General features: G+C 42.0%; 2 protein-coding genes across 2 annotated transcripts; both read left to right on the plus strand.

The window, feature by feature from the left end:
• Nucleotides 1–4770: 4770 nt before the first annotated feature.
• On the plus strand, nucleotides 4771–30865 carry top2a (DNA topoisomerase II alpha). The gene is made up of 35 exons (XM_055924423.1): nucleotides 4771–5001; nucleotides 6550–6696; nucleotides 6923–7013; nucleotides 7151–7214; nucleotides 8460–8605; nucleotides 8757–8854; nucleotides 8991–9203; nucleotides 9474–9647; nucleotides 9925–10026; nucleotides 10365–10502; nucleotides 10631–10769; nucleotides 10978–11135; nucleotides 11390–11515; nucleotides 11800–11910; nucleotides 12277–12382; nucleotides 12550–12659; nucleotides 13943–14035; nucleotides 14199–14313; nucleotides 14751–14872; nucleotides 15106–15254; nucleotides 15538–15769; nucleotides 16080–16214; nucleotides 16510–16710; nucleotides 16954–17149; nucleotides 17474–17571; nucleotides 17740–17877; nucleotides 18851–18934; nucleotides 19627–19815; nucleotides 21569–21695; nucleotides 24319–24477; nucleotides 25897–26062; nucleotides 26235–26290; nucleotides 26406–26519; nucleotides 29829–30064; nucleotides 30285–30865. Exons 1-35 carry the CDS (start codon nucleotides 4984–4986, stop codon nucleotides 30414–30416), a joined length of 4683 nt encoding a protein of 1560 aa, XP_055780398.1. The 5' UTR covers nucleotides 4771–4983; the 3' UTR covers nucleotides 30417–30865.
• Nucleotides 30866–39662: 8797 nt separating this feature from the next.
• Nucleotides 39663–45487, plus strand: LOC129856694 (gap junction delta-3 protein-like). Its single transcript, XM_055924430.1, has 3 exons — nucleotides 39663–42211; nucleotides 42371–42458; nucleotides 42578–45487. The coding sequence occupies exon 3, from the start codon at nucleotides 42830–42832 to the stop codon at nucleotides 43745–43747; it is 918 nt and encodes a 305-aa protein (XP_055780405.1). The 5' UTR covers nucleotides 39663–42211; nucleotides 42371–42458; nucleotides 42578–42829; the 3' UTR covers nucleotides 43748–45487.
• The last annotated feature ends 24802 nt before the right edge of the window (nucleotides 45488–70289 follow it).

The following is a 70289-nucleotide window of genomic DNA, read 5'->3' on the forward strand; positions in this document are numbered from 1 at the left end:
ATCTCATGGTCAGTCCTTCCATCCATAGGTCCATCTATACATTTGAGTGGTTACAGCCCCATCTCTGAGCTAATTACCAAAACACTGGCTTTGTTATCGTTTGAACTGCAGATTGCCCTTTTAAGAAAGTGGTGTTTGACTAATCATGTTTGATCTGCAGGTTATTGTTCCAGTACTGTGTTGCCAGTGCTGTCTCCGGGCCTCTTCCTGTGTGTTGCCAACCGATAAGGAAGCCATCCAATCAAAACCACACTGTGATAACAGACACAGGCTGGGGCCCAAGAGTGGCTGCTGGGCAAAAAGGGTATTAATGGAATTTAAATCAATCAAAACACCCCATGTAAGTCCCCCTCAATGTCTCCTCAAACCATCAAATCAGTGTCAATGACAGGATGTGTGTGTGTGTAACTGAGTTACGAATGTATGTTGCTTTTACAAAATAGCTCAAGAATTGACTTGATAGGAATTAATTTGTGTTTTATCACCCGGGAAGACTGAAGATGCTATTGTGTATGTATTGACCACATAATTACAGTGCTCAGCGAGAGTGGATTATGCTGCTTTTCCTCGTCAATTAGGTACGGATTAGATACGAGGATGAGCATATGAAGATGAAACAGCAGAAAATGCGACTCGTTTCTTATCATCGACAGGATACGCGTCCCAAATGGCACCCTATTCCCTGTATGGTGCACTACATAGGGAATAGGGTGCCATTTGGGATGCAGTCAGAGGGGAGAGGAGGAGATAGCAGCACTTCCAGTCAGTCAAATGCCTTGCCTTCATCTTCTGCATGCAGCATCAGATTACTTCAAACGGCCCGCAATGGTGGACGTATGCATTCTGCATTAACAGAGTGTACCAAACAGTGGAGGCCGCTGAGGGGAGGACGGCTCATAATAACGTCTGGAACGGAGCAAATGGAATGGCATCAAACACCTGGAAACCAAGTGTTTGATGTTATTGATACTGTACCTTTCCACTTATTCCACTACAGCCATTACCACCTGCCCTCCCCAATTAAGGAGCCACCAACCTCCTGTGATACCTAATACTGATAGACTACACTCAAAGTGCTCCAACTCCTTCAAGTGAATCAAAGTTAATTCTCCCCTCTTTGATCCAATCAGCTGAGCCTCTAAGGAGGAAAAGTTGCCTGGATCGCTTCCATCAACATGGTGGTGCTGGAGTGCTGCTAAGTGTGAACTCAGCTGAGGTGCATACTGAAGTTGCTGTAATGTTGTATTAACAATGGAATGTGAACGTTGTGCCAAGATTAGCGAGGCTACGCTTCGCTCTCTCTGTCACAAGAACAAAAGGAGAGTAATTAATGAGATCCAGGGTCTGTGGTCCTCCCCTCGGTCTCTCTCTCTCTGTCAATCTTTCTTTCTCTCGCTCTGCTTGTCCCTCTCTCTCTCTTTGTCTCTTTCTCACCCTCTCTCTCTTTCTCTCTGTCTCCTCACTGCTCCCAGCTCACTCCAAGATCAAAGCCGTGGCTTGTCTTTGTGAGCATGACAGTACTTCCAACTTATTTATTTCCCTGGCAGTTAATTTAAAAAAAAATCTAAAGCGACAAGAGTATATAAAAATAATTCTCCCCACCACCTTGGGGAACAGAGTTACTGCAGGTCAGCCTATCTGTGAGGAACGCTTGCATCAAAGTCTACAATGCAATTAAACAATGCACCTCACTGTGGAAATTGGTCATAGTTATACTTAGTTTCCTTTGAGTTGTTATATGAAATGAATTCCCCATGGTGGCGTTGAGCAATCTGAGTCTTTTTCCAAATGTGATAGAAATAAGCCATAGAACTAGAATTCCACTGACAATGTCAGTTACCATGTCAGCCATATTGAGTGTAAGGCTGTAGTCAAAGGGGCTTTACCCGTTCTAATAATTCTATGTTTATATGGGATAGATCAACCTTGTTCCTAGAGAGTTGATCATATCTCAGGAGGATTCCTTCATCACAAGGGAAATTCTCAGTGCGCTATATGACAAGCTTATGAAAACGTTATTCACATTTCTGCAGATATGACGTGAGAAGCATTGGCAATCAGGGTCGGGGTCAATTTATTTGAAGGCAGTCAGCTCAGAAAGTAAACTGAAATTACAATTCAATAATTGAAACAAGAGCATTTATTTTCAATGACTTCTCAATAAACTGAAAAGTAGAACCTATTTAATTAAAATCACTTCCTGAATTGACTGCCTTTAATTCGAATTGACCCCAACCCTGTCGGCGATGTAAAAATGATAGAGACCCGAATCGATTTGTGAATCAAGTGTTGGTGTCTGATAGTTTGTAAAGGGCATGTGGAGATGGGGATTCGATTGACACAGACATGACGACACACGGACACATCCACTCAGACTGTCTAATTTAGCTTCCTCTCCCTCCGAGTCTCAGTCAGACATAATCTGTCAACAGAAGTGAAGGGAAAAAAATCATAACGTGTCAAAATCAATGCAAACCAACGTCTGATTTTTCACTTCTATATTGTGGCCTTGTTGAAATCCAGTCAAAGCACTCATGTTCTGTTTAACTAGTGCGACAACACTAGCTAATGGACTTACATTTACTGGGCTGGTTTCAGTATGGGGCTATTATCTAAAGAGTGACTGAGGTTGTAGGCTAGTGCACAGTACCTCAAAGGTGAAATTATTATGGTAACCGTTGCCATCGCCTGGCCCTGTTTCCTAATGCCCTTTCATTATGATTAATATTTCTCACCCTCTCATTGTGTCAAGCATATTCACAAAGGGAGGCAGGGAGGGGCATACACTTCAAAGGTCACTGCATGCGTACCTCTCCAAATATACTTCTTCTGGGAGTGACTTGGTCAAAACAGGAATGGGACTTCAAATGTTGTCAGGTCAGATTTCAGGATGTGTTAACTTTGCATATGATATTGGATTTTTATCTATTTACAATGTTGTGTCACATCCGGCCGTGATTGGGAGTCCCATAGGGCAGTGCACAATTGGCCCAGCATCTTCCGGGTTTGACTGTGGTAGGCCGTCATTGTAAATAAGAATTTGTTCTTAACTGACTTGCCTAGTTAAATAAGGGTTCATTAAAACACATTTTTTATTTTACTATCTACATGAGTCAATAAGTGAAGACCCTCGTGTGAACTGAATTACATTTTTACACACACACTGAACATTTTTAATAGACATTTCTGACATGCTTCACAACTGCTCAGTAAAACGCTTTTGGAGAGTTCATTGCAAGCAGATGCTTAAAAAACGTTTCTCTACCTCTATCCCAAGAACCACTATCCTTGTCTGACAGAGGACATCAAGCAACTCGAGATCCCTGTTAGACAGCTATCCGCAGATCTGCGACAAATCCTGTTTCCGTCTCCCCTGCTGCCACAACAGTCAGACTGCATCAAGGCCCCAAAAACACACCATCAATAAGTAAACAGGAAGGGAGGCAGGCAGCGAGTGTCCATCTCACTTCATTACCAATGTGCCTCTTCAACTTCAAATGGGCTTCTATTTTCAGATGCTTAGCGTGCTTGTGTACTCTGAAGTCTACCCCTTGGTCTGTGTCTGTGAGAGACTGTGTGTATGTATGTATGTATGTGTGTGTGTTTTTGTGTTTGTGTGTGTGCTTTTGTGTATGTGTGTCTGTGATTGTGTGGGTGTTTGTCCCTCTAGTATTGGTTCATTCAGAAAGTGGATAGTCTATTGTACTGATTGACAACAATCACACACTTTTCCACTGAGTATACAAAGTCTCACTGCACCACTTTATTCACGGACAGGCCAGCCAAGGTGCATCATTAATCATGCAGTTAATTTACAGCTGCTAGGTTATCCTTAAGGACTATTAACAAATTAGCATCTTAGAGTTTCTCTTGAGTATGCAGTCTGCGTCATATCTGTGAATCTACAGTATTTTGTGTAGCACAGGAGGTTGGACCTTAATTGGGGAGGACAGGCACATGGTAATGGCTGGAGGGGAATTGGTGGCATGGTATCAAATACATCAAACATATGGTTCCATGTGTTTCATGCCATTCCATTTACTCCTTTCCAGACATTATTATGAGCCGTCCTCCCCTCAGCAGCCTCCACTGTTGTGTATGTAGAACCAGCCATATATACAGTACTGTATTATGTGGGTCACAGCATCATCCAGTCTAGTCTACACTATAGTTCTCATATGAAATAAAACATTGCCAAGAGTTTGACATATTCATTCTTAGCAGGAAAACAAACCAACAGGGACATGAAGCCATGGCCACCGCCTACTAGTGAGATAAACCCATTTAGTACTGAGGGGCCTTGAGCCATGGGTTAAATCATTCAAACGTTTTTGACAAACCTGTAAGGCAAAAAGGGCTCCCTCTCCTGGTCAGGGAGCACTTACAGTAGGAAACAAACTCACTCTCTGAAGATTATTTGAAGGCTTCAACAGTATGATGACATGTTAACTAAACATTGGAATACAATTTCTGGTCATTTGCACTCATGCAAAGATAATGTCCCTCTCCTTACTATCTAAAGAACAAGTGCCTAAAGACCCTGTCAAGCGATCCAGTACCTTTCTTTACTTCTACAGCTAATGTATTGATCCTGAATCAAACGGAAATGTGATATTCCAGTCTCACTGATTGGGCGAAAAATTCAGAGGGTGTAGTTTATTTTTTTCCCTCATTATTTGAACGTTCTTTGTTCTAGAAATGGGCGGTACAATGATGCTTCTGGTTAGAGATCATTGGCTTACGTTGGAGGGAAAAAATCTTAACCTGTCTGATAGGTCCATCTTGTTAGCGGGAGCGAGAACGTTCGAAGTTTGAACATTTCAAACGTTATGAGGAAAGGAAAAACAAGCGCCGGTTAGAAGTTGCAAATATTAGGGACAGAAAGTGAATAACGTTTACAGATATAAAAACTAGCTCGATAAATTTTGCAGAGGCTCAGAAAATTCAAGTTATCAAGCTTTCGGAACAGAATACAGCAGAAGCATGTCTGAACCATTGAAGGTAAGATAGCTAACGTTAGCTAGCAAGTTCATATTGTCGATATGATAGGCTACAAACTCGATGTAACGTTACAAACTTTCATGCAAAATACTTTTCTTTCCATTTTAAAATGTTCATGTCTTTTTTGATCACTTACTACATTTTAGCTAGTTGGTAAGTGGTAGTTAGCTAGGTAACTATGCTTGACCTTAAAGTAAAGTAAGTTAGGTAGCTAACTAGTCGTCTCAGTAAGACACACGGATAGAGCAATGAGGCTGAGGTTTAGCGACAGGGACGTTAGCTAGTTATACAAAAAAATAGCCCAGTCAGTGATGACGCCAACCATAGTCCTCCATTCAGTCCAGAAGGTTACCTTTCAGAAGTACAATTGTGTTATGACCACACAAACGTTTGTTAGTTTTATATTGAATATTTAGACGTTTTGACCTGATGCAGAACAATATGGCCCATCCGAAGGTATAGTAACCAGCTAAACAATCAGCCTGGCCTCAGACTAGACGTAACACGGTAAACGTACATCTGTGACACTCAAATTAATATGATATGTTACGTTTGGTATGGTTACATAAGACCAGGAATGGTCATTTAAAATTAAAGTATTTCGAATACTGTTTTAATAAAAAAATGTGTACTTGTGAGACTTGCTCGAACGACCCCAGAGAGTTTATGCCCTCTGCTTGTTTCATCAGAAGGATGGGGGAGGGGCGATAGAAGGGCTAGTGTGTTACTGTACGGTCTGGCATGGAGGGAGATAGTAGCCAAACCGACTCGCGCTAGTTAGACAAACTTCGTGCAGCCATAACTTAACTATCATGCCATCTAGTGCCTGTCTTGGCTGAATCAAATCGTTGTACAGAAGCTAGCTAACTAGCTTCAGTAGCCAGCTATAGCTAAAGTAGATATTTTGCTGCGCTCCCTGTGCAATGTAACGTTATACAACTCCGTTCATATGGAACAGGCTACCTACCTGTTAGTTGAGCATTGTAGGCAACTTAATTCCATTTAGCATTTTTTTAAATAAATCTCCCACTTCACTTGCTACACATGGATCCTCCGACTGTGGCTCTGCTTTTATGTATCAAAATGTAACCTTTGTTTACATTTTCTTTAACTAGGCAAGTCAATTATGAACAGTAACAAGTGAAATGTGTATGCTATAGGTGGTGCTTTTTATGGGGCGCGCGCATAAAAACAGTACACAGTATAAAACTGTTTTAGACCATTCGCTATGTTTATATCCTTGTAGGCTATGTAGCAATGTCACAGATCATTTTACAGGAAGCCCCCCCCCCCCCCAAAAAAACTCGCCCAAGTAATCGAATACTAACGTCCATTTGGATGAGTGGTCAACTCTACATAAGATCGAAGGTTACTTAAATTAAGCCAACAACTAAAGGAGAGCAGATAGATGGGCGGATAATCTTTTTAACATGTTTTATTTTGCAGTGGTGGCCTTGCATATAGGGGAAACACTCCCTGGCCTAGCTATGTTGTGCCTAACCCCCCCCCCCCCCCCCCCCCCCCTTTTATTTGTTTTATTTCACACAGAGCTTGTTTGAGAACAAGGCTGTGGAGAAGACCAAGAAGAACCCTAACCGCCTGTCAGTGGAAAGGATCTACCAGAAAAAGACTCAGCTGGAGCACATTCTGCTACGTCCAGACACCTACATTGGCTCTGTGGAGCCTGTCACACAGGTAGCTAGTGCCATGCTACCTTATCAAACAAGTATCACACTGCCTCAATATTCTCCCTGAAAACCGAGACCTGTTTGTTTAGAGTCATACACACATTTGATACTGTGGCAGGGGTGTCAAATTAGAGTTAAATATAAGTGGACAATGCTTATCTTCAGAACACAACCAATGTTTCCTGTTTATTGTTAGAATTGTCACCAACGCATACTGTCACTTTCCTCTCCAGCAATTGTGGGTGTTTGATGAGGATGTTGGAATGAACTGTCGAGATGTGACCTTTGTACCAGGTCTCTACAAGATCTTTGATGAAATCCTTGGTGAGTAAACTCCTATTAAATGAGTAATGTTACTGTATTCATTTCACGGATGGTGTTGTACAGTTAAACCATCACCATATGAAAATCCCTTACAAAATTGTGAAGTGCCTATTCTCCGATTTCTCTTCTAACCACAGTGAATGCTGCCGATAACAAGCAAAGGGATAAAACCATGTCCTGCATTAAAATAAACATTGACGCGTGAGTATTCTCATATATTAAACATAACACTGTTCAATATGAATCCGGAAGGGATGACGGCTGTCCTATGAAATGGAATCATTCAAGTGTATTATACAATGCTGTATGCGTCACTTTTGGGCTATACAAAATTGATTACCAGTTGAAGGACATGCATCTGGTGTAGTAGAAACAATTATTGGTACCATGATTGTCTACTTAAAAATACAATTATTTCCACAAATGTTTATTCTGTTCACTGTAATGGGGAATCCTGTCTTTTGCTAAAAATGCATGCAGCCACTTCTGTGGCTTTAATGAGAGGTAGTCATCGGGATTTTGTTCGATCATGGTGAATCCAAATAATTTGTCAAACAGTAGTTTTAGGAAAAAATATTAGCTGTAGTTTTCCTTTTGGATTATGTGGCTGCAAAACTTGTTCTGTAGATGGATACTTCAGGTTGATATGAGCATTACATTTATGGTACATCTCAATAGATAATTCTCAGCACACAAAGTAAACACTTCTAAGGTAAGTTAAATATAACTAAACTAGAAAAGGTACATTTCCTGAAGAGAATGTGCTTGCTTCAGTTCATATTTGTATGGTAGTGTGAGATGTGTTAAATGTAGAATTCAAGCTAAATGGAAGTAGTTAGTTATAGGAAGAATGTTTGATTACTTTAGTGCTTTTTTTTTTTTTTTTTTACTAGGCAAGTCAGTTAAGAACAAATTCTTATTTTCAATGACTGCCTAGGAACAGTGCATTAACTGCCTTGTTCAGGGGCAGAACGATGGATTTGTCAGTTCTGGGATTCGATCTTGTAACCTTTCGATTACTAGTCCAACGCTCTAACCACTAGGCTACCTGCTGCCCCAATTGTTAGTTTTTCCCCCCAATTGTTACAAAAATTATTAGAAATGCCAGCACTATGCCTCTGAAAAATGAACTGTGTCTAAAACTCTTCTACTCTTTCAATGGTGCTATCCAACTCCTGACACCATTGTAGTTAATATGGGGGGGTTACCCTGACCAGGGCTCAAACTGAGGTCCCTGTGTTGGTCATTCCAAAACCATTATAACAAAAGGCTAAAATCTCTTGGAAAGGTTTTGTACTAGGGTTGCTTTAGTATTTTCTTTTACAGGGGGTCACATGTTTTATTGGCTTGCTCGTCTCAATTTTCAAAACATGAAATTCATTAAACAGTTGAACTTTGTATGGCCTTTATTGTAAGTGATGTGATCTTGTGCTTGGTGTTTTTCAGTGAGAACAACTCCATCAGTGTGTGGAACAATGGGAAGGGCATCCCTGTGGTGGAGCACAAGGTGGAGAAGGTCTATGTGCCAGCTCTCATCTTCGGACAGCTCCTCACCTCTAGTAACTATGACGACGACCAGAAGAAGGTCACCGGTAAGACTTAATGCAATCAGACACTTATTGTCACTCGTTCTTTACTCTCCCAGAGAAAGCGTACTCTATTGGTTCTCATTCCAATAGAGGAGTCTTGCCTATTTTAAAAACCTGCCATCTATCTTCACGTGTTATGTTACTCTATCTTTAGGTGGACGCAACGGCTATGGTGCCAAGCTTTGCAACATCTTCAGCAACAAGTTCACCGTGGAGACGGCCTGCAAGGAGTCCAAGAAGACCTTCAAGCAGGTTGGTCAAACTCTACTAACAGCATCTTACAATACACATCAATTTCTTGGAAGTCTGCTCAGGCTTGTGACAATGTGTCCTATTACCGAAGTCTTAATTCTATTTGTTGTTACCTGTGCTCTTTGTGCCCCTGCAGACGTGGTATGACAACATGGGGCGAGCTGGGGAGCACAAGATCAGGTCGTTTGACGGCGACGAGTTCACGTGCATTACCTTCCAGCCGGACCTGTCCAAGTTCAAGATGCAGACCCTGGACAAGGACACGGTGGCCATCATGACCCGACGGGCTTATGATATCGCTGGTGCCACCAAGGGAGTCCGCGTGTTCCTCAATGGCAAGAGGCTACCCGTAAGTGCAGGCTAACCTAGTGGTAAACTAAGAGCGATTGCCACACTAATAAATTACTCTGCGCTATAGTGACTATAACATTTACAGTACATTTACATTTAAGTAATTTAGCAGACGCTCTTATCCAGAGCGACTTAACAATAGGATAACATCTATTAAAGGACAATCTGTCCATACTGAGGTCTCTAAATGTATTCCTTTGACGGTTGAAATGCTGTTGGACTGCAATGTTTGTCGGTTTTGATTACCAACATCTCTCTGTCCCTATAGGTGACGAGTTTCCGTAACTACGTGGACCTATACCTGAAGGACAAGGTGGATGAGCTGGGCATACCCCTCGTTGTGGTCCATGAGGTGGTGAGCGAGCGGTGGGAGGTGTGCCTCACAATGAGCGAGAAGGGCTTCCAGCAAGTCAGCTTTGTCAACAGCATCGCCACCACCAAGGTAAAAGGGACAGTGGTCTAAGGGGCATGTGGTTTTGTTGTGACGTGTGTACAATGTTGTGTTTTGGATTGGGCTGCGGTATGGAAGTTAAAGGCAACTGTGAATGTACTCTAACTGGATAATATTGTTTTTGGATTTTAAGGTTACGGCTTACCAACCACTTGGTTTTATTACCAATATGTCACCATCTTGGTTCCTTTTCCACACATCATAATCTTAAAATAGTATGTGGGACTACTATACATGGTTTCTGACTGTTCCTGTTCTCTGGCCCCAGGGTGGGAGACATGCTGACTACGTGGCAGACCAGGTGACATCCAAGCTCATTGAAGTTGTCAAGAAGAAGAACAAGGCTGGCGTGGCCGTCAAGCCTTTCCAGGTATATTTGACTTTTAGCAGACGCTTTTTATCCAAAGTGACTTAGTCGTGCGTGAATACATTTTTAGGGCTCTCGAGTGGCGTAGCGGTCTAAGGCACTTCATCTCAGTGCTAGAGGAGTCACTACAGACCCTGGTTCGATTCCAGGCTCACTACCGCCAGTGTCTACCTACTAAGCAACAAAAAGAAGGGGGGGCCAGGTACCCCACCAAACTGACCCAGTCTCCCCCGAGATGCCATATTTGCTGTTCAAAGATGACAAGATAAAACCGTATTGTCCATTACATTTTCATAACATGACTATTTTAATGAGATTGTACCTTGTCCACCTCTCCCCAGGTGAAGAACCACATGTGGATTTTTGTCAACTGCCTGATCGAGAACCCTACCTTCGACTCCCAGACCAAGGAGAACATGACCCTGCAGCAGAAGAGCTTCGGTTCCACCTGCCACCTCAGTGACAAGTTTATCAAACAGGTAAACAAGGCCAAGCCTTAAGTTCATTGTTCCTTCTCTCCATAGAAAGTCCATTGACGCTCATACAAAACATCATACTCTTGTTTGGATTGAATTATTTTGTACATGGCTTATTTTCTGTCAACCAGGCCAACTCCTGTGGGATAGTGGAGAGCATCATGAACTGGGTGAAGTTCAAGGCCCAGACGCAGCTCAACAAGAAGTGCTCTGCCGTCAAGCACAACAAGATCAAGGGAGTGCCAAAACTGGACGACGCCAACGACGCAGGTAAATCACATTTGTAACGATATGCATTTTAGTCTGTCACGATTTCTCTTAAGAGGTTAGCCCTTAGTTCACTTCTAGTTACTTATGATCTATAGCTGTTTTAAAACCGAAACAAATAATCAACTTGTTGATCTAGTAAAGTTTTACACCTTAGTAATGACGTCATACGAATCAAAATGGTGAAGTCGCTGTGTTTCTCTACAACCAGGTGGTAAGAACTCCAACGGCTGCACTCTGATCCTGACGGAGGGAGACTCGGCCAAGACGCTGGCCGTGTCTGGTCTGGGTGTGGTGGGCAGAGACCGCTACGGAGTCTTCCCTCTCAGGGGAAAAATGCTCAACGTGCGGGAAGCCTCGCACAAGCAGGTCAGAACAGGCATAAAAAAAATTAGAAGTTGGTGATTGCTATATAGATATCTCTAAGGCTCTGCTGGGAATAATTGGGAATGCAATTGATAATGACTATTATCGCTACGGGGAAATTTTTGTTCTGTGTTGAATCGATCCTCACCATATGTTTTACAAAGGGCCTCAACCTCTAGAATGTTAGGCATCTGCTGTGGTTGTCCACTATTGAACTAGTTGTTAATGGTTTGATCCCTGTCTCTCCCCTGTGTCAGATCATGGATAATGCTGAGATCAACAACGTCATCAAGATCCTGGGGCTGCAGTACAAGAAGAACTACAGCGACCCAGAATCCCTCAAGACCCTGCGTTACGGCAAACTCATGATCATGACCGATCAGGTCTGCACTGTCTACTTGCAATTTCTCCATGGAATTTAAAGCTTTTTGTCTGAACTCATTTGTGTAGCTCATTGGAATGTTTTGTTTTTAAATGTAACCTTTATTTAGTCATGAAGTCCTATTGATTGCGATACTTTTCTAATGGTGACCTAGCCAGTAAAGCAGCTCTACTCTAGAACTGAAATAATAATTAGTCTTAATGGCCCTAGTCAGAGTAGACCAGTTGTCTCACTGACAGAATATTCATCAGATCATTGATGCTCTCCTGTGTGGTTGTTTTACAGGACCTGGATGGCTCCCACATCAAGGGGTTGCTTATCAACTTCATCCACCACAACTGGCCCTCACTGCTGCGCCACAACTTCCTGGAGGAGTTCATCACCCCCATCATCAAGGTACATGGTACAGTCCAGCTGAGACTGGCGGTTGCTATTTTGGGCACTGTGATACTTCAAGGCAACTCCCCATGGTGAACATCAGTTTTTAATCCAGCTATATTAAATACAGCCATGTCGACTGTCTACAGAACTAAGACAACGTAGAAGCTTGCTTGTACAGTATCCTGAACTAGTCTTTACGTGCAACACCAGTGCCATCTGTTGGTGACATTTCATAACTGTAACAAACACATACTGTATTTATATTATAGTTTTACAGTAGCAAGCATTTTGAGGTTTTTGCAAATATAGAGATACCAGCTAAATCAGTTAATATTAACAAGTATAGCAAAGAGTCAAATGTCAATTTTTTGATTCTTCCAGGCCTCTAACAAGAAGCAGGAGCTGTCCTTCTACAGCATCCCAGAGTTCAACGAGTGGAAGGAAGTGCAGCCCAACATCAAATCTTGGAAAATAAAATACTACAAAGGTTTGTGCCCTGTGGTAGTGAAGCTGAACATGTAAGCAGCCACTTCGTATTTTTCCCATACCTGCCCCAAATCTTAAGGGTTATTTTATTTTTTACCATAACCCCCCCCCCCCCCCCCCCCCATATATTTAGATGTGCTTCTAACATCACCACCTGTATCTATCCAGGTTTGGGTACCAGCACTTCAAAGGAAGCGAAGGAGTACTTCTCTGACATGCAGAGACATCGCATTCCCTTCAAGTACGCTGGACCTGTCGACGACGAGGCAATTACCCTGGTACGTTGGCCATTCACCCTCTTTTGAATCCCTGTATAAAGGTTGAATAAAAATATATCAACTCCGATGACCAAACCAAGATCTTTCTCAATCAGCAGGTCTTTATATTTTGATTGGAGAATCTTTCGCCGTCTATAACCACGTTTTTATGCGACTAGTCGTGCCGTATAAAAAAGAATGTTTACCTCACCTGGTTGTGACGGAAACATGACTTGTCGGTACAATTTCATAAATGTCGGAAGACAATTTGTTCGGTCGACATGGTAGAATCTTTTTGTCTATGTAAAATGAATTATGTGACAATTCCAACGGAAACTGTGCAAATGCATAAAATAAAACATGTTAAGGTAAACGAGTCACGTGATCATATGCTAACTTGTACTACAACATGGAAAAGCATTAAGAGTTTATGGGCATATGAAATAAAATGATCTCCATGGTGGTTAAGTGATGAGCTTGATGCACATTTCCAGTAAATATTGAGGGTAATATTTGAATGCTGGTGACTTGATGATTGGCTGCCAATTATGGGGGGGGGGGGGGGGGGGGGGGGGGTATTGCTTCATATAACCTGCCCTGTCCAATTGATCAGTGAACTGCTCTCTAGAACATGCAGAAATGACAAATAAAAAATAAAATGCGCCGAAACCAATAGGTTGGGCTGTAACCAATGGTTATGGATCATCTTTCTTTGTGGAACAAATGGCTGACTGAAGATGTGACGGCCGGTCATTCGTGTCATTGAGTCCCTTTCTGTTGTAACATGGACTCTACCATGTGATAACTTTGTTGTGCCTTGCTGAAACAAAGTTGTTGTAGCAAATGAGTATTCGGTTGTCTAGGCCAGGGTTTCCCAAACTCTGTCCTGGGTACCCCGCTGGGGAAACTTATTATTTTTTTTAAAGTTTTTTTTTGCCCAGGTACTACACAGCTGACTCGAATAATCAAAGCTTGTTGAGGAGTTGGTTATTTGAATCCGATGTGTGTAGTGCTAGGGCAAAAACCAAAAGTGCACCCAGGGAGTGGGCCCCAGGACAGAGTTTGGGAAACACTGGTCCTGCAGCAGCACATGCAGTCAGGAGGAGAGAGAAATGTACACTCCGTGACCAGTTTATGTATACCACATCATTCACAAAAATGGTTTACTGCTACAGGCATTAAGTCACTTGGCTTGCTGTATGAAGAAGGCAGATTAGATTGAATTGAAACCTAGCTTATTATTCTATGAGCAGTAGTTTCTCAATCTGTGATTGAGTCTTACCCTCCTTTTTTTTCTCCCCTAGGCCTTTAGCAAGAAAAAGATTGAGGAACGTAAAGAGTGGCTGACCAGCTATATGGTCAACAGACGCCAGCGCAGGGAGCACAACCTGCCTGAGGTACATCGCTGGTGACCTTTGACCCTTTAGACAGCCCAACCATAGAAATGGAATTGGTAGAACAGATATTCCCAGTCAAGTCTGCTCCATGATGGGTGGCTCATTCTAGTAATTATATTTCTATGAGCCTAGTCATGCCACCTTCTGTCTCTTTGTGTCCCAGGAGTACCTGTATGGTCAAGCCACCAAGTCCCTGTCCTACAACGATTTTGTCAACAAGGAGCTTGTGATGTTCTCTAACTCAGACAACGAGAGGTCCCTCCCCTGCCTGGTCGATGGTCAGTGGTGGAAAGGGGGTTATTTCAAGTTGAGCTTAAACAGTATCTGTGAAAAAGGGTGACCTGAATAACCATTATCTCATTAGACTGAGCTCACATTTCTTTCTTTTCAAACAGTTTCATCGTTTTTCATATTGTATGAATGTCCTATAGGGTGGAAACTTTACAGTATTTCTGATCATTTTAATGACGTCACAAAATAGACATAAATATTCCATCCCTCATCGGATGTTGAAATATATTGTCCTAGTCTGTTTTTTTAATGAGGTTTTGGCAAGAGTTTATAACCGGTGTTAAGTCATAACCAGCCCAACTCCCCCCTTCCTCTCTGGTGGGGGGGAGGGGCTGGCTGGCTATCTGTCACCAAGGATAGAGTCATGACATCTAGGAGAGGTAAATACAAACAATCAAAACTGATATACTGTTGTGTCTCCCAGGTCTGAAGCCGGGCCAGAGGAAGGTGCTGTTCTGCTGCTTCAAGAGGAATGACAAGCGGGAGGTGAAGGTGGCTCAGCTGGCTGGTTCCGTGGCAGAGATGTCAGCCTATCACCATGGAGAGGTGAGACCCAGGGAACTGGGGAAATGTAGTGACAACTTTCAATATCCCTCGATTCAATTTGTGCTATTCTATTTTGTTTATTGTTGGATCGGTATTGTAGTACTCATAAGGGTATTAATAAGTGACAATTCTTCTGACATACCATGGTAAAAGACTATTACAACATGTAGACTAGAGTTTGTCTTCAACCCCTTTCAGAATGGACTGTCATCCTCTGTATCCCTCTCTGTCAGATCTCTCTCATGATGACCATCGTTGGCTTGGCCCAGAACTTTGTGGGCAGCAACAACTTGAACCTGCTGCAGCCTCAGGGTCAGTTTGGCACGCGGCTGCACGGTGGCAAGGACTCTGCCAGCCCCCGTTACATCTTCACCATGCTCAGGTCAGCGCCACAACATGCTTTGGATATGCACTCCCTGTTATGATGCAGCGTACTTTGTTCCGTGAAGTTTCTTGGCGACAACTACATAGACATGAAGCTTTTAGAACCGCCTCCATACGACGTGACTTGCCTAAGCTGCTGCTGCGGTCTTGGCAATGCATGGATGGTGGGCTTAGTAGGTCACTTCAATTCCAGAGATTTACATTAGCACAGTTTCGACCACAGTCTTCGCCAGGCTGCCGTGTTTGTCAGTGACGTAAGACTACTTTCTCTCCCCCTAAAGCCCCCTGGCCCGTCTACTCTTCCCCGCGGTGGATGACAACCTGCTGAAGTACAACTATGACGACAACCAACGCGTGGAGCCCGAGTGGTACATCCCCATTATCCCCACCGTGCTAGTGAACGGCGCCGACGGCATCGGCACGGGCTGGGCCAGCCGCATCCCCAACTTCGACGTCCGCGAGGTCGTCAATAACATCCACCGCATGCTGAACGGGGAGGAGCCGCTGCCTTTGGTGAGGGGAGATTCGTTAAAGGCCTATATAGATGGGAGCTAGGAGTTGGGATGGGTTTTAAGATCGAATGCCCTATGCATTCAGAATGTGTACAGGGCAAGACCTAATCAAGAATACCATACTCAGTATTTCTTCTTTCAGATGTGAAATCTAGAAAAAATATCATTTAGTGACAGTTCCTTTGCAGGTTTGGGATTGGCCCATAGTTTCAGATCCAGTTATAGTTTATTGACGTTTTGTTACAACCAAGTTCTCAATCAAACCGTTCCTTCTCAATGATTCAAATGTAAACAAAATGACTTCTGTTCAGCTCCCCGGCTACAAGGGCTTCAAAGGCACCATTGACCAGCTGATGACCAATCAGTACATGAACAGTGGAGAGGTGGCCATCATCGACAGCACCACCATCGAGATCACTGAGCTGCCCGTCAAGACATGGACACAGGTTGGTACATAGTTATACCCTGGTCTTGGGTAGATCAGTTGGGTGGTTTATCTTTACTTGATAGAAGACAGTGACTTGACATGGACCTGCTATATGAATATACAGTAGCATAGTAGTGCCTTGGATCCATAAGAACAATGGTTAGAATCTAGTTATCTGTTTGCCTTTTGCGTACAACGGAAAACGTAAATCTTGTTCTTATTTGACAAGTTCAGGTAATACCTCTGTTTCAAAAACATGTCCACCTACTAATCACAACCCAGGTAAATTCTCCATGTCTTCCCCTCTCCCTCAGGCCTACAAGGAGAACGTGCTGGAGCCCATGCTGAATGGCACAGAGAAGGTCCAGGCCCTCATCACCGACTACAAGGAGTACCACACGGACACCACGGTGCGCTTCGTGGTCAAAATGACCGAGGAGAGGCTGAGGGAGGCCGAGGCGGCTGGCCTGCACAAGGTCTTCAAGCTGCAGCAGCCCCTCACTTGCAACTCAATGGTAATGATCACCCTAACACAAACATGCTACTACTCCTTTGAATAATGTTTAGTCCCACCATATAATGAATTATTGACTTCTGGCTCCATTTTGTAATGATTGTTTTCATTTGTCTTAAATTGATACTCTGAAGGGTACTACTCATTCCCTAGAAATATAATACTGCAACAAGACAGTAGACAAGCAGAACATTCAATTTAATGTTTTATATCTTTCAGAATAACCTCTCTCCTTGCCCCTCAGGTGCTGTTTGACCATGTGGGCAGCCTGAAGAAGTATGAGTTGGTGCAAGATGTGCTGAAGGATTTCTTTGAGTTAAGGATGAAGTACTACGTTCTGAGAAAGGACTGGCTGGCCGGCATGCTGGGAGCAGAGAGTGCCAAGCTCACCAACCAGGCCCGGTTCATCTTGGAGAAGATTGAGGGAACCCTGATCATTGGTAGGTACTAGCGATGTCTCCTTCCCCTATAACAAAAATGTTTGCTTATCTGTAGGTTGGGAGCTATATTGGGATCCTGCTGTGACCCCCCCCCCCCCCCCCAGATCTGCAAACATCCAACAGTTGATTCTGTGTTCAAGTCCACACACACAATGCCCCTGTGTTTTCATTCAGCCTCGGATTGGCATAGGCAATGTAATGTTAGCTGTTGTACTATTGCTGTGAATTTCATGAAAAGCCCATGCCACTGTGTCTTAGGTGACATTTTGTTTCTTGCTTTTTTTTAAAGGTAGCCATTGTATGTCTGTCTCGCCCTTTCTCCAGAGAACAAGCCAAAGAAACAGCTGATCCTCATGCTGACGGAAATGGGCTACGACTCTGACCCCGTCAAGGCCTGGAAAGATGCTCAGGAGAAGGACAAGGTAGTTAATTTCCTTCCCCGATATCTGACCATACTCCTAATTTGTTGGTCTTGTTTTTTTTTTAAATCATATAATCCAACATCCAACCCACAGTTATAATATCATGAGCGTACATGGTAGCTTTAAGCCAGGAAAGTAAGTTTACTTTATTTGTCTCTCCTATTGAAGACTGTGGAGGAAACGGATGATGATGAGGACAAAGAGGAAGATGTCACTGGGCCAGACTACAACTACCTGTTAAACATGCCGATGTGGTACCTCACCAAGGAGAAGAAAGAGGAGCTGTGCAAACAGAGGGATACCAAGGTCATTTGTGAACAAATGTTTCATTTTGGTTTTATGAGGTTTGTAGCATTGTGGGTCTGTTGTAGCTCAAGTCGACTACAAAATCCACAATGCAATGCTCTTTATGGGCTGGCTAGGTAGCAAGCAAACCTGGCTACACACAGTAATACCAAAGACAATATTGGCATCTAAATAAAGTAGCTAGTTAGTGCAGTTTAGGCAATTTTACAGCTATCAATTTAAGAGTCTAGAATCTCACCATGTTCAACCTGCAGATCGATGTTCCTCAGAGTGGAGTTCGACAGTCGCAACGGCAGAATACTTTTGAGGGGATGGGGAAACGTTGCCCACGCTACGTCAATGAGTTGTCTCCAGAGTGAAGGAGTCTATTGTGTGCTTGCTCAAAACAATATTGGCATGGATTTCATCAACAAGAATTGCATTGCAAATATTTTCAGAGATGTGAGATAATTAACTTTCTATCGGTAGTATCGTATAGCTTTGGAATCGTGACATTACGTACTCTAGGAAAATAGGCACGTTTCTCAACATATACATTGGCTTTGAGGGGGTCGCATAGCGACAAGTTTAGCAGCCACGTGACGCAGCATGACGTTATACGTTCCTTCATTCATTGGATTCCTGTCTCCTTTCTATATCTCTGGCAACGGTACCATGCAATGCACCCTGGATTAAAGCCCTCCTTTAAATGGCACATTTCTCGAGTTGATAATTTTTTTGCGACATTCCTGATGGCTCATTGGAGATGAGATCCTCCAGAGTTATGAAATCTGACATGTATTATAGATGTTTTCGCAGTCTAAAAGTCCTGTTAACTTCCAGTGTAGTGAGCGACTTTATCACAGTGCTACGACATAGCGACCGAATTTCTGCCTGCTTTAACGCCAATAACTGAACCATGACATTACCCAGGGAATCGATAGAACATCACTCAGATGCACTAAATCGCCGTAACTTCGATCCTCTCGTGCAGATTACCGAACTGAACACCGTGAAGAAGAAGAGCCCAGCTGATCTCTGGAAGGAGGACCTCGCTGCCTTCACTGAGGAGCTGGAGGTAATACGACATGACCAATCGCATATGTCATTCTGTAACAACACTTGTCGTTCTGTAGCATTGTCTTTCCTGTAACATTCTGTTATAACAGCACCTCATTCTATAACATTTTGTTATTCCCTAACGACACTATTCATTGGTTGCTCCTCCGTCAGTTGGTCTCATCGTGGCCATTGTTATGCATGTTCTATAGACCTCCGGAGCCATATTGGTGCAAATTACAGATGGCTTGGAAATATGATGACTGTGCTAAAGTTAGCAAATAATTAGTAGGAAACAAATTTTCCGTCATTATGTCGTCAAATTTACTTTATAGAGGTCAATGTTAGCTAGCGAAGACAGTGCTGTCCCCTGAATCTTAGCTAGCTAGCTAAAGTTATATTCCATCTAAAGTCAATCTGGTGAAATCACAATGATAGCAAAAGTTTTTCCTACTAATTGTCATCGTGTTTCCAAGCCACAGTAATACACTTCAGACTAATAATCAGCGCTCATTGAGTAGAATGCTCAGTCCTAAATCGGCACTAAAAGGAACATTCAAAACAATATAGTGACGAAACGTGCAACCCATGAATAGTCATTCATTCCATAAGAACAAGTGTAATTCTGTAACGTTCTGTTATTTCATAACACCTGGGTCAAGTAATCATCACTGTCACGTAATATATTTGACTCTTTGTTTTCTTCCACAGCGTGTGGAGGAGAAGGAACGGCAAAACGCCACCATGCCTGTGGTGAAGGGCAAGGCTGGCAAGGGCAAGGTGGGGAAGGTGAAGCAGGAGACCATGCCCACGCCCCAGGGGCGCCGCGTCATCCCACGCATTACCAGCACCATGAAGGCTGAGGCCACCAAGAAGGCCGTTGTCAAGAAAGGCAAAAAGGTCAGTGCCTCTTCTAGAACCTTTTTTGTGTTAAACACTAACTAGACTACAATAATCACTTTTAGATTTTATGTAGTTCGCTGGTAAAGGAACTTGTTGGAGATGGTAATTGACTATTCCTTTTATATACACTGCTCAAAAAAATAAAGGGAACACTAAAATAACACATCCTAGATCTGAATGAATGAAATATTCTTATTAAATACTTTTTTCTTTACATAGTTGAATGTGCTGACAACAAAATCATACAAATTTGATTTCCATTGATAATTTATCAACCCATGGAGGTCTGGATTTGGAGTCACACTCAAAATTAAAGTGGAAAACCACACTACAGGCTGATCCAACTTTGATGTAATGTCCTTAAAACAAGTCAAAATGAGTCTCAGTAGTGTGTGTGGCCTCCACGTGCCTGTATGACCTCCCTACAACGCCTGGGCATGCTCCTGATGAGGTGGCGGATGGTCTCCTGAGGGATCTCCTCCCAGACCTTGACTAAAGCATCCGCCAACTCCTGGACAGTCTGTGGTGCAACGTGGCTTTGGTGGATGGAGCGAGACATGATGCCCCAGATGTGCTCAATTGGATTCAGGTCTGGGGAATGGGCGGGCCAGTCCATAGCATCAATGCCTTCCTCTTGCAGGAACTGCTGACACACTCCAGCCACGTGAGGTCTAGCATTGTCTTGCATTAGGAGGAACCCAGGGCCAACCGCACCAGCATATGGTCTCACAAGGGGTCTGAGGATCTCATCTCGGTACCTGATGGCAGTCGGGCTACCTCTGGAGGGCTGTGCGGCCCCCCCCAAAGAAATGCCACCCCACACCATGACTGACCCACCGCCAAGCCGGTCATGCTGGAGGATGTTGCAGGCAGCAAAACGTTCTCCACGGCGTCTCCAGACTCTGTCACGTCTGTAACATGTGCTCAGTGTGAACCTGCTTTCATCTGTGAAGAGCACAGGGCGCCAGTGGTGAATTTGCCAATCTTGGTGTTCTCTGGCGAATGCCAAACGTCCTGCGCGGTGTTGGGCTGTAAGCACAACCCCCACCTGTGGATGTCAGGCCCTCATACCACCCTCATGGAGTCTGTTTCTGACCGTTTGAGCAGACACATGCCCATTTTTGGCCTGCTGGAGGTCATTTTGCAGGGCTCTGGCAGTGCTCTTCCTTGCACAAAGGCGGAGGTAGCGGTCCTGCTGCTGGGTTGTTGCCCTCCTACGGCCTCCTCCACGTCTCCTGATGTACTGGCCTGTCTCCTGGTAGCGCCTCCATGCTCTGGACACTACGCTGACAGACACAGCAAACCTTCTTGCCACAGCTCGCATTGATGTGCCATCCTGGATGAACAGCACTACCTGAGCCACTTGTGTGGGTTGTAGACTCCGTCTCATGCTACCACTAGAGTGAAAGCACCGCCAGCATTCAAAAGTGACCAAAACATCAGCCAGGAAGCATAGGAACTGAGAAGTGGTCTGTGGTCACCACCTGCAGAATCACTCCTTTATTGGGGGTGTCTTGCTAATTGCCTATAATTTCCACCTTTTGTCTATTCCATTTGCACAACAGCATGTGAAATTTATTGTCAATCAGTGTTGCTTCCTAAGTGGACAGTTTGATTTCACAGAAGTGTGATTGACTTGTAGTTACATTGTGTTGAATAAGTGTTCCCTTTATTTTTTTGAGCTATATATATATATATATTTATTTATTTATTTATTTATTATTACATTTTAATATTTGTCTGTTTTTAGGGTGAAGAATTGGTGATGAAGATGGAGTTTGAGGATGGAGAAGAGAACGGAGAGCCGGCTGCTACTGACGAGATTGGCCTGGCAGCGCGGCTGACCAAGACACGCAAAGCACCAGCCAAGGACAAAGGTGAGGATAATGATTTGACCAGAATCATCCCCCATTGGCCGCTTCCAATAGAGGTGTAGTGACATGTTTTGGGGATTTATTTTGTATGCTAGAACGTTAATACAATTATTTTAATTTATTATATAGATCAGGGGTGTTGAACATACATTTTCAATCCGGCCCACGGGTGGTTTGAGTAAAACTGTCTCAATGAACCTACATTTAGTCTCTTCACTCTGTCCAGCTTGCTAACAGTCATGGAAATGAAAGCTAGACAGGGTGCATCAAATTCAACAAGTGATGTATAGAGTAGACGTCGACCGATTTTAATTGGGGCCGATTTCATAACAATCGGGAATCTGTATTTTTGGACACCGCTTTGGCCGATTTATTATTTTTATTTATTTTATCTATGCTTTTGTTTTTCACCTTTTATTTAACTAGGCAAGTCAGTTAAGAACACAGTCTTATTTTCAATGATGGCCTAGGAACGGTGGGTTAACTGCCTTGTTCAGGGGCAGAACGACAGATTTTTACCTTGTCGGCTCAGGGATTCAATACACAAGTATATAATTTTAAAACTGCATATTTAGTTAATATTGCCTGCTAACATGAATGTCTTTTAACTAGGGAAATTGTGTCACTTCTCTTGCAACAGAGTCAGGGTATATGCAGCCGTTTGGGCCGCCTAGCTCGTTGCGAACTGTGTGAAGACAATTTCTTCCTAACAAAGACGGCCAACTTCGCCAAAGGGCATGATTTAACAAAAGCGCATTTGCGAAAAAAGCACAATCGTTGCACGACTGTACCTAACAATAAACATCAATGCCTTTCTTAAAATCAATACACAGAAGTATATATTTTTAAACCTGCATATTTAGCTAAAAGAAATCCAGGTTAGCAGGTGATATTAATCAGGTGAAATTGTGTCACTACTTTTGCATTCTTTGAACAGAGTCAGGGTATATGCAACAGTTTGGGCCACCTGGCTCGTTGCGAATTTATTTACCAGAATTGTTTGTAATTATGACATAACATTGAAGGATAGTGCAATCTAACAGGAATATTTAGACTTAAGGATGCCACCCGTTAGATAAAATACGGAACGGTTGGCGGACGCATTCATTCAAACAGCACTTTCGTGTGTTTGCCAGCAGCTCTTCGCAATGCTTCAAGCGTTGAGCTGTTTATGACTTCAAGCCTATCAACTCCCGAGATTAAGCTGTTGTAACCAATGTGAAATGGCTAGCTTGTTAGCGGTGTGCGCGCTAATAGCGTTTCAATCGGTGACGTCACTCGCTCTGAGACTTGGAATAGTTGTTCCTCTTGCTCTGCAAGGGCCGCGGCTTTTGTGGAGCGATGGGTAACGATGCTTCGAGGGTGGCTGTTGTCGAATGTGTTCCTGGTTCGAGCGCAAGTAGGGGCGAGGAGAGGGACGGAAGCTATACTGTTACACTGGCAATACTAAAGTGCCTTTAAGAACATCCAATAGTCAAAGGTATATGAATTACAAATGGTATAGAGAGAAATAGTCCTATAATAACTACAACCTCAAACTTCTTACCTGGGAATATTAAAGACTCATGTTAAAAGGAACCACCAGCTTTCATATGTTCTCATGTTCTGAGCAAGGAACTTAGCTTTTTTACATGGCACATATTGCACTTTTACTTTCTTCTCCAACACTTTGTTTTTGCATTATTTAAACCAAATTGAACATGTTTCATTATTTAATTGAGGCTAAATTGATTTTATTGATGTATTAAGTTAAAATAAGCGTTCATTCGGTATTGTTGTAATTGTCATTATTATAACAACAAAAAATTGGGTGATTTTTAATAGGTATCGGCTTTCTTTGGTCCTCCAATAATCGGTATCGGTGTTAAAATCATAATCGGTCAACCTCTATACTAGAGGACTACTTTTCCTAATATTGACGTAGAGGAAATATAATACATTTTAGGTTCGGTTTCCCAGACCTCTGTAAAGACAATGTGGCCACTAGGGGAAAATGAGTTTAACACACCTGCCATAATATCAATAAAAACAAAGGATATTAAAATACAAAACTTTTTTTGTAATTTAGTATCCATAAGTTTTGTCATTGATGTTACTGCTTTGAAAATTGACCATTACAAATATACATACACACACACATGGATTTTGAGCATTCCTTCCATTGGCAAACTTATCAGGGGAGGGTCACCAAATAAAATACAATTATTTATCGTACCATTTTAGTATGTCAAATTTGAGGATTCCATTGATAATTTGGTGTTTAAATGGTGTCATTGTTAATTTAAATGAAGAAACAACGTTGGGAGATTAGTCATAGCACTTTAGTGTATTCTTATTTTTAATGGTTTATGACCTTAAATTTGCGCTTCTGTCGCCTCTTAAGAAAATCCTCAATTTGTCATTGATGTTACCATTGTTGTTACTAATCCTACTGGTGGCACAATGTTATCATAATGGTAAATATATATATATATATATATGCTGCCATATTAGATGGCTTTAGAATGGGAAGATGTACTCAAATACTTAAAAAAATATATATATGCCACCACAATTCAAGAATGACCGCTATGTATGTTACCAATCTGTGATTCACTGACTAACCAACGGACCTATTCCCCTGCAGTATCAAAGGCATTGGGTAAACAGACCACCCTGACGTTCAAGCCCATGGCGGCCAAGAAGAACCCGTGGTCTGACGATTCTGGCTCAGACAGTGAGTTGGCGATTTCACTGGATGTTGGCCCAGTGGTACCCAAGGAGAAAGCTGAACGCAAAGCCAAAGGTGAGACACTACCCAGAGGGGAAGAGGCAAAAATTGCTACTTGGTGAATTTGTGAGGCATACAAGACATTGCGAGATGCAGATTAGCAAGACATATGCGCACGGTTCTGCCTGCCCCTCTCCCTCACACTGGCCTGCCTGCTCTTTCTCTTCATTAATGACACTAGTGTGTTTGGTCTATTGCATGTAGAGTAGACTAGTTTAGGCTATGGGACTGATGTCGCCGGCATACAGTAGGCTATCTTCGGGCCAGTCTTGCGAGCATGGGCTACTCTTCGTTGCTGAATGGGTGGGGGGGTGGTTTTGTCTCATGAAATTACCGTAGTTTACCTGGTGTAGAATGTATAAATTACCCTTTTCACACATAATGGTATGTGGCCCCTTGAAAGCGCTACGGTATGTTTGTCTGTTAGGGTAGGCTACACTATATAGCGTTAAACGCCGACAACTTTCTCTGGAAAATTGCATTATACTTGTCTGTAAAGCAATGCCCCTTCTGAAGCGGAATTAACCACCATCGGTAGGTGACCAGAATTGTCAATACTAGCCTGCTTGCGCACAAAAATTTCCTTTAAAAAAAAAAAGTACTTCAAAGTTTGTTAAATATCGTAACTTACCAAGACATTTTAGTACAACGAAAGCTAGACAGACCACCCTGAGCATAATTTTGTGGTTTTCTTTTCTTATTCGTATTTCAGTTTTAAACATTACGATTTGTTTTCCATTTGTCGCATCCCTAGTCTAAACCACCCAAACTGAGTTGTAAATCGGCAATTGCGTTACCCAGCACTCACTTATATGCTCATTGGCATCCCATGCTCGCGTGTAATTCATCAAGCCCACCAGGCAATAATACAGTATAGACAATCCCGGTGCCTCAAGTGTTATGTCTGGCTGCTTGTTCTGTTTCATGATTTGGGGGTCTTTGAAGACTCCTGAACATGGCGCTATCGCATCACTTCCTCTGAGTAATTAGCTGTACTACTCACTTCTGATTAGGCTCGTCTCAGACCTTAGCTTGATTACTTACTGTATGTTGAGGACATTCCCATGTCTCGTACTTCCATACAGGAAGCTGTTATTTTGGCACAACCTAACAGTAACATGTTGTCTAACAGTTGCTATTTTCTACAGGAGTAGAAAGGGATGCCTACCTTTAACAGTATGTGTTGCACTAACTTTAAGTTTTTAGTTTGTTTTTTTCTCTCCCCAATTTCGTGGTAGTTAGTCTTGTCTCATCGCTGCTAAGTTGCTGGGTGGCCTGATTAGTACGAAAAGATAAGGTAGCCAGCAAGCCTCACTTTGTGGCTCTGATCAAAAACATGTATTACCAACTTTTCAACAACAAGCTGCCTTTGTCATGGGTTTGTGATTAGTGTTCATGCAGTGATAATGCAACAAGTGTTGTCTTTTCCCAAAGCTGCTGTGAAGTACAATCTGTACAGCAGCAGTGAGGATGAGTTCGACTGTGGGCTGAGCTCCCCCAAGAAGGCAGCGTCCGTTGATGACGGCTGCTTTGTCCCCGAGGCCAACTCTGCGATCGATAGCGAGGCAGACTCTCCACCACCTAAGGCTCCTGAGCCCAAGTGAGTCTGTGATGAACAGTTTAGTTTAACAGGAATTTTGTGGGCCTGGTGACACTGGTGATAATTGTTGGGGGTAATGCAGTGAGTTAAGCCTATGTAAGCAATAGTCTAAACTCTGCACATTTTATTTAATTGTGAATCCTGACACCAGTCAAACTATCTCTTCATGTAGAAAGATGGTGAAAAGCAATTCAGCGACTGTAAGTGAAGCTAAAAGCAAATCCAGCTGTAAGTATATTCCAGACCGTCCCACCCCAATGGCACACTGTGGCAGACAACTGAGGTGATTATTGGACTAGCACAGTTGAAAAATGTAATACAAACTTGTTTCTGTGTTCTGCAGCTCAGTCTGATGGCGATGATGCGATGGCCTCTATGCCTCCAGCCAAACCCAAGGCAGCCCCCAAGAAAACAGCAGCCCCCAAGAAAATGGCAATCGCCAGGAAGAAGCCTGCAGGTACTATAGAACACCTCTATCCCTGTACTGATAATACTGCAGTAGTTGTGACATTAGCTTTCTGCTTCAATGAGTAATAAAACATGTACAGGTTACTGTCAAAATAAAGGAAACACCAACTGTCTTAATAGGGCGTTGGGCCACCAAGACTGCCAGAACAGCATCAATGCACCTTGGCTGGATGCGACACTATTCTTCCACGGCAAATTTCATAATGTGGTGGAAAATGCTCTCAGGCGGCTACTCCAGAAACTCCCATAATTGATCAATTGGGTTGAGATCTTGTCACAGACACACCCTTTAAACCAGAGATTCTCAAACTTTTAGGGCCTGTGACCCATTTTGTGATAGCAAATCTTATTAGGGACACCCCCCATAATCATAACACAACTTGAGTGGGATGAAACATTTTTGAAAAGCATACAAGGAGTTTTACTATGACTTCGGCAGTGCGTGGCTGGACGAACCTAGTCTCGGGCCCTGAGAAGGAACATTTTAAAAGCCTGCTTCTCAGCATCGGCAATAAAATTGTGCAGTATACAAGCTGTTAGTAATATGCATTTAAAGATGTGTATTTTGAGATCTGGCCTGGGTCCTACTGTGAGTCCTTGCTTTAAACCCCAATATGTTTCTTTGAAACCCCTCTTTCAAAGTCAGCGCTCTTCTAGCCATGGTAGACAAAATAGTGGGCATTTTTATACATGAACGTATGCAATGTTCCCTCTTTTTTTTATTATTATTATTTCACCTTTATTTAACCAGGTAGGCTAGTTGAGAACAAGTTCTCATTTGCAACTGCGACCTGGCCAAGATAAAGCATAGCAGTGTGAACAGACAACAACACAGAGTTACACATGGAGTAAACAATAAACAAGTCAATAACATGGTAGAAAAAAGAGAATCTATATACAATGTGTGCAAAAGGCATGAGGTAGGCAATAAATCGAGTAATTTTTTAAGTTGATGAGGGAGATAAAAGTCTCCAACTTCAGAGATTTTTGCAATTCGTTCCAGTCGCAGGCAGCAGAGAACTGGAAGGAAAGGCGTCCAAATGAGGTTTTGGCTTTAGGGATGATCAGTGAGATACACCTGCTGGAGCGCGTGCTACGGGTGGGTGTAGCCATCGTGAACTGAGAAGGCGGCACTTTACCTAGCATAGCCTTGTAGATGACCTGGAGCCAGTGGGTCTGACGACGAACATGTAGCGAGGGCCAGCCGACTAGGGCATACAGGTCGCAGTGGTGGGTCGTATAAGGTGCTTTAGTAACAAAACGGATGGCACTGTGATAGACTGCATCCAGTTTGCTGAGTAGAGTATTGGAAGCTATTTTGTAGATGACATCGCCGAAGTCGAGGATCGGTAGGATAGTCAGTTTTACTAGGGTAAGTTTGGCGGCGTGAGTGAAGGAGGCTTTGTTGCGGAATAGAAAGCCGACTCTAGATTTGATTTTGGATTGGAGATGTTTGATATGAGTCTGGAAGGAGAGTTTGCAGTCTAGCCAGACACCTAGGTACTTATAGATGTCCACATATTCTAGGTCGGAACCGTCCAGGGTGGTGATGCTAGTCGGGCGTGCGGGTGCAGGCAGCGAACGGTTGAAAAGCATGCATTTGGTTTTACTAGCGTTTAAGAGCAGTTGGAGGCCACGGAAGGAGTGTTGTATGGCATTGAAGCTCGTTTGGAGGTTAGATCGCACAGTGTCCAAGGAAGGGCCGGAAGTATACAGAATGGTGTCGTCTGCATAGAGGTGGATCAGGGAATCGCCCGCAGCAAGAGCAACATCAATGATGTATACAGAGAAAAGAGTCGGCCCGAGAATTGAACCCTGTGGTACCCCCATAGAGACTGCCAGAGGACCGGACAACATGCCCTCCGATTTGACACACTGAACTCTGTCTGCAAAGTCTGCGTGTGGCCGTGCACCACCTCCAGGAATGCCAGGCAGAAATGCCAGGCTGTGCAGACGCAAGAAATTGAACTTCACTAAGTTCGCCCCGTTACTTTGCAGTATTTTTTTTTTTGTGTGTGATTAAATCAACATTATAAACTGGGTGGATGGAATGCTGATTGGCTGAACGCTGTGGTATATCAGACTGTATATGACAAACATTTTTTTACTGCTCTAATTACATTGGTAACTTGTTGATAATAGCAATAAGGCACCTCGGAGTTTGTGGTATATGGCCAATATACCACAGCTAAGGGCTGTATCCAGGCACTCCGTGTTGCGCGCAAGAACAGCCCTTAGCTGTATTATGTTGACCATATGCCACACCCCCTCGGGCCTTATTGCTTAATTATATCAGCCCCTTTTCAATACAACAAATGGAACTTTGCAGGATTGAGTCTGATTTTGTTGTATGCTGAGCCAGAGCTCGACAGAGTATAATTCTATTGGCAGGGGTAGCCCATGAGCGGTCATTCAATCAGCTTGTCAGTGAATGTGCTTTTTGGATCGGAGGAACACGTGTGCATATTTCTTAATGTTCTTTGATAGTTTGAATTATTAGCCCAGTTATAGATAAGTGTATATAGGTCAGCAATGGGCTACATGTAGGCTACATTTCAAGTTGTCTTTGAAAAGCCAGTCAGGTAAAAAGCTTATGTCTTAAAGGGGCAGTTTAGTATTTTGAGACAGGCTTGAATAGGAAGATATGCAGATAAGCCAATAGACAGAGGGGTAGCCTACATTGTCTAATTCTCTGTATGGTAATAACAATGAATTGTATTTTGTATAGTGGTTTGTCATACGATGCAATTTAGTCACCTATTTGGCCTATGGTGCTACAGACCAAGTAAAAAGTCATTAATGTCAAGCCCTTCATAATGTAAAAATGTTTTTAAGTCTCATGCAATGTAGGCCTGCATTGAACTCAACATATAGGCTATATCATAGTAATCTAAAGCCATTTCCATGTGAAATGTTATTGGATTTGAGCTACATTATGCTCAAATAGCCTATTGGCCACTGTCTTAAATTGTAAGGGTACAGCTTCAATGTTCACTGTAAATGTGCGCCAGAAGTTGCACAAAATTCTCACAACATTCAAGTTTCTACTCGCAGGGCCTAAAATTTGCTCAGTGCCCCAAAATAATTAAGAGGGAACATTGAATGATGGAATGTTAATTAACTCAGGAACCACACCTGTGTGGAAGCACCTGCTTTCAATATAGTTTGTATCCCTCATTTACTCACGCGTTTCCTTTTATTTTGGCAGTTACCTGTATATTTACATGTTGTATATCCTGGATGATGTTATATTGAGGGATTATTCTGAACAGACTCCTAACCCTATCATCCCCTCCAGATGCGAAGCAGCCGTCCATCATGGATGCTCTGTCCAAGCCCAAGTCAGTCTCCAAAACCGCCGCCAAGAAGGTCCCGTCGTTTGACTCCAGCAGCTCGGAGGGCTCGCCCAATGCCCCTGCCCCGTCTAAGGCCGCTCCAGCCAAGCGCAAGGCCCTGGACAGTGACGACTCGGACAGAAGCTCTGATGACCTCATGTCCCGCATCAAGGGCAAGAAGACTACCGTCGCCAGCAAGGTGAGTCCAAGCAGTGGCGGTTCTAGCATTGACGTGAGCCAAGTTGTTGATAATGCAATGATATCCTGAGCTTTTACAATTGACAAGGTGCTGGAAAATATCAACTTAAGCTTGTTAACCATGAGTTCAGGTTTGCCTCCCACCTTGTCAGATCCCTCACTCTGAAATAACATCATTCAAATTGAAGGTAATTTTTTCTTCTTCCTGCATCTCCTCGTAGAAAACAAAAGTATGGGATGATGAGAGCTTCCATATATCAGATGAGGAGGTTGTGGCTCCCAGGAGCAAAGCAGTCCGTGCCAAGAAACCTGTCGCTTACAACTTTGACTCGGACTCTGATGAGGACTTTTAGGTTGGAGCATCCTGTTCTCTTACATGGTCAATGTCTCCTGTTATCAAGGATATTACACCTGAAGTCCCTTTTTTAATGAATCAATGCTTTTATATACTTCACTGCCGCTTGGCCATTTATGGCTTTATTTGTAACATTAGAAGTCTTGATTTGCTTTTGCACAGAAGACTGTTGGTTATATTAGAATTTTATCATACATGGAAGAAAAATAAGACTTGTTTAAAAGCTAATAACAAAAAACAATGTCCCGTGAAAGATTTTCTCACGCATTTTGCAAATGGCAAACTAGTGAAATTATTCAGCATAACATTTGTCAAATAGTTTTAATCTATTCGTTACATGTTCAGTCTTCGGTTTTCATCTTTTTATTCATGTTCTGTCTTGTCATGTAAATATTTCATTGGATGTCTTTTTATATTTGTTTTGGGAAATAAAGTAGTTGCTTGTTATCATGTGGTGGTTGTGTTTGTTAGTAATTGGGAGAAGTTCCATGTACATTTTGCAATCACGCAATGCTTAACAGCTTTTGGAATTTAGCAATCCCATTTATTTGCTTTGACACATCTCAGTACAGATGTGCTCCTTATCCCAAATGAGCAGAAGTGTATTAAGTGATGTGGAATGTTCTCAACATTGCAGACAGAAATGGAAAGAATAGCGCGGACATGATTCCCTAGTCTCTTACACATCTGTTGTGCATGATACATTTCTATCTGAATGTTCTGCAAGGTTGCATCCTCCCGAGCAGGCCCCTGATCAAGTTGAGCTTGGTGGCCTGATCAGGATGGGCATTTCAACAGTTCTACAACTCCTCTTCTCTGCAAACTCATTTCAGGTGAATACTGTATAATAAGAACTTTAGTTTGACAAGAATTGGGTATCGTTACCCTGTGAAATGAGAACTCATACCTTACTTGGAACATGGATAATCTTTACTTGATACCTTTGCTCTGATTTGCTATGGCTATGTTCATCCATCTAGAATGGCAATATTTTTGAAAAATGTAGTGCCCCCCTAAACCATATGGATTGAAAATACACATTTCAACCCATAAGATATATTGTTATACTTTTGTAATCATACAAATATATCATAGTGAATTTATAATGTGACTTAATAAACCATTTCATACTTTACACTAAAACATTAGGAACGTTATAGCGGCCCCACTTCAGAGGCAGGATGATGTACAAGAGACTTGGAACAGCAGCAGTATGAGGTTCAACTCAATTATCAGGAAAGTTTTCCAAATGTTTTGTACACTCAATGTATGTCTATAGTTACAATCAGTTTTAGGAAGCTCAACACACAATATTTTACTTTATCCAAAATATATATTTGCGGGAACCTCTCTATACCTGTATTAGTCTTTTTTAATTCTTTATTTTTTTTTTTACTATGATTCCACTACATGGGTGGGAAGCAGGGGCGCTCCAGTACTGTCGATGGCTGTAATGCACTATAACGATGTTGCGAACTAGCTAGTTAGCACACGGTGTCGCTCCAGCTTCCCGCCTGTACTAACTGGGGGCGACCGGTAGGCAGTCTCCTGTCGGTCACGGTTGTCCCGCAGTTCTGTTAACGACGTGCAATAAACTCCGATAATACTTTTATTTCCCTTTTTGACCAACATTAAAAAGTGTCACAAGCATGAAGATGTCGGGGGCATTCATGCAGACACCAATGGGTTATGCAAAGGGTCATGAAGGAACACTATTGTTAATTTTCCCAATAGGAAATCAAATAAGAGCTAACTCATACGGTTTTTAGAACTACAAATATTTTGTTTGTACGACATGTTGGGATCTTTTTGTGTCGGTGAAATGTATTATTCGGGAAATGGCGGTGATTTAATAACCATAATATCGAAGCAAATTTGAAGTCATGCAATGACATTGTGTGGTCCTCCTCCCACTACAACTATTAAGGCTCTTATTCTGGAAACATGATGATCGATGCTTGACTACCGTTTGACAAATATTTTGCGTTTATCCATTATATCATGTAAATTACCCAACCTGCATAGGCTACCAGTACTGTATCTGCGAGCTGTTGGCTAGAGCGCAGGTGCCCAGACCAGAGTAGACACATTTCCTATTTCACGCAAAAGTTTTTGACAAAATGACCGGTGTGGGTGAAAATGCAATGGAAGCACATAAAACTTTAGATTTTTATTTGGTACATGAAAACGTACATTTTGTCATCACGCACTGATTTTTATCCACAAGTCCATTTGGTGAAAACAAACCACAGGTGGGGAAATGCGCATAGTCGGTCCTTTATGCAGATTCTATAACAATCACATAAATCTTGTCGCCAAAGGGATAGAAACCTAGCTAGAGCGGCAATTTATTTCCATGCGAATATTCTACACCGAACAAAAATATATATAAACGCAACATGTAAAGTGTTGGTCCCATGTTTCATGAGCTGAAATAAAAGATCCCAGAAATGTCCCATGTGCACAAAAAACGTATTTCTCGCAGATTTGTTTACATCCCTGTTAGTGAGCATTTCTTCTTTGCCAAAATAATCCATCCACCTGACAGGTGTGGCATATCAAGAAGCTGATTTAAACAGCATGATCATTACACATGTGCACCTTGTGCTGGGGAAAAATGCCACTGTAAAATGCGCTTTTTTTGTCACACAACACAATGCCACAATTGCAATTGGCATGCTGACTGCAGGAATGTCCACCAAAGCTATTGCCAGATAATGTAATGTTAATTTCTCTACCATAAACCGCCTGCAATGAGATTTTGGCAGTACATCCAACCGGCCCCACAACCGCAGACCAAGTGTAACCAAACCTGCCCAGGACCTCCAAATCCGTCTTCTTTACTTGCGGGATCATTTGAGACCAGTCACAGCTGATGAAACTGATGAGTATTTCTGTCTGTAATAAAGCCCCTTCATGGGGGAAAACTCATTTTGATTGGCTGGGCCTGGTTCCCAAATATGTCCTCCCAGGCCCACCCATGGCTGCGTCACTGCCCAGTCATGTGAAATCCAAATAGGGCCTAATGAATTTATTTCAATTGACTGATTTTCTGATATGAACTGTAACTCAGTAAAATCGTTGCGTTTATATTTTTGCCCTAGACCACTGGGCCACCCGGGAGGTACATGGCTTGTTACATGGCTTTAACCAACAGCTAGTCTAATTTAATTTGATTATTATGGATAAGAGCGAGAATATTTGTATGCCTATTTGTCAAACGAGCATCGATCCTAATGCCACCAGAATAATCCCTCGATATTTATTGGAAAGGAGCATGAAACTCATAGCGTGCACGTTCAACACCCTGTGAAGTTCATGACTTTACTCGCATGACAACTGTGGATGGAAACGTGGTTACTGATAGTCCAAATATGCGATATTTTTTGCTAATTCAAGCAGCGTGTCCACCCTATCGACAATGGGAGATGTGCTATCAAACCGGCCCAGTTTTCTACTGCGGTCAAGTGAGCCGACACTCGTAAAACGCAGAGTTTGCGCCTGGATTCCTGTGCGTGAATACACAACACTTTACGGTATCGCGTGTTTTCTGGTAGAGACACTGAGTCGGATGAACTCTCATGCACGGATAGAGACGATAGCTACAAATCATTACAAGCAAACAGTTTAAAGCACACTTATTCAATCTTCCATCATCAAAATTATACGACGTCGTTTTTTTGTTTTGTTTTCAAAAATTACTTTGATATCAGGGGTAGAGTGAGGCTGCAAAGCCTGCAGTGGTGTTAAGGAAATGTCAAATGGTTAAAGCAAGATGTGTTTACAGTCATGACATACAAACACAGACCGTTAGGCTACTGCAGCCTCTCCAGCCACACTCTACCCATGATATCAAACTAATGTAATGAGGCAGCAGGGAGCGGGTCTCAAACCCTCGAACTTCTGGCCCGGTGTCCGGCGCGCTATCGACTGTGCCACAAAATCATGCTCGTGCGGCAGAGTCGATTTCCGCGCTTATAAACCCAGGGTCGTTACAGTAATTTTTTATAAATTCAGGCGGCAACTGAAACGCAGTCTTTTACTGGGTTCTACTGATGTGCTTTTTGTTTCTGACATAAAAAAAGTTGTTGACTTCCTCAAAAAAATGACACTGCCTGCTTGATAGGAATCCAGCTATTACCATACAAAAATTAATTTGTTGCGGCAAGCTTCCTGCAAGTTTGTGGCAAATTTGCTGCAAGATAAATAGTGTGCCACAAAATGTTGCTAGAATTTTGGAAATGTTTGCCACCTGTAGTGAATCTGCTGCAAACCTTTGGCGACAATAACACTTTTTGCCACTAGTGGCAAACAGTTTACCAGAACCGTTCCAATATCAATAACCGCTAATGACCAATCATGGAATTAGAAAGTGACAACCAATTAGGTGGTTTAGAAAAATCTGTTGGAAAATAGAAACCAAGCTATCTAGGTAGCTACCTACCAAAGTTCTCAGTTGAGTGTCTAACTTATCAAGTAAACTTCCTAATAAACATTACAATTGTGTAAGCTAATTGATGCCTTATTAGCAATGCAATGCTTTATGATATAGAGTGAAAAACATGTTGTTGATACCAGTTTCAATCTGTCAGCGCCACTGACTGGCTAGCGCTGAGTAGCTTGGATGAATAAGGTGCCCAGAGTAAACTGCCTGCTACTCAGGCCCAGTTGCTAATATATGCATAATATTAGTAGACGTGGATAGAAAACACTCAGATGTTTCTAAAACTGTTTGAATGATGTCTGTGAGTATAACAGAACTCATCTGGCAGGCAAAAACCTGAGAAAAATCCAACCAGGAAGTGGGAAATCTGAGGTTTGTAGTTTTTCAACTCTTTGCCTATCGAATATACAGTGGAATTTTGGTCATATTGCACTTCATAAGGCTTCCACTAGATGTCAACAGTCTTTAGAACCTTTTTTGATGCTTCTACTGTGAAGGAGGGGGGAATGGGAGCTGAATGAGTCAGGGGTCTGCCAGAGTGGCATGAGCTGGTCAAGCGCACTCACGTGAGAGTTAGCTCTGTTCCATTGCATTTCTACAGACAAAATAATTCTTCGGTTGGAACATTATTGAAGATTTATGATAAAAACATCCTAAAGATTGATTCTATACTTCGTTTGACATGTTTCTACGAACTGTAATTTAACTTTTCGTCCGAACTTTTGCCTGGACTTGCCCGTGCGTCGTGAGTTTGGATTGTGTACTAAACACGCAAACAAAAAGGAGGTATTTGGACATAAATGATGGACTTAATCGAACAAATCAAACATTTATTGTGGAACTGGGATTCCTGGGAGTGCATTCTGATGAAGATCATCAAAGGTAAGTGAATATATATAATGCTATTCTGACTTTTGTTGACTCCGCAACATGGCAGATCTGTATGGTTGTTTTGTTTTGCGCTGTACTCAGATTATTGCATGGTGTGCTTTTTCGATAAAGATTTTTTTTAAATCTGACACAGCGGTTGCATTAACTTCTTCAGGCTGCAGGGTGAATATTGAAAAAACTGGAAAATATGTGCACATTTTCAAACGGCCTCTTAAGAAATTTTTGATTTTACAATATGCATATATTTACTACTGTTGGATAGATAACAGTCTATAGTTTCTAAAAAGGTTTGAATTATTTCTCTAAGTCGAACAGAACTATTTTTACAGCCATTTTCCCAGCCGAATTGAGATTTCCAAAATGCGATGTGTCTCTTTAAGACCTTGTCTATAAAAGGTCATGACACTTAGGACCGTAGAAACACGTCATACGCCTTCATCTGGGTGTAATGCGGAAGTGAGAGTTGAAAGCAGTCGAATATCTCTTCCATGGACTGAATACCACACCTTCTTGTGAGACCTGCGCAGTTAAAAAAAAATTCCGGGCGGGAGGCAGAATTTGGACTCGGCTCCTGGAAGACGCTCGATAAAGGTGAATATGATCTCTTGCTACGATATTATTTGATACGTCACAAAATCATCCTAAAGTATGTTTTTTCAATATACTTTAATTATATTATTGCAATTTATTCTGGACTTTAGACGTGATGTTTTGGAAGAATTTTTTGAAGACAGAAAGATTAGCGCCGCACAGCCGTGGTGCTTGCTAACCAAAGAGGGAAATATTTCGTTCTGGAACCCAACTAAAGACTGTACTGGACATTGGACCCCGTTACAACATTCTGATGGAATATCAACAAAGATAAGGACCCAATTTGGGATGCTTTTTCATATATCTGTCGAACTGTGCTATGCTAACTGTGCTAACTGTGCTATGCTAGCGCTTGACTAGAATCAATGCTGCCGTATGCTAGCTTATGTTGTTAGCTAATATAACGATATATTGTGTTTTCGCTGTAAAACACTTCAAAAATCGGAAATATTGGCTCTATTCACACGATATCTGTCTTTCATTAGCTATCCACCATATGTTTTTCTGAAATGTTTTATGAGGTGTAATTAGTAGTTGACGTTGGTGTCTGTATTTTCTCTGGCTACTCCCGTCTGATTTCAGACTGTAGCTATGCTGTAGCAATGATGGTAGCATCAATGTAAAACTGTTTTATAGCTAAAATATGCACATTTTATGAACAAAACATAGATTTATTGTGTAACATGTTATAGGACTGTCATCTGAGGTAGTTTTTTCTGGGTTCTTTAGGTTGGTTTTAGGTTATTTCGGTTGGCTTGTGCATGCTACTTGAATCATAATTCATACATCATAATCATAATCATACGTGTCTGTCCATTTTTGTATTTGGTGGTGAGCTAACATAAATATATGTGGTGTTTTCTCTGTAAAACATTTAAAAAATCGGACATGTTGGCTGGATTGACAAGATGTTTATCTTTCAAATGCTGTATTGGACTTGTTAATGTGTGAAAGTTAAATATTAAAAAAAAATAGATTTTGAATTTCGCGCCCTGCAGCTGTTGTAATTTTCGTTCCGACGTCGGGCTTGCAGCCCAAACAGGTTTAAGGAGAAGTTTATCTAAAGTTCCATGCATAACACTTGTATTTTCATCAACATTTATGATGAGTATTTCTGTAAATTGATGTGGCTCTCTGCAAAATCACCGGATGTTTTGGAAGCAAAACATTACTGAACGTAACGCGCCAATGTAAACTGAGATTTTGGATATAAATATGAACTTTATCGAACAAAACATACATGTATTGTGTAACATGAAGTCCTATGAGTGTCATCTGATGAAGATCATCAAAGGTTAGTGATTAATTTTATCTCTATTTCTGCTTTTTGTGACTCCTCTCTTTAGCTGGAAAAATGGCTGTGTTTTTCTGTGACTAGGTGCAGACATAACATAATCGTTTGGTGTGCTTTCGTCGTAAAGCCTTTTTGAAATCGGACACTGTGGTGAGATTAACAACAAGTTTATGGGCCTCCCGGGTGGCGCAGTGGTCTAGAGCCACTGCACCAGAGTCTCTGGGTTCGCGCCCAGGCTCTGTCGCAGCCGGCCGCGACCGGGAGGTCCGTGGGGCGACGCACAATTGGCTTAGCGTCGTCCGGGTTAGGGAGGGTTTGGCCGGTAGAGATATCCTTGTCTCATCGCGCTCCAGTGACTCCTGTGGCGGGCCGGGCGTAAAGCGCTAACCGAGGGGGGCGGGTGCACGGTGTTTCCTCCGACACATTGGTGCGGCTGGCTTCCGTGTTGGAGTCGCGCTGTGTTAAGAAGCAGTGTGGCTTGGTTGGGTTGTGCTTCGGAGGACGCATGGCTTTCGACCTTCGTCTCTCCCGAGCCCGTACGGGAGTTGTAGCGATGAGACAAGATAGTAATTACTAGCGATTGGATACCACGAAAATTGGGGGGATAAAATTTTAAAAATATATTAAAAAATACAAGTTTATCTTTAAAATGGTGTAAAATACTTGTATGTCTGATGAATTTTAATTATGAGATTTCTGTTGTTTTGAATTTGGCGCCCTGCACTTTCACTGGCTGTTGTCATATCGATCCCGTTAACGGGATCTCGGCCGTAATGCTGAAGTCCCCAGCTGGCTAGCGCGTAGCTAGCTAACGTTAGCTATCACATTTTTGCACACTTAATGTGATAGCTAGCTACCTAACTAATGATTTGCCTAAACAATGTTCCCGTCTTTTAATACCAATATGCATGTCAATATGCTAGTGTCACATTAGCTAGCATAACAGCTAAGGTAGCAACAATATGAGCTGACTTGACATCAAAGCAAAACTTTACTTTTGCAAATGGATACCCTTTCCCTATCAGTGGTGTTGCAAGAGGCTGTATTGGGAGGAGGATGCACCAACACCCTGGAAAGATGTTTGTGGTGCACTCACTCATAACACTTTTTTGGATTGATAAATGAGTGTACCATCTTCAAGCTTGATAAGGTAAACAAAATATTCTCATAAATGTAGTCCATGCATTAATTATTTGTAACAATTAAATCTTGAATTGCTTTAAAGTAGTAGCTAGCTCATGACATTTTTACCATAAAGGCAATTTTGAATTTGCGGCTTGCATAGTCAAAATTGTCTTTATGGTGAAAACAAAAATTTGCTTTTTTTTGTCATAATTTAAGGTTAGGGCTAGGCATAAGGTTAGCAGTGTAGTTAGGGTTTGAAATAAGATGTTATGAATGTGGCTAGGCCAGCTAGTGACCACTGCAGAGCTGCATCCCAATAAATGCCAACCTGCGTATCGACATGGAAGGCTATGATTCCAAACATGGTTAATGTAAGTAACTAAATAATCTAAACTGTAACAAGGCAAGTAGCAATTAAACAATTTACCTCAGCCCACAGTTTCATCCGATACTGACATAAAAACGTATTAACCTCATGTAGCCTACATTTAAAGTTCTAAGTATGACTCAATCTAGCCTTTTTCTGCAGTGGGCTAAATTAGGATCACACAGAGTGTTTCTTGGTAGTCAGATTTACTTTAAAACAAAGTATTCACTTCACATACCTGGTTATGGGCTTAAAAACTGAAGACACCTGTACCATGTCAGATATAGAGTTTAAATGTATTCAATTTTGAGTTTGCATCCCAATATTACATTTCATATATAGTGGGGGGAACATGTATTGGATACACTGCCAATTTTGCAGGTTTTCCTTCTTACAAAGCATGTAGAGGTCTGTCATTTTTATCATAGGTACACTTTAACTGAGACGGAATCTAAAACAAAAATCCAGAAAATCACATTGTACGATTTTTAAGTAATTAATTTGCATTTTATTGCATGACATAAGTATTTGATACATCAGAAAACCAGAACTTAATATTTGGTACAGAAACCTTTGTTTGCAATTACAGAGATCATACGTTTCCTGTAGTTCTTGACCAGGTCTGCACACACTGCAGCAGGGATTTTGGCCCACTCCTCCATACAGACCTTCTCCAGATCCTTCAGGTTTCGGGGCTGTCGCTGGGCAATACGGACTTTCAGCTCCCTCCAAAGATTTTCTATTGGGTTCAGGTCTGGAGACTGGCTAGGTCACTCTAGGACTTTGAGATGCTTCTTACGGAGTCACTCCTTAGTTGCCCTGGCTGTGTGTTTCGGGTCGTTGTCATGCTGGAAGACCCAGCCACGACCCATCTTCAATGCTCTTACTGAGGGAAGGAGGTTGTTGGCCAAGATCTCACGATACATGGCTCCATCCATCCTCCCCTCAATACGGTGCAGTCGTCCAGTCCCCTTTGCAGAAAAGCATCCCAAAAGAATGATGTTTCCACCTCCATGCTTCACGGTTGGGATGGTGTTCTTGGGGTTGTACTCATCCTTCTTCTTCCTCCAAACACGGCGAGTGGAGTTTAGACCAAAAAGCTCTATTTTTGTCTCATCAGACCACATGACCTTCTCCCATTCCTCCTCTGGATCATCCAGATGGTCATTGGCAAACTTCAGACGGGCCTGGACATGCACTGGCTTGAGCAGGGGGACCTTGCGTGCGCTGCAGGATTTTAATCCATGACGGCGTAGTGTGTTACTAATGGCTTTCTTTGAGACTGTGGTCCCAGCTCTCTTCAGGTCATTGACCAGGTCCTGCCGTGTAGTTCTGGGCTGATCCCTCACCTTCCTCATGATCATTGATGCCCCACAAGGTGAGATCTTGTATGGAGCCCCAGACCGAGGGTGATTGACCGTCATCTTAAACTTCTTCCATTTTCTAATAATTGCACCAACAGTTGTTGCCTTCTCACCAAGCTGCTTGCCTATTCTCCTGTAGCCCATCCCAGCCTTGTGCAGGTCTACAATTTTATCCCTGATGTCCTTACACAGCTCTCTGGTCTTGGCCATTGTGGAGAGGTTGGAGTCTGTTTGATTGAGTGTGTGGACAGGTGTCTTTTATACAGGTAACGAGTTCAAACAGGTGCAGTTAATACAGGTAATGAGTGGAGAACAGGAGGGCTTCTTAAAAGAAAAACTAACAGGTCTGTGAGAGCCGGAATTCTTACTGGTTGGTAGGTGATCAAATACTTATGTCATGCAATAAAATGCAAATGAATTACTTAAAAATCATACAATGTGATTTTCTGGATTTTTGTTTTAGATTCCGTCTCTCACAGTTGAAGTGTACCCACGATAAAAATTACAGACCTCTACATGCTTTGTAAGTAGGAAAACCTGCAAAATCGTCAGTGTATCAAATACTTGTTCTCCCCACTGTATATCACAGAAAACTGAAATATAACAAAACCGTTCATTTGACATAGAAACACCGGATTTTAAGCAGGTTTAATAATAATGTTTATTAATTATGAAAAATATTACAAACATTCCACCCATGAGGCCACTAGAGGGCGAATTGTTCATTTGACTGCAGGAAAGAGGTGTAGGCTATTTGAAAATTATAACAAAGTCAGGGACTGGCCGGCCCACCCAATCCCAATACAAAAGCACTCACAGCTGTCGTATCAGTAGGTCTACCAGTGCCCACTGGGCGCAGACTTCAGTTCAACGTCTAGTTTTGATTTACATTTGGTTGAGTTGTCAACTAATGTGAATTCAACGTGAAATCAACAAAACATTTTACCATGTCATTGGATTTAGCTTAACATTTTTGGGGAAAAATATGAAATTCCCTTATGTTGATGGCTTTTTTCAAATCCAATCAGTTTTCCATCAACTTCATCACATTATATTTTTTCATTGAAATTACGTGGTAACAACATTGATTCAACCAGTTTTTACCCAGTAGGTGGTGTATTGATGCTGGGGTGTTCCTGTGTTCTCCCTTGTGAACTGCTCAGGCCGATTGGGAAGTGCTGACTCTTCCTGCCATTAGGAAAAGCCGTCATCAGTCAAGAGTATGTACTCTTGAGTAAACATTAATTATGTTTGTGTACTTTGATATCCCAGATAGGACATGACAGGAATTTCCTTCCTCGTTGACGCCCTAGCAAGCGGACTACTAAAAGCCAACCATTATCACTGTCTAACGTGGAGTTAGACTGTGGTAATAGTCGGCTTGCTAGGAGAAGCACACTGAGGGAACCAACACAGGTTGGCTCCATTTTTTTGTCATTGCACCTTTAATAGATGGATGATATAATGCCTAATGTTTAAAGGTTTTTCTACGGATCTTAGTTCTTTTTTATTGACTGGCAATATTTTGATGACTCATTGACTGCTACCTATTGATTCAAGGCTGCCTCAGGCAGAAGTACCAAATCAAAGAAGGCACCTGCCCACATAAACAAGGCACCCAGAGTGTGTATGCCAGAGGCTAAAGAGTACTTCTACCAGGCTTGTACAGGAATCGGCTTATTATGACGATCTACCATGTATATGGTTGAAAAGTTTGGTATGTTCTCTGAGTATGTTTAACCTCTATGTGAGCAAGTTAAATATTTGTGTGGGTCGTTTTGTATGTAATATTAAGTACATTCAATAATATACCTATATTGTTTTGCCTATGTGCTTCTTAACTAATCAAAACCTCTGTTCTTCAATGTCATTTAAGATCACGAAAGGAGCAGGGGTTTTCACTGAATTGGTTCATTTCCTAAGGCAGCTTAAAAGGAGTTGAAGCAACTTCTCATCTAATACAGGTATTTGCTTGTGTTAATTAATTAAATGTAATGTGGATGAGGAAATATATTGGAATAGCTATCTTTATTTAAAAAATCAGCATGTTAAACAATCAAATATTTGATCTGTCTTGTTTCAGGTCATGTGAAGGATACACGTCCATGGAATTAGCCTTTGATCTGTAAATCACCCTGTTCAGATTTTATCATCAGTTTTAGTATTTCTTAAGGAAGGGCTTGTGAGCAGACTTGGCATTTTGACTTGACAACCCTGTGTGCCAGTAACTCATGAGGGATAACTATTTCTGAAAATGGACTGAATATAAGTTCCACTAGACCTCCAGAGACCCCCAGAGAGCCAGGAAGAATAGCCCAGGCCGAGTCCTCGCATCATGGGTGAGTGGAGCTTCCTCAGCGGCCTCTTCGATGCCCTCCAGGTCCACTCCCCTATGCTGGGCCGCTTCTGGCTGCTGCTCATGCTGGTCTTCCGCATCCTCATCCTGGGCACTGTCGCCGGCGACTTGTTCGAAGACGAGCAGGGGGAGTTTTCCTGTAACACACTGCAGCCGGGCTGCAAGCAGGTGTGTTATGATGATGCCTTCCCCATCTCCCAGTACCGCTTCTGGGTGTTCCACATAGTCCTCATCTCCACGCCATCCCTCATTTTCCTCATGTACGCCATGCACCACCACAACAAGAGGACCATGCAGTTAAGCCAGCCAAGGTTCAGCCAGCTGATTAGCAACCCCGCCAGGGAAGAGCGCCACCTCCGACAACTCTATGTTATAAATGTGGCCTTCCGTTTGGTGACAGAAGTGGGATTTCTGATCGGTCAGTGGTGGCTGTACGGCTTCCGGGTTGAGGCCCAGTTCCCATGCAGCCGCTTCCCATGCCCCTACACGGTGGACTGCTTCGTATCACGCCCCATGGAGAAGACAGTCTTCCTCTGTTTCTACTTCGCCGTGGGAGTGATATCTGCCTTGTCCAGTTTCGCAGAGCTCGTCTACGCTTCATTGAAGTGGTTCCGTCCCACCGGGGAGCAGCCAGAGGAGCGGGTATGCAACTGTCAGAACCTCCGGAACCTGCAGCAGGAGGAGGCGGAGAGGGGGATGGAGGAGGAGGAGGAGGAGGAGGAGAAGAAAAGGAGAGGAAGGACCATGTCCGAGGGTGGGAGTAGTAGCGTCAGAATGAAGGGAGGGGCAGTGAGGGGCAGCACCAGCAGGAAGGTGTCCAGCATTGGACACAAGAGCATCGGATATCAGGGCAGCAACCAGAGCACCAAAACCAGTGTTTCTCCTATATTCATTTAGCAGGAGTGGAAATTGTTGCCACTGCTGCAAAAAATTATGTAATTTTTGGTTTTAATATATATTTCTGCCAGACACACTTTTAAATGGATAGTCGTTGACTCAATGACTGGAAGTCTATGGGAACAGCTAGCATGTCATTGCGCTAACGCTAGTAGAAATTCATCCCCCGCTACCCTTGCCACCACTGCTGAAACAAATCCTAGGGGAAACACTGAAGACAGTTACGGTGTAATTTAGATTCATTTGAAAGAAATCATATGTTCAATTAGACAGTGGATTTCAGTACATTTTTATTTGATTTATTAGGTTCCCCAATCATTTCTCTGGAAGTAAATGCACTCTCCAATTTCAATTAGACCCAATAGAGCTCATGCTGTCTCTCTAGCCCTCCCTCACCTCTTCTGTTTGACGGTGATACCCTTCTGCTGCAGCGACTTCTCATTGGCGAGCTGCAGGAGGGTAATCTCTTTGCGACTGATCAGGCGGATGAAGAAGGCCTTCTCCAGCAGCTTGTCCGGGGTGATGCTGAAGCCAATGACGACAGCCAGTTATTGCATTGTTGGTATTACTACAATAACGGTAACTGCAGTAACAACTTTTTCCCTTTTCGATTACAAGACAGGGAAATGAGGGGAAAGGAAATTGGCCCACACTTAAACTTATTTTCATTGGATTTACACAAATGAAGGCCCTGTGATAGGCTAGTTCCTGTCCACGGGGTGTATTTGTAGATCAAACTGCATCACGCTCACGCTACGTATACAGGAGGTGGGCTCCTGCCAAATGGGCCATTCTGGCTTGGACCAGGCTACTTACTTACTTTATACAAAGGAAAGTCATGTGTAATGTAATGTTATTAGGTTACATGTAACAGGTTTGCAATTTCATGCACTTGGAGTACTTTTTTTGTTTATTTTTGTTGTTATTTAGACACAAGTTATTCCCCTAAAATGAACATAAAGGAAATACTATTTTCTCTAATGTAAAGTGTGGCCGGAAAAGATTTGTGTCAATACTCCATACAGGAACTGCTTGGAGACAAGACCTGTAAAGAAGTCATAACAAGACTGATTGGTCTAGACTCCAGAGGATGTATGAACAACAGGGGGGACTGATATTTGGAGCATGTACACAAAGAATCTCTGAAGTGCATATTGTATAGGCACTGTCATAACTGTGGCTCCATGGTTTTCAATAAGGCCTTCCTACATGTTTAGATTGATGGCACATCCAGCCAATGTATTTCAGGATTCTTGTGTGTGGACAGTGATATTTTCCAATGGCATTCAAATGTGCTGGAATATACCAAAGTATTTTGCTGTTGGCGTTACAGCAATGTCTTATTCATCTTGATCCATTTTATGCAGAACAACAGCGAGTTAAAATGAAGTGCAATACAGATCAAATAACTTGAATTTAATATACTGTAACTTGGTATGTGTGGTTTCTATGAATCTAGTGTGCAAAATATAACCTACATGAGATCCATGATTACGTCATTTTCACAATTTAATCTCTGCCCGACTGAACCTTTGCACCGGTGGAAAGAGCCTGCTACACAGTACTATGTAAGGTTTTCCGTTAAGAGTGAATGAAGAATGTTGCACACTGTCTGATACCATCGGTATTGTGAGACTGAGTAATATCTTCTTTTCACTGGCAGTGAAACGTGTGCGCATGAATATGCACAGGGGTATGCAAAGGTGTTTTTGTGACATGGAAATAAATGTTTTAGAATCAGTCTTGTGAACCTTTGTCTTATTTTAAATATATACAGTTTGTAGGACTCTCAAAATAACATAGATGTGCCTTTGTTATTACAACTATGTAATCTACTTGAATGCAAGATGGAAACACCTTTCATTTCCCTTTCTCATCGAGTGGAGAAGCTAGACCCGACCAGTAAGTGGTATCTGTGGACTCAGCTTGTGTCTTTTAACTGCAGTGTGAATCAGAGAACAATAGGGGTCAGCAGAGTCAAAACTGTGGCCTGGCCTTGTTTCTCATAGGCTGCGTTTAGACAGGCATCCCAAGTCTTATATTCTTTTCTGCTAATTGGTGTTTTGACCAATCACATCGGATCTTTTTGCACCAGATATTTTTCAGAGCTGATCTGATTGGTCAAAATACCAATGAGTAAAACAAAGATCAGAATTGGGCTGCCTGTCTAACGCAGCCAGGATATATCAGAATTATACTCAACGGCAGTTACACTGAACATGACACAAACTGCCTGGGTTTTGAGTCTTTCAAAATGTTTTCATACCCCTTGACTTATTGCACATTTTGTTTTGTTGCAGCCTGAATTCAAATGGTTTATATATATTTATTTTCTCACCCATCTACACACAATACCTCATAATGATAAAGTGAAAACATGTTTTTAGACATTTTTACTCATTTATTGAAAATGAAATACAGAAATATCTAATTTTCATAAGTATTCACACCCCTGAGTCAATACTTTCTAGAAGCACCTTTGGCATCGATTACAGCTGTTAGTCTTTCTGGGTAAGTCTAAGAGCTTTCCACACCTGGATTTGCCCATTATTCTTTTCAAAGTACTTCAAGATCTGTCAAATTGGTTGTTGATCATTGCTAGACAACATTTTTCAAGTCTTGTCATAGATTTTCAAGTCGATTTAAGTCAAAACTGTAACTCGGCCACTCAGGAACATTCACTGTCTTCTTGGTAAGCAACTCCAGTGCAGATTTGGCCTTCTGTTTTAGGTTATTGTCCTGCTGTGTCTGGTGGAAAGCAGACTGAGCCAAAAAATACATATATGGGGAGTGGTACTCAGTAATGTGCTGTATTGGATTTGCTTCAAACATAACACTTTGTATTCAGGACAATTATTTTTTTTCAGTATTACTTTAGTGCCTTGTTGCAAACAGGATGAATGTTTTAGAATATTTGTTATTCTTTACAGGCCTCCTTCTTTTTACTCTGTCAATTAGTTTAGTTCTGTGAAGTAACTACAATGTTGTTGATTCATCCTCCATTTTTTCCAATCACAGCCATTTAACTCTGTTTGGCCTCATAGTGAAATCCCTAAGTGGTTTCCTTCCTCTCTGGCAACTGAGTAAGGAAGGACACCTATTTTCTTTATAGTGACTGGGTGTATTGATACACCATCCAAAGAGTAATTAATAACTTCACCATGCTCAAAGGGATATTTAATGTCTGCTTTTAATTTAATTTTTACCCATCTACCAATATTTTGTATCTTTGCAAGGCATTGGTAAACCTCTCTGGTCTTTGTGGTTGAATTTGTGTTTGAAACTCACTGTTCGACTGAGGGACCTTAGAGATCATTGTATGAGTGGGGTACAGAGATGGGGTAGTCATTAAAAATCATGTTAAACACTACTATTGCACACAAAGTCCATGTAACTTATTATGTGACTTGTTAAACACATTTTTACTCGTGAACTTACTACTTATTGACTCAAGACATTTCAGCTTTTTACTTTTTATTATTATTATTATTTTATTTTTTACATAGTAGAGTAAATAAAGTGCTACCATAATTTGTACACAGATACTAATATGAATTCCTGTTCACACTTTACAATAAGGTAGCGCTAAATCTCTTTCTTTTGCAGTTGTAAACCACTTATAGTAACTACTTTACTTTTGAAACCCCTTTATTAATGAAGAGTTCTTTAAAATAAGTGTTACCAAATTATTTTTTGTGAGGAATTAACAAAATTGATTGTTGATGTATTTGAAATATTAAGAAAAGACAAAATAACATTTCTTAAATGTTGTAATAATTTCTCCAGTATCATGATTATGAAAAGCAAAGGTTAAGTAACAACTCACTTTTTATTATGTATTAAATAAATGTTTTATTGTCACACAGGACAAGTGCAGTGAAATGTGTTGTGTTACAGTGTCAGCCATAGTAGTATGGCACATGTGGAGCAAATGAAGATTAAGTTTACCAAACAAGTTAACCCCAGACTTTCACTCTTAAGGCAATATGTGTGATTTCTATTTTTTTGTCCTAAATCAAATGAGCTTACAATATAACATTGAGCCATGTATTATCAATATTTAATAAAAGGCATCTTTCAAATAGGCTTGTAAACAAAATGTAAGAAAGTTTTGCACAATGTATGGACAACTTCCAATGTCAAGGATATTACTAGCTGTTATAAACTCTCAAAAGGCTTTATGTTACTTTGTTTGAGAAACAGCCAATTGAGAAACAGCCTTTTCTAAAGACTGACGGGTCCAGTCCATGGAAATGTGGACGTCACCTCAGTCGCTTCAGTAGGCTTCTGTAGCATGTTGCTGGGTCAGGGGTTTGAACAATGAGGCTAGGGATTCTTTAGGTTTGGTCAGGTATAAAATAAAGGGTTAACCAGGTAGGAAGTCTGTTCAGGAGCAGAAACCAGCAGTACAGTTAGCAAACATGTATAACACTAGAATAAACATGGGCAAGGTAAGCACTGGGAAGGCTTCTTGTATGTTTAAAAAAAATATATACTTTAAATTCTTGTTAATCTAACTGCACTGTCCAATTTACAGTAGTAATTACAGTGAAACAATACCATGTTATTGTTTGAGGAGTGCACAGTTTTGAACATGAAATGTTATTAATAAACAATTTAGGCATATTTGGGAAGTCTTGATACTACATTTGGAACAGAAATGCAATGTTTCATTGGATCAGACTAAAACTTTTAACATACACTGCTGCCATCTAGTGGCCAATATCTAAATTGCACCCGGGCTTTTTTTTTTACGGTTGTTTTTTTCTTTGTATTATCTTTTACCAGATCAAATTTGTTATATTCTCCTACATTCTATTCACATTTCCACACACTTCCAAGTGTTTCCTTTGAAATGGTACCAGGTCCTTGCTTCTGGGCCTGATCTACACGCAGTTAAATTTGGGTATGTCATTTTAGGCAAAATGTTACAAAATATATATCATAGTTGGTTACCAGTGTGACTGAATAGCATCCAACATTTTTGTTTCATACAATTGTTTAATTAGGGATTCACAAAAAAGCTGTGAAACCTATTGTTATTTTAGATTTATTTTCCTTTACATCAAATAACTCCAGCATAGACTGGTAACTTTTTTTCTAATTCGGCAAACGGAAACTACAGGCCATGAGTAACTTAGTCAAAAAGAATGGCACTGATTGGCCTGTAGGTGGCAATAAGTCAAAGGGTATGAATACTTTCTGAAGGCAATGTACATATCAATGGAGGCTGGTGGGAGAAGCTATAGGAGGACGGGCTCATTGTAATGGTTGGAATGGAACGGTATCAAAAACATCAAACATATGGAGACCATGTTTGATTCCGCTCCTTTCATGCCACATCAGCCATTACAATGAACCCATCCTCCTATAGCTCCTCCCACTAGCCTTCAATAGTATATATATATAAAATAAATTATTGTTGTCGATAATTCTAATGTTATATCTTCTAATAGTAACTGTATCCACTGGTTAAATGGGAGAGAGTGAGGTGGTTGCCATCTTAGAGCCCATTTCTTTTTCAGCAGTTATCTTCTCTGGTTGAATGAAGATATCCAAGAGGCTATCATCATTAATAAAAAAAAGAGTCACCTGGTAATATAAATGCTTATTTCAGATCTTGCAACGTCCTCAAGCCATTACTATCCATGATATTACCAAGGGTATGGATTACGGATACCGCATTTGGACCATTGGGGTGATGTGAAAGGCTGTCTTCCCGATCGCAAGACATTATTGTTTAATATTGGAGTCTGGGTATGCCATTTAGTTCCTCGATTGCATAGTTTTTAAATTTTGCGCCAAATAGAAATAGTTCGAGCAAAAATAGGGCCATAGCATAGTTTACATTGTTTAAGAGATAGTAGATCAATGAACACCACTTCTTCCAGTGCAATGGGAGCCATCATAGTTATCGCTATTCTCAGCCAGGGAGCGGAAGAGTCATGTCTCAACCAATTTATAATTGGGCGAAATGCTAGTACTTGGAAATACAATTTGAAGTTTGGAACAGATAGCACTCCAGAGTCTTTCCCTCTCTGTAAATGTGTTAATTTAATCTGGGGTCTCTTACCTCTCCATATACATTTTGAAAATGCACTGTGGATTTTATCCCAATAGCAAGAAAGGCACATGAAAAACAATTATGCCAGTAGAGCGACTGGGATGTTAGTACATCTACCGAGGTCTGGTTGAATTGATTTGAGCATTCTTACTTAGTTAAATGAAGGTTAAATAAATAAAAACATTTTTTTATTTATTATTCTGTTTAAGTTTTTGGGAATGGTTTTATCTAAAGTATTGCCTGTTGTTACTATAGCTGAGGGATTGGCATATAATATTTTAATCATATTAATGAAATTGGAGCCAAGTCCCATTATCAGGTTTAAGGTATGACCCAGATGCAGACAGTGTCAAAGAAACAAAAGTGTATTTCTAGTACAGGGGCAGGCAAATGACAGGTCAAAGGCAGGCAGAGGTCAGTAATCCAGAGAGGGTGCAAAAGGTCAAGAACGGCAGGCAGGCAGTCTCAGGGTCAGGGCAGGCAGGGGTGTATAATCCAGTGAGGTGGGACAAGGTATAGAACAGCAGGCAGGCTCAGGCTCAGGGCAGGCAGAATGGTCAAAACCGGGAAGGACTAGAAAACAGGAGCAAGACAGACAGGAGCAGATGAACAAACGCTGGTAGGTTTCACGAAACAAAACGAACTGGAAACATACAAACAGAGAACACAGGAATAAATACACATGGGTTAATAGGGAAGCTGGGCGACACCTGGAAGAGGGTGGAGACAAGCATAAAGACACGTGAAACAGATCAGGGTGTGACACCCAAGTGTTTCAAAACAGACCAAAGATACAGTAGGATCATTGTATAAGCTTTTTCAAAAGCTTTTTCTGCGTCAGATACTATAGCAGACCATAACCCAGCAGCTTACATAATTTTAAAATTCAAACAGTATCTTTGAAACCTACCAATCCGGTTTTAGACAATTTCACAGCACTGAGACTGTGCTTGTCAAGGTAGTGAATTACCTACTGCCATTCTTATTAGGAGGTTGGAAGACTTGGTTGGTCTACGAGGACAGGTTCTTAACTGGTTCAAATCCTACCTCTCTGAGCGCTAACAATTTGTTCAGCTAGGCAATAATTTATTTGACGTACCAAGGTTGAATTTGGTGTTCCTCAAGGTTCTGTGCTTGGACCCCTTTTATTTTCCTTATACATGCTACCCCTTAGTAATGTCATCCACTAGCACAACATACACTTTCACTGCTATGCTGATGACACCTAATTGTATTTTAAACCAGACGATACTTTACAGTCAGCCTGCCGTGCATAACAGATGGTAGTAACTGGATGGTTTTAAACTGATGATACTACTTGGCAACAAGAATCTCACAAACAAAGTTTCAGCGCTCACTCTCAACATTAATGGTTGTCTCATTACACCAAACATGGACGTTAAAAACCTTGGTGCTACCTGACCCCGCCCTATCTTTTCACAACCACGTAAAAGGCATATCCAAAACATTTCCAGTTTTTTCACATCACTCAGCCAGATGCCGAAAAATTGTTCCATGCGTTTATTTCATCTAGATTAGACTATTGCAATGCCCTCCTCTCAAAACACTGCAGCTCGCATTTTAACCAACACTAGAAAGCACATCACTCCAGTTTTATCTGCCTGAATAGTATGTCTGATTTTAAGATCTTCCTCTTAATATTTAAACCTCTGCTTTGCCTTGCCCGGTCATATCTGACAGACATGCTCGTTCCACACAACCCAGTGAGGGAGCTCTGCTCCCAAGGAACTGGTCCGCTTACTGTACTTAAATGCAGAACCAAGGCAGGGGGCGGAGCATTCTCTATCAAAGCTCTTCAGTTATGGAACAGCTTGCCCTGTCAGGTAAGAGGGTCAGACACCATTGAAGTTTTTTAATCACTTTTAAAACCTCACCTTTATAGCCTTTAAATCAGTGATTGTTTTCGGCATCCTCTGTGTTTTATGTTATTTTTTTGTTTTGTTGTTACTTTTTACCTCGCCAATTTCATGATATTCAATTAGTAGTTACAGTCTTGTCCCATCGTTGCAACTCCCATACGGACTCAGGAGAGGCGAAGGTCAAGAGCCATGCGTTCCTCTGAAACACGACCTTGCCAAGCCACACTGCTTCTTGACACACTGCCCGCTTAACCAGGAAGCCAGCCGCACCAATGTGTCAGAAGAAACACCGTACAACTGGTGACCGTATCAGCATGCATGCTACCGGCCCGCCACAGAGGTCGCTAGAGCGGGATGGGCCAGCCAAACCCTCCCCTAACCCGAACAATTGTGCGCCGCCTCATGGGTCTCCCGGTCAGGGCCAGGATAGTGACGCCTCTAGCACTGCGATGCAGAGCCTTAGACCGCTGCGCCACTCGGGATGCCCTGGTTTATGTTTTTGTTATTCATACTTTTTCCTGCTTCCTTTTACTTTTTTTATTTTATTGTTTTAATGTAAAGTGAGTTGTGATTTTAAATGCACTTTAAATAAAGTTTGATTTGATTTGCTACATAGACACAGGGAATGGAAATTGTGGTTGTGACATACTTAGCGAATAATCATTCTACCCAAGGTACGTTTTTTTTACCCACCAAAAAAATGCTAAACCCTTATGTTAATCCTTATATTAATCACGTATAATTATATCATGCATAATATCCTGTGCATAGATATCAATATTATGCCTTGATCCTGTCGATTCCAACATGTTGGCCTACGTTGTCAGTTCCTTGTGATTATTCGTCAAATGATTAATGTTTGTAAAACAGTTTAAATCTCCCAACTTTCTAAATCTCCCCATGAAGTATTTCTAGCTCAAACCTCCTCCCTCTCAGCTCCCTCTATCTTTTCCCTGGACACAGCATACAGTATATGCAGATTGTGAGGAGGTGGTGCAAGGCTTTGATGTTTCATAGAACAGAATTGTAGATGTCTTTTACATAACTGCTCCCTCACTGGAGGAGAGGAAAAGAGAGAGAAAAAGAGGATTATCGGCCTAAAGTTTTCAACACTCTCTCGACTGGCTGGCTGTCTCCCTCTCTCTATCTTCTTCCTCTCTTTCCCATATGTCTCATCCTCTCCCTCCCACCCATCTCTCTCCCCTTTCTCCCTGCAACTCTCTCTCTCTCTCTCCTCTTCCTCTCTCTCCCATATATGTCTCTCATCCTCTCCCTCCCCCCTCTTGCACACCTTTCTCCCCGCTCATCCTCTCCCTCCCCCTCTCTCTTCTCCCTCTCTACTCTTACCCCCACTCTCATCTCTCTCCCCTTTCTCCCTGCAACTCTCTCTCTCCTCTTCCTCTCTCTCCCTCCCCCCTCTTGCCCACCTCTTTCTCTCCGCTCATCCTCTCCCTCCCCTCTCTTCCCCCCACTCTCATCTCTCCCTCCAACTCTCTCTCTCGCTCTGTGAATCCTTGGAGGCTCCTATACGTGTTTCTGTCTGAAGTTGAATTTAGGTTGGCTGTTTGAGTGATTCCCTCTGTAGATTAGGAAGAGGGGAGAGGAAAGAGAGGTAGCATATTTATCCCTCTCCCAGGGTATTTTCTTCCCGAGCCAGACGTCTCAGGGATCCCCCAGTCAACACCTGTAGCCCCCTCTGCCTTCCTCTAGGCTGGGGTTCAGGACTGTTGCAGTACACTGACAGCTCCATGTGGTTGACAACCAGCTGATATCTTGGCACCTCTTCCTGTATATTCTGTCCAGAACTGATATTAGCCTCCAAAGACACAGGATGTGAATATGTACTATTCAGTGATGTGCATGGTTGACTATTCCACATTGTCATGAAGTTGCCCTGTTGGTGATGGTTATGACCCCCATAAATACCTTTCCCCATTTCTCTCTCTACTCTACAGAATGGACTCTTGGAAAGCCCTTTGTTAACAAAGAGAGAGTATTGTAACATCAAAAGGTTGGGGAAAAGAAAAATCTTTATGTAATCCAACCAGTTGAAAGTATCAGTTGGTACTTAAAAAATACGATGTCAGATCAGTTGTCGTCTGAGACATTATTACTGATGATAGGATAGCATAAACTATATCTTGGAAGTCTATACATTCTAGTTATCAGATTCACATGAAATTGTACAATTTAAATGTTGAAATATGAAACTATTTGTGAAAAGATGAAACGTAATTTTAGTTTTTAAAATGAGAGAATTGTTTTCATAAGTAAAATATGCTTAATCAGTGGCCACGCCCACGTGAATAGACATTGGTTGGAAATTATGAACCAACCCCTTTTCTACATTTCTATAAGAGCCCCCGCGACTCAATGCACAGCGAACTAAGCCTACCTCAGCGTAAGCTCTGGTTGCGAATGGTTGAACGACTACAACCTAACGAAATTAACATTGTGTTCCCGATGACGTGAGGACTGATGTCCATACGTTTAGAAGGATGAATTTCGACTATACCAGCCAGAATATAGCATGAGCTTATACTATGGCAACTTGGTATGAACTTTGAACTCTTATTCATTTTTGAAGTGATAGATCCTAGACGTCGAAGTTATCAGCAGCAGCTGTAAATGTGCGTGGCCTTGGAAAGGACAAACAATCTCTTCAGAACGACAGGGTACTACAATGTATCCGTTCTACCACACGACGACAGACTACAACGTATCCGCCCAGAAATATTTTTCAAAGGACAAGGGAGTTCTCTGCTGGGCAACCCAGCCTTCCATCTTCGACCAATCTATCGAAGCGCAGGTCAGAGTAAATATAGTTTTGCATTTTCCTTTTCCGAATGGGCGGTTATTTAGAATGCATAAGATTCTGTATTTACGATAGCATAGCTTCATAAGGTCTGATAGAGACCCAATCCTTTTGTTCGTCAGTCTTGCCGCGTTTTCATTCAAACCCAACCCCCTTTCTTTGTGTGACGATTAATAATTGACTGCTATTGATATAAAAGATTACCAGGTATTTAAGAGTTTATTCGGAAGACAACAGCTCTATAAACATTCTTCCGTGGTGCCCCAACTTTTGGGTAATATTTGGGTAATATTACCCCAATCAGGTAATATTAATTACAGAGAATTGATTTGATAAAATAGCATGTCATATATCACTTAATCCATAGTAAAGACACAACAACATTTAATGTGACTTCAGTAACCATACAAAAACCTCTTAATGATGCCTAAAATGACATACCCAAATCTAACTGCCTGTAGCTCAGGACCTGAAGCAAGGATATGCATATTCTTGATATCATTTAAAAGGAAACACTTTGAAGTTTGTGGAAATGTGAATGTAATGTATGAGAATATAACACATCTGGTAAAAGATAATACAACAAAAAAACATGCGTTTTTCCCCCATTTCCCGCGCATTTCCCCCCCATCATCTTTGAAATGCAAGAGAAAGGCCAATTTTTGACTTAGGAATCTACGTGCAATTTAGATCTTGGCCACTAGATGGCAGCAGTGCATGTGCAAAGTTTAGACTGATCCAATGAACCATTTAATTTATGTTAAAACATTTGTGGCAAGAATGCCCAAATGTGCCTAATTGGTTTATTAATAACTTCAAGTTCATAACTGTGCACTCTCCTCAAACAATAGCATGTATTCTTTCACTGTAATAGCTACTGTAAATTTGACAGTGCAGTTAGATTAACAAGAATTTAAGCTTACTGCCAACATCAGATATGTCTATGTCCTGGGAAATGTTCTTGTTACTTACAACCTCATGCTAATAGCATTAGCCTATGTTAGCTCAACCATCCCCGGGGGTCCCACTGATCCAGTAGAGGTTATTAACATGCATGTGAGTGTACCATATAGTGTGTGTAGGCTAGATATAATGGTCTAATGCAGGCTTGGGCAATTCTTTTCCATGGAGGGCTATATTATAATAGATTTCTGCCACCGCGGGCCAGAATCATGTTACAGGATTATACATCATGTGTATGCCTGTGTTGACAGATATATCTACTGTAAATCACATCCAGATATGCTACTTATTTAACTTTTTTAACATGCACAGAAATAAACCACATCCATGTTCTCATTTGGTAGGTATTTTCATTATTAAACATGCAATGAACTACACGGAGGGAAAAGTCCACGGACAGAACTCTTGTTAACGAGTATGCACAAAAACACAAGAAAGAGATCTCAACATTACATTTAAACCACTCAGTGTTAGGAGTGAAGTCTCTGATGGGCATTGACTAGAGCAGTGAAGCCAGGTATAGTTTCTGACGTTGCTATGGGCAGGATTGCTGAGAGGTGAGAGTCAGTAAGAGATGATCTGTGCCATGACTTGTTGTATTTCATCACTGAACATGTCTGTTCACATACATAGGTTGACCCAAACAGTACAAACATCTTCTGAGCATAACTCCTAATCTTTGGAAAGTTTTGTTCATTGAGAGATGCATAGAACCACATCAGTGACATTGTTTTGAATAGTTCTCCAATCACTGCATCAGACTGAAGATCGATAAGCTCAAGTTGCAGGTCAGTGGGAGTGTTATCCACATTGAAGGTGAAAGGAGAGGACACCAACAGCATGTCATTTTCCAACACTTTGAAATCCTCAAAACGGCGAGAAAACTCACCGTTCAAAGCACGCAGCAGCGATGTATACTTCTCCCGCTGGTCATCTGATAGGGAACAGACTACTAGTGTCGGATGGTGGGTGAGATTGTTGGCTTCTACTTGGCGGGTCGGGAGAAGTCATTATCCCTTGAAGGTTTTGACAAGGCTGTACATCTGATGTGCAAAAAGGCCCCTCCCTCGTAGTTTGGAATTCAGTTCATTCAAGAGGGTCATGATGTCCACGGTGAAGGAAAAATCAGCCAACCATTCTTTATGTTGCAGTTGAGGGAAATCCACATATTTTACTTTCATTTGCAAAAACTCAGCAATCCCAGACTTCAGGTCCCACACCCTTTTAAGCACCTTCCCCAAACTCAGCCATCTCACGTTTGTGTGGTCGGGGAGATCTGCATGACCCGACTCTGTCTCTTCCAACAGTGAGACAAACTGCCTGTGGTTTAAAGATTTTTCTCTTATGAAGTTTACCACTTTAGTGACTATATCCACAACATGGCTCATTTTCAGAACACATTTACAGAGCACCTCCTGATGAATAATGCAATGTAGGAAAATTTTCTGATCTGGGTTCAGCTCAGCTACTTGATCTTGTATCCTTTTCAAAAAGGCCAATGTTTTTTCCTGTCAGGTTTGGGCACCCATCAGTGGTCACACTGGATAACTTTTCAAAACTCAGTCCCAGCTTTGCCATACACTTATTAACCTACTCCAATAAATGTTTACCTGTGGTTGTGCTCTGCTCTGCATTGAGCAAGCTCCTCTGTCATTTCAAAGTCTGGGGTTATGCCTGGTAAGAATATCAACAACTGCTTTGTGTCACGTGCATCACTGCTCTCATCCAGGACCAAGGAGTAATAGGTGAAATATTTTACCTTGACTTTCAACTGTTGTTCCATATTCTCTGCGATGTCCTCAACACGCCGTGTCACTGTTCGTCTTGACAGGGAAACATTTCCTAACAGCTCTTTCTTCTCGGGTCAAAGTATTGCTGCAGAGTCAATTAAACATTCTTTAATGAATTTGCCCTCAGCGAATGGCTTGCTATGTTTAGCAATTTTGTGGTACAGTACATAACTAGCTTTTGCAATTCCGTCATGCTGAATGCAGTTTTGTGAAAAGTCCTTGCTACTTTTGCAGCTGAGAAAGCAACTATTTTGATGCGCTTGCCCTCTGCTCAGAAGACATATTCCGATATTTCTCTGCATTCTTCGTCTGGAAATGTCTGGACAAGTTGTAGTCTTTCAAGACAGCGTTGCTATCTTTGCACACAGCTTTCCCTGATATCTCAATCAAGAAATATTTCGATGTCCACTCTTGCTGGAACACCCTAAATTCATTGTCTACCTTCCTTTTTCTTGAAAAACTAATTTTTGCGCAATTTCTAGCTAGCTACTATTTGTGGCGTGTGTGTCAGCCTGTCAGTCACTGTCCTCGTGCAGTTACTATTAATACGTGTCTTCAAAATAAATGTCCCACAAGCGGTGGGAGTTACATCATTACACAAAGGCGAGTATTTACTGGTCTTTTAATTTGAATAAACAAATACGTTTTCCAAAACTTTACAATCGCAAATTCTTTATGTGATCTGAGCATGATTCCGCGGGCCGTATTGAATCAGGTCGAAGGCCGCATACGGCCCCCGGGCCGGCCTTTGCCCAGGCCTGGTCTAATGAATGTAACCCATGTAACACCTAGCTTAGTGCCTACCATAGAATACAATGGCTAGAACAGCCAAAGCCCCTTTAATTCTACTGTGGTAGTCCCTCTGGCCTCTGACCCCAGCCATAGAGCCACAGAGCCCGGGGTACTGCTGTCCGGTTCAGCTCACTGGAGAGTACTCCTCAGTCTATGGAGTAGCTAGAGAACACGGGTCACTCTGCTGTATCCTCTCCCTCCCTTTCTCCTTCTCTCCCTTCCTCTTTTATCAGAACCTCAGGACTGCTACTGTTTAAAAGTGGTACCACTCTTTTTCACCTCTCTCCTAGAAATCATGTTTACATCCAACCATTTTTTGGAAAGTATTACCTAACGCATAACAAAAATAAAGACAAGCCTGATGGAAATGGCAAATGGGTGGATATTATTTTGTTAGGGAAATACAGTTGAAGTCGGAAGTTTACATATACTGTCATGGCCGTTGAATGAAGAGGACCAAGGTGCAGTGTGGTAAGCGTACATATTACTTTATTTATATGACGCCAACAATAAACAATCCAAAAAACATTAAGCTAAAGGCTATAGTGCCAACAAACAAAGACAGGTTGGAAAAAGGGCTACCTAAGTATGGTTCTCAATCAGAGACAACGATACACAGCTGTCCCTTATTGAGAACCCTACCTGGCCAAAACATAGAAATACAAATAATAGAACGAAAGAACATAGAATACCCACCCAAAATCACGCCCTGACCAAACCAAATAGAGACATAAAAAGGATCTCTAAGGTCAGGGCTTGACATACACCTTAGCCAAATACATTTAAACTCAGTTTTTCACCATTTCTGACATTTAATCCTAGTAACAATTCCCTGTTTAAGGTCAGTTAGGATCAACACTTTATTTTAAGATAGTGAAATCTCAGAATAATAGTAGAGAATTATTTATTTCAGCTTTTACTTCTTTCATCGCATTCCCAGTGGGTCAGAAGTTTACATAAACTCTTTGAGTTAATTGAGTGTATTTGGCAGATGGAATAATTTATGCAGAACTTCACATGGTTAAGTGAATGGTGACGAGCTTGATGCAAATATCCAATTAATATTGAGGGTGTTATTTGTATGCTGGGGACATGATGATCGTGTTTGCCTGCCAATTATTAAATATAAATTATCTTGCTCTTATTCTACCCTCTTCACTTTATCAGCGAACTGTTGTCTAGAGAGCATGCACTAAGACAAGATTGGCCAAGTTAGCTTCACAGTTTTTGTGACAAAACCATCAGTAAAGTTGAAAATGTGATGGAAATGCATTGAACTTCTGTGTTTTATTCGGTACATGGAAACATATGCGAAAAAGTGTTCATGTGCACTAAGTCATCACGCACAGCTTTTCATCCGCAACAAGACAGTTTGATGGAAACCCTCCTATCTGTTAAAATGTGATTTTTTAAAACGTAGATATTTGAGAGTGTGTGTGTTTGTGCGTGTGTCCTTGTGCGCTCATATGTGGACCTATGCATGTCTGTGTCCATGTGTGTCTATGTGCATGTGTGTGTATGCGTTCGCGACCTTGTGCACTCATACGTATGTATATGTCCTTGTATATTCATTTGTAGCCCTGTGTGTGTGTGTGTCTGTGTGTCTGAGTGTGTGTGTGTCGTCCTTGAGCGTGCATAACTGTGTGCGTTAGTGCGGCGTGCAGTGTGCAGAGCCTGTCCAGAGCAGTGTGCTCAGCAGTCGTGCTCGGCAGCACACTAACGCGATGTGACAGGGCAGAAATACCAGCTCCACCGCCCACGCCCACACATCATCTCCTCTCCCCGCGCTACACCCACTTCCCATTGGCTCCTCACCTCCGATGCTCTTGTCTTCTGCTTGGAGACAGGAGGACCTAACCTCCACCTTCCTATCTCTCCATCCCTCTATCGCCTGTTCAACCAACTTCACACCATTAGGCGTAAGTCCAGGAAATGTTAATGTCATGTGGTCTGTGGTAGTTGGTATTAGATCAAACACATCAAACTAATGGTGGCCATGAGTTTGATACCATTCCGTTCAATCCATTCCAGCCATTGATGTCAGTCAGCTCCCCTCCATACCCGTCCCTCATTCTCTGAAGGCATTCTTGTTATTTTCTTATTTCTTCCTCCTCTGCTTGGTTGCTTCACAACAGGCCAAGGTGACAGTCATATAGCATGTCATTTGAACTTTGTGGCTGTCAATGATTTGACCTCTGACCTTTAACCCTACGTGTGTTTGATGAGTGCTGTAGAATAGATCATAAAATTTGAGCGGCCATCAGTGGTGGCTGGTGGCACTTTAAATGGGGAGGACGGGCTCATAGTAATGGCTGGAATGGAATCAATGGAATGGTATCAAAAACCCATCAAACACCTGGTTTTCCATATATTTGATACCATTTCATTAACGCCATTCCATCCATTTATTATGAGCCGTCCTCCCCTCACCAGCCTCCACTGGTAGCCATACATAATTCTTATCAGTTCTTGATTCTTACCTAATAAGCAGTGTATTTTAAAGCTGAGTGGGGAATAAAAAGGCAGATCCCACGAAGCAGAAATACAAATACTGTAGAAGCATTGCTCTCTTGACATTCAGATTAAAGGATGAAAGCTTCGATATTAAGTACTCTGCCTCTGTGCATACTGGTGTAGGTTATACCATTTACTTTAAGGATGGTGCCCTTTAAGAAATGGCCTCCTCATCAATTTGACAATCATATAACATGTTATTTGACCTTAGTAGTTGTCAGAATTTGACATTTCACCTACTGTAGAATATACAGCACATCAGCATGACACATTAAACACCTGCTGCGCCCTGTGCTTGAAACCAGCTCTCTGTCTCCCCTCGTGTTCATTACAGTTACTTGATCTCTGTGAGGCATTTATTTGGGCTGCAATCTGAGGTGCAATTAATTGCAGATTTCTGAGGCTGGTAACTCTATTGAACTTATCCTCTGCAGTATAGGTAACTCTGGGTCTTTCTTTCCCCTGGCGGTCATCATGAGAGCCAGTTTCATCATAGCGCTTGATGGATTTTGCGACTGCACTTGAAGAAACTTTAAAAGTGCTTGAAATTTTCCCGAATTGACTGATCTTCATGTCTTTAAGTAATGATGGACTGTCATTTCTCTTTGCTTATTTGAGCCGTTCTTGCCATAAAATGGACTTGGTCTTTTACCAAATAGGGCTATCTTCTGTATACCACCCCTACCTTGTCACAACACAACTGATTGGCTCAAATGCATAAAGAAGGAATGGAATTCCACAAATGAACTTATTGTATACCAGGTGACCAACTCATGAAGCTGGTTGAAAGAATGCCAATAGTGTGCAAAGCTGTCATCAAGGCAAAGGATGGCTACCTGGAAGAATCTCAAATATAATTATTTTTTTGATTTGTTTAACACCATTTTGGTTACTACATGATTCCATATGTGTTATTTCATAGTTTTGATGTCTTCACTATTATTCTACAATGTAGAATGAGTAGGTGTGTCTAAACTTAGGACTGGTACTGTATATACTGTATACAAAATGTTAAGAAACGTGGAATAGACGTTGAATTGACGTCTGTGCCCAGTGGGTTGATTCTTACCAAATAAGAAGTGTATTCTATCGTTCAGTTTGGTTATAAGATGGAAAATCCCCTGAAGCACATGTAGAAGTAGAAGCATTGCTCCCTTGACATTCGCTTAAAAGCTTCTATATTAAGGAGAATGCTCTGTTTTCTCCCTTGACCTTCTCTTAAAAGCTTCTAAATTAAGATGAAGGCTCTGTTTTCTCCCTTGAGCTCGGTCCTTCTAAACGGTTCTTTTCTGTTTCCTCATCTCTCTCCTCCCTTTCTCTGTACTGTATATGTACTCTTCCCTCCCTCCCTCCCTCCCTCCCTCCCTCCCTCCCTCCCTCCCTCTGTGCTGTTTTTCTCTCTGTCCTCTGGAAAAGGAGAGGGCAGCATGCAGGCATGGTGTGGATCACTGAACTTTAAGACAGCGCCTCTGAAGCCCTCCATTTCTCTAGATTACGGTTTCGAAAGCTCTTAGTGGGATGCAGGGAACTGATATGATGTTCTGTTCACTGCTTTTGTTAGTGTACGGGGGCTACTGCTCATGTTGGAACGGTGTATTTTCCATTTGTGCTGCTCATATATAACATTGTCCGTCTCCCCATGTGCTTGTCATATGTATGGTATTAACTTGTGTTTCGATATCCCTTTGTTGTTATACCCTCTTCAAACAAAAATATTGGGTTTTGCAGAATGCTGTGTATGCATGTAATACTACTCTTTGACCTTAGTGCTTGGATAGAGGTCCATACTTTCGACTGCATTCTTCACCAGTCCAGTGGGCGTATTCCGCAGCTCTTCCTCAGTTCATCTTTTTTTTGATTCCTCCATTCTGTCTCCTTGTCTCCTTCTCACCCATATTGGAGGAGAAGATCCAAGCTCCCTCCCCTCGGACCTTCTTCTCCCATGTGTTTTGAGAATCAGACGAGGAGGAAAGAGCATGCGAGGAATCTTAGAACCATCAATTAAGAAAGAGCCTGAGCCTTCCAGGAGCCCCTCTGCTGTCCATTGCCCAATGTAATGACTTGATCGCCTAAGTGGACGTATAAAATGCTATTTGTAAGCTGTGGGCAAATTGGGGTAAATCAGGAAGAATTGGAACAGCCCTGCAGAGTGTGATATGTGGTTGTCTCTCCTAGCTATCTTAAGATGAATGTGCTCATTTTAAGTCGCTCTGGATAAGAGTGTCTGCTAAATGACTAAAACTTTTTCTCCAGAAAGTGTGCTGCTTTTGGCCAGAGCCCTGGACTATTTTTTGATTTAAATTTTATCGAACCTTGATTTAACTATTGAGGGAATAGGGTGTATAATTTGATATGTAGCCTTGGTAATAAACATAACTTGTGAAATGAAACTGTAAATACATTTGTTTAATTCCTTCCTGAAAACCCGCTACACAGTTATTCTTTAACTATTCACATGTAAGAGACCAATTCTGAACATGACATCTACCAGTAGGTGGCGATATTGGCTTACCTGTTCTTAGGTCAAACCCACAACTCCTTGGAAGCAATTGAGCCCTTTCAGAAACTTTTGGCGTGCGTGTGTGCGACCGTACGTGTGTATGTCTGCACTGCACTGTGTGAGGATGAGGATCAGAGAGTTCATGTAGTATGCCGACGCAAGCATGTGACAAGCAAGGGAGTGCATTTTTGAATTTCAGAACGTTTGTGCTCATGTTTCCACGTCTGTGTGTGACCTGTCTGTCCTCTAGCCCCGCTCTCTTGGCAGGTAACCTTTAGTGTCTGTGTGCCTGCCTGCCGGTTAGCGAGCCGCACTGAGCCATGTGGTGCGCCCTTGCCCTTGTCCTTTTCTCAGGGTTCCGGGAGATGTGATGTGACATTGGGGGTGAGGAGGAAGAGGTGTAGTGGTGGAGCTAGGGAGGTAGGTAGTCCCTATCAGGTCTTTGGTAGTTTCTCAGTAGAATAGTCCATATACAGGCAGCCAAGCTTACAGCTAGATTAATCCATATGACAGTACAGGCAGTGTACAGAAAAGCACAAAATCACATAGATAGGCCTACACAGTCACAGAGTCATATATTGCTCTATACTGTATATGGCTTATATATGGTAGGATGTCCAATCAAAAACATTATGACCAATGGGTAAAATATGTTAATACTGTAGATACTCACCTAGGAAAACCAGTGTTCCAAAACTCATGTCTCCATCATAATGCGTTCAAAAGTTATTGCCGTTTTTACCCTTGTAGGATGACAAAGTTTAGGGTGACTAAATCAATGAAGGCCAGACAAAAAAAAGTGGTAACAAATCTGGAAAATAGCAGAAAGGAAAACTGCCAGGCTCACCGTTGAACTTGTCATCTTTCTTCTCGAATCCGGAGGACATAAAACAATATAGAGGCAAGATAGATATCGATTTTGAGACATGACGTGTAGTATTTTCATATTTTACTATACAGTTTTCATATTAATGCAAAATTCCTCTTATTTTTCAAAGATTCCTCAGAAAATCTGTGAAAATCTGTGAAATGTCAACATAGCAGTGAGAGTACCGCAAGCGGTATTATTTTCAAAGCCTGTTACATTTAATTCAGCTCGTGTCATGACAATAATTATGTCGCTTTTTTACGACCTGCGGAAACAACTTTGCACACAAGCACCACAACATGTAAAATCCTCAAAAGTCTTCTTAGATACGAGCTACAAGCTTGGCACACCTGTATTTTGGGAGTTTCCCATTCTTCACTGCAGATCCTCTCAAGCTCTGTTAGATTGGATGGGGAGCGTTGCTGCACAGCTATTTTCAGGTCTCTTCAGAGATGTTCGATCGGGTTCAAGTCCGGGCTCTAAATGGGCCACACAAGGACATTCAGAGACTTGTCCTGTAGCCACTCCTGCGTTGTCTTGACTGTGTTCTTAGGGTCATTGTCCTGTTGGAAGGTAAACCTTCGCCCCAGTCTGAGGTCCTGAGCGCTCTGGAGCAGGTTTTCTTCAAGGATCTCTCTGTACTTTGCCTCGATCCTGACTAGTCTCCCAGTCCCTGTTGCTGAAAAACGTCCCCACAGGATGATGCTGCCACCACCATGCTTCACCGTAGGGATGGTGCCAGGTTTCCTCCAGACGTGGCGCTTGGCATTCAGGCCAAAGAGTTCAATCTAGGTTTCATCAGACCAGATAATCTTGTTTCTCATGGTCTGAGAGTCTTAAGGTGCTTTTTGGCAAACTCCAACAGGGCTGTCATGTGTCTTTTACTGAGGAGTAGCTTCCGTCTGACCAATCTACCATAAAGGCCTGATTGGTGAAATGCTGCAGAGATGGTTGTCCTTCTGGAATTTTCTCCCATCTCCACAGAGGAAATCTAGAGCTCTGTCAGAGTGTCCATCAGGTTCTTTGCCACCTCCCTGACCAAGGTCCTTCTCCCCCCCCCCGATTGCTCAATTTGGCTGGGTGGCCAGCTTTAGGAAGAGTCTTGATGGTTCCAAACTTCTTCCATTTAAGAATGATGGATGCCACTGTGTTCTTGGGGAAAATTTCTTCGACCTCATGGCTTGGTTTTTGCTCTGACATGCACTGTCAACTGTGGGACCTTATATTGACAGGTGTGTGCCTTTCCAAATCCTGTCTAATCAATTGAATTTACCACAGATGGACTCCAATCAAGTTGTAGAAACATCTCAAGGATGATCAATGTAAACAGGATGCACCTGAGCTCAATTTTGAGTCTCATAGCAAAGGGTCTGAATACTTATGTAAATAAGGTATTTCTGTTTTTTCAGTTTCAATACATTTGATAAAATTTCTAAAAAACTGTTTTTGCTTTGTCATTATGGGCTATTGTGTGTAGATTGATGAGGATTTGTCTTTATTTAATCAACTTTAGAATAAGGCTGTAATGTAATAAAATGTGGGAAAAGTCAAGGGGTGTGAACACTTTCCGAATGCACTGTATTATACAGTACAGAAATCCTTACCCATACTGCATTCAACAACAGCACATACTTCTGGATACACGTGAACACGCATCGGTTGAAGCCAATATGATTTAAGTCTCTTTGGATAAAAGCGTCTGCTAAATGGCATAAATTATTTGTATTATTATTATTTTATTCACTCACATGGATTGATACATGAATACAGAATATTTCTCTCTGTATAACAGTTGGACAGAGTCCAATAGACCCTTTTACCCCTCCTGCAACAACAACCCCACTACTCAAACTCAAAGTCAGAGAAATGGGGAGGCATTTAGGCGCTGCACACAGATGGGTAGAAAAAGTGAAATCTATTAGTCTGACAGGCCTCCTAGAAAGCCCAGACATCCTCCTGGGAACTGCTGGGAACGCTTAGCGAAAACCAGAGAGGATAGAGAGAGTGGACCGAGCAATCTGAGGGCGAGGGAAGAGAGAGACAGAGATATAGTGAGAGGTAAAGAGAGTGAGAGGGGGAGGGAGGGAGAGAGAGAGTGAGACAGAGAGATTTGGTCAAAAAAATCTGAGCGAGAGTGAGAGCGAAAGAGTGTGTGTGGATGAGAAAGATAGACTATTGTAAATACAACCCATATTTATGTTTATTTAACTATTTATTTAACTATTAACTATTTGCACATAATATGACATTTGAAATCTCTTTTGTGAGTGTAATGTTTACTGTTCATTTTTATTGTTTATTTCACTTTGTTTATTATCTACTTTGCTTGCTTTGGGAATGTTAACATGTTTCCCATGCCAATAAAGGGGAGAGAGAGAGAGAGAGAGAGAGAGAGAGACCCTTAGCCAGCCAGGTGAGGAGAAAACAGCATAGCTGAAAAAGGTGTTATTTTCTCTCTCCTTCTATTGAAGGCTACTGGGAGGAGAATGTTCCATCTGACAGATCACAAAGGGGAGAGGGAGAAGGCCTCACTCTGGACTGGGGCTTCAAGGCTGGCCAGAGGTGAGAGTGCAGCACTGAGCTGAAAAAGAAAAGAGGAGACTTTTGGAATGAGGGATGGACGGAAAGAACGGGGAAAGAGGTGACTGACGAGAGAGAGGGAGCAGAGAGAGGTACAGTATGGGGGAATGGACAGCCAAACTTTGCCCTCTTTTACATCTTTGCTTTCTTTCACTTATTCATTCTTCTATATTTGTTCTTCGTTAGTTGTAGAGAGGTAACTTCCACCATAACTACTCTGTACTGAACTGCACTATACTGTGCTCTACTGTACTCTGACACCCAAGTCTTCATCTGCTCCATACTAAACCCCAGTTCCGCTCCTGTTTCAGTGTCCAAGTCCCAGACCCTGATCATGTGATTCTGACCTGCTATGTTTTACAAGGCTGCAGTGCAGCAGCAGGAGCCTCTGGGGGACGGCTAGGCTGCGTCCAATAGCAGCAGGAAACAAAATGTTGCGTAGAGGGGAGTGGAGGTGTTTTGCTTCTTGAATGTCCACTGGTCTTTCAAATAAGTTTACCTTGATGTGTATCAGTTGAAATAGTGGGGATTTTCACCAGGGTTCATGCACCCTATTCCATACTCTTCAAGCTCATCATTAAGCTAGAGGCCCTGGGTCTCACCCCAGCCCTGTGCAATTGGGTTCTGGACTTTCTGACGGGCCGCCACAGGTGGTGAAGGTAGGAAACAACATCTCCACCTTGCTGATCCTCAACACAGGGGCCCCACAAGGCTGTGTGCTCAGCCCTCTCCTGTACTCCCTGTCCACCCATTACTGCGTGGCCATGCCATGCACTCCAACTCAATTATCAAGTTTGCAGACAACACAACAGTAGTGGGCTTGATTACCAACAACGACGAGACAGCCTACAGGGAGAAGGTGAGGGGACTCAGAGTGTGGTGTCAAGAAAACAACCTCAACGTCAATAAAACAAAGGAGATGATCGTGGACTTCAGGGAACAGCAGAGGGAGCACCCCCCTATCCACTTCGAAGGGACAGCAGTGGAGAAGGTGGAAAGTTTCAAGTTCCTCGGCGTACACATCACAGACAAAGTGAAATGGTCCACCCACACAGACAGCGTGGTGAAGAAGGCGCAACAGCGCCACTTCAACCTCAGGAGGCTGAAGAAATTTGGCTTGTTACCCAAAACCATGACAAACCTTTACAGATGGACAATTGAGAGCATCCTGTCAGGCTGTATCACAACCTGGTACGGCAACTTCACCGCCCTCAACCGCAAGGCTCTCCAGAGGGTGGTGCGGTCTGCCCAACACATCACCGGGGGCAAACTACCTGTCCTCCAGGACACCTACAGCACCCGATGTCACAGGAAGGCCAAAAAGATCATCAAGGACAACAACCACCCGAGCCACTGCCTGTTCACACCGCTACCATCCAGAAGGCGAGGTCAGTATAGGTGCATCAAAGCTGGGACCGAGAGACTGAAGAACAGCTTCTATCTCAAGGCAATCAGACTGCTAAACAGCATTCACTAACTCAGAGAGGCTGCTGCCTACATTGAGACCCAATCACTGGCCACTTTAATAAATGGATCACTAGTCACTTTATAAATTAATAATTCCACTTTAGTCATGTTCACATATCTTACATTACTCATATGACATGTATATACTGTATTTTATACCATCTATTGCACCTTGCCTATGCCGCTCATCCATCGCTCATCCATATACTTACATGTACATATTCTCATTCACCCCTTTAGATTTGTGTGTATTAGGTAGTAGTTGGGGAATTGTTAGATTACTTGTTAGATATCACTGCACTGTCGGAACTAGAAGCACAAGCATTTCGCTACACCCGCATTAACATCTGCTAACCATGTGCAGGTGACCAATACAATTTGATTTGATTTACGGAACACACTACTATTGACCAGAGCCCTATGGGCCCTTTAACTACTTTTGACCACGGTCCATGCACCCTATTCCCTACGTAACACACTACTTTTGACCAGAGCCTATTATGGGCCCTTGTCAAAAGTAGTGCACTATATAGGTAATAGGGTGCAATTTCAGATGTTCCACTTAGTGACTGTGTGGTTCTTTAAAGCCCCTTATAAGTGAGGGTTCGTCTAAGCATGTCATTGGGAGTTAATCTTCTCCCTCTCTCCCTGGATTAAACCTGTGGAATCTGAAACACTGCACTCCTCTCCTCCTCTCATCCTCTCTTCCTCTCATCCCCAAATGAGCTGACCTCTGCAATCATTCAGTTCTGGCAAGCAGTAACTCCTCTACCCTCCTCGCTTTCTCTCTCTACAGCTGGATTATATGCCTGTAGACATAGACATATCCTGTTGCTCCCCAGCCCCCTATATAGACACATGCACACACATACACACACACACACACACACATACACCCACACGCACACACTCAGCTACATCTGTGTAATTCCTGAGAGATTTTGGCCCATTAACCAAGTGAAGCCCAGTCCAGAGCAGCGATCGCTCAGATCGCTGCCGTTCCCCCCTTCTTTGTTCCCTCAAATCAGAAACAGCTGCAGTCGTCCACAGTTGTAAGTCACTCATTCATTGGATATGTAAAAGCCACTAACTGAACCCCTCACCGCTAACCTGCCCCTTTGCACCAGGAGATAGGGTGTGCACATGTGCATGTGTGCGCCTGTGTTAGTGTGCATGTGTACTCTACTGTGCATACTGTGCTAGGTTATACAATATACTTTAAGGATGGTGCCCTTTAACTTTTTACTGGAGTGGGCTAAATCAGAGTCACACAGAGTGTTTCTTGATAGTCTTAAACAAATCTACTTTGATAAAAAGTATACACCTCACACACATGGTTATTGGCTTACAAAAAGTAAGACACCTGTACACCTGACACTTTTTTTATTTATTTAACTAGGCAAGTCACAAATTCTTATTTTCAATGAAGGCCTAGGAACAGTGGGTTAACTACTTTGTTCAGGGGCAGAACGACAGAGTTTTACCTTGTCGGCTCAGGGATTCAATCTTGCAACCTTTCAGTTATTAGTCCAACGCTCTTACCACCAGGCTACCCGTCGCCATACCATATCAGATATAGAGTTGAAATGTATTACATTTTGAGTTTGCATCCCAATATTACACTTTATATACATCACAACGGCGGGATTTTTGAAATAATGTATACAGTGCCACTATTGGCCCCAGCATCTTTGTTACTGTCACGCCCTGACCTTAGAGAGCTTTTTATGTCTCTATTTTGGATTTGGTCAGGGTGTGATTTGGGTGGGCATTCTACGTTCTATTTTCTACGTTTTTGTATTTCTTTGTTTTGGCCGGGTATGGTTCTCAATCAGGGACAGCTGTCTATCGTTGTCTCTGATTGGGAACCATACTTAGGTAGCCCTTTTCCCTCCTTTCTGTGTGGGAAGTTGTCTTTGTTTGTGGCACTATAGCCCTTAAACTTCACGGTCGTTTTTGTATTGTTTATTGTTTTTGTTGGCAGCATTCTTAATAAAAGGAATATGTACGCTCACCACACTGCACCTTGGTCCGCTTCTTACGACGGCCATGACAGTTACTATATTTGTTTTGTTGTTGAAACGGAGGAGAAACAGAGCCTCAGGCAGTGTGGTCATTTTTTGTTGCAGTATTTCTAAATGGTATATATATATATATACAGTGCATTCGGAAAGTATTCAGACCCCTTTACTTTTACAACATTTTGTTACGTTACAGCCTTATTCTAAAATGTATGAAATATTTTTTTACACACAATACCTCATAATGACAAAGCGAAAACAGGTCTTTAGACATTTTTGCAAATGTAT

The sequence above is a fragment of the Salvelinus fontinalis genome, chromosome 1 (genome assembly GCF_029448725.1).
Source record: "Salvelinus fontinalis isolate EN_2023a chromosome 1, ASM2944872v1, whole genome shotgun sequence".
Lineage (NCBI taxonomy): Eukaryota > Metazoa > Chordata > Actinopteri > Salmoniformes > Salmonidae > Salvelinus > Salvelinus fontinalis.

Bases quoted from the DNA above. Each gene is read 5' to 3' on its own strand.
- LOC129856694 (XM_055924430.1), top strand. From the start codon at position 42,830: ATGGGTGAGTGGAGCTTCCTCAGCGGCCTCTTCGATGCCCTCCAGGTC.
- top2a (XM_055924423.1), top strand. The intron at 10,770-10,977 runs GTAAATCACATT...CTCTACAACCAG, and splicing joins GGACGACGCCAACGACGCAG to GTGGTAAGAACTCCAACGGC. The intron at 21,696-24,318 runs GTGAGGATAATG...ATTCCCCTGCAG, and splicing joins AGCACCAGCCAAGGACAAAG to TATCAAAGGCATTGGGTAAA.